The sequence below is a fragment of the Eurypyga helias genome, unplaced genomic scaffold (assembly GCF_000690775.1).
Source record: "Eurypyga helias isolate BGI_N326 unplaced genomic scaffold, ASM69077v1 scaffold33676, whole genome shotgun sequence".
NCBI classification, from domain to species: Eukaryota; Metazoa; Chordata; class Aves; order Eurypygiformes; family Eurypygidae; genus Eurypyga; species Eurypyga helias.
Genome location: NW_010255262.1, coordinates 1 through 52,360, shown reverse-complemented (window position 1 = coordinate 52,360; position 52,360 = coordinate 1). Strand labels below are relative to the sequence as shown.

The following is a 52,360-nucleotide window of genomic DNA, read 5'->3' as shown; positions in this document are numbered from 1 at the left end:
CCAGCCTGTGATTCTATGACCTCCAGTTGAGTCTGAGATGCTGTTACTACCGACGGAGAGAAGCGGGAATGCCTCCCAGTTACAAACATCTACCTGAGGGTAAGATCATGTCAGCATCTCTCTCCCCTGGATGCTAATGGAAAAAGATCCACTCAGACAAGTTTGGACAACAACTTCCATCCACAAACATCAGGCACACAGCCCTGAGGTGTAGCCAAGTTTCATTCTTCATTCTGACAAGTGTGACTCCTACTCCAGACATTTACCCAACATCTTCATACTTATTTCTTTTGCTGGACTCTGATAGAAATTGATAAATGGAGGCTGAGACTATGAATAGAAAGAAACCAATCATTACTCCTTCTGCAGATGCTAGCATTAAGAGACATAGAATACTGGCAGGATACTTAATTCCCAGAGAAGTGAATGGGAGTTTTAGCTCCAGTTTCTCCAGCAGCAGAATTAAGTCAGTATTAACTACTTACAAATAGTTTTGTTCCTGGAGGTCAGTAAACTCTTTACTAAAACACAGAGCAGAAGTTTCCAAACAGACTAACAACTACAACACACACTCTGGCTGCAAAATCTCAGGAGCACCTGTGGTTTTTGACATAAAGTGGCTACATAAAATCAGCTTTATAGATGCTGTTTGAGAGTTCACAGTGTCTAGTTTATCCCCCCACCAAGTTTCTGCTTTGTCTGCACTAGTGTTCACATGACAACGGCTGCCCCACTGTACACACGTCAGTGCTTTTTATTCTTTAAAGCAGCACATAAAAGGCCTTTTCTGAGTACAAGAAAAGAAGAAGTCGTATGTGAAACAGGCACCACAAAGTGCCGTTTTCGGTGTTTAGGATCCCGATCTGCTCGTGTCGCACTGTCAACAGACGATGGCGCCAAACTGCAACCGGTAAGCAAACGCTACCGGGTCACCGACAGATTGCTTGGACAAACGCATGACAACGAAAGTACTGAAATTCAGCCAGTTCTAACTGCCTAAAGTAGACAAACTAAGTAAAGCTGGAATGCGTCCTTTAAAATAACCATCAGCTCCCCCTGTTCCCTCTTCCCCCACTTCTCAGACTTCAATCCTGAACCAGTACACAAAGATTTTGCCTTTCAAAACGTGCACAAGACGAGACGCAGTCAGCGTTACTCCTGAGGGACACGGTGAATGATGTTACTGGAGTCACCACACTTCCAGCCTCAGCTGATCTTGTGCTACGTAGAGCAGCAAGAGTTCTCTTCAAAGCACAGGCTACCTCCAGGGTCAGAAGGACAATCGAGAACAGGAAGCTCAAGAACTACCAGCAGCAGGCAAGCTGTACTTCCAAATCCGTAAATAATTTGGCTGTTAGAAGTCACAAGCATACTACCCACCACAGATATTTTCATGAGCTTCCTATTTCAATGTTTGCCAACTACTCCGGTTTAAACACCACAATTTTGGCGAGCACTTGAAAAACCATCTGCCATGTAAATACGAATCAATAATTTATGAGAAATACAGTCTCCTTTCACTGCTTCTCAGGTAAACACTGTGGACAGAGTAAAAATAGCAGGAGCAGTATATGATCTCAGATTTCTTAAGCTGATTTGTAAGAGTATTTCTAATGCATAGGAATGAACACGAAGTTAAATAATGGAACAGAAAGTACCACCAATGAACACTTAGATGGTTAACAATTCACTGATCTTTAGTCCTTGCAGAGGTTTAATGGAAGCTATGCTGCTTAATCTGTGAACAGTTTTCTATTTGCCCTGTGTTAGCAGAACCATCAGTAAAACTGCCATCTATTATTGGAACGAGCCTCAGCAATATTATGGCCCAACATCGTGTCCCAGAACCAACGACCAGGTCAGCATTTTGTTCACGGTATTATGCCCTGATGTGCCTCAACCAAGAAAAGCTATCCTTTAACTCTGAAAGGCCAAAACCCCAACAACTGTACTTGTTAGAAGTGTAATTAGTAGGTTGAATTCTACAGCCCAGAATAATGCTAGTGGCTAAACAATTTCTACAGAGTACAACACATTAATATTTCACAAAAGGTATTGAAAACTAAGAAATACTCCAAAGCCTAACTACAGAATATAACGAGTGAAACATTTTTGACACCCAGCACCTTCCTATGTTGCTACTCTCAAAATACGTTGAAATTCGAAGGCTTCAAACTGCATCTTGTGTGTTCAGAGATCACCATGAAAGCAATTTCTATAAGCTGTCCATTTTTTCCTTCTAGCTCACTCATTTAGTCATAGGACTGTCATTTTTTGACAGACAGTAATGAAGATATTAGCAGCTGTTTTACCCTGCTTTGTTTATTTTATATACCTTTCTCATTAAGGAACACTGTGATACATGATTCTTTATGCTTGATGCACAGGTAACATCTTTATACTAGCATGTGCCTGTTAACAAAGAGCAGAGATTTTTATTGTTAGAAGCCATACACTCTGCTGTTAAGGTATGACAGGAAAGGGCTTTATGAGATGTCAGAATCTTCCTAGCCAAACATGCAGATATGATTGAGTTTTACATGATGGAAAATAAAAATAAGATTCCAAACATACCTTCACTCTTCATACAAAGTATGCTGTAGGAATTCTTTTTGGTAACGCTGGAGTTATCTGTACTGTTCCAAAATAAATCCTCTGTTCTGTCTGATTTTTCTCCCTGTGTACTACACCTTGGTCACTCGCTCAGGAAAGGCCTTGTAAAGGAAGACACTGGAATGGAAATCAAGGAAATACTTGTTTCTAGCTCTACTCAAAGTACTACAAACACTCAACCTGATTTTCACTGAGGGCTAATTTTAGAAAGTTACTCATATTTGACTTCGATTCATTAACATCCCGCCTTTCTACAACTCCCCACTGCAAACTTTTTACATGACCTTTTGGTTTACTCGGTAACCAACACACACACAAACACCCATATTCATACCATACCTAACAGAAGTATACATCTGGAAATCTGGGTTGGCCTTCTGCATGCTGCTGCAGTAGAAATTAAAAACAACAAAAAGGTTCAATTAAACGGTTGAAGTTGCACAGTGAAAACAGCAGCATGTTATTTCTAGTTCCCCGAGTAGCTAACATTGAAAGTCAGGGCAGACTAGAACTGATTTTGTTCAAATGAAGTATTTTACACCATTCCTTTGCATTACTGTGTTTCCTCAAAAAAACACTAGACCAATTACTAAATTACCGAAGTCTAACTCCCATCCTGTCCTTGTCAACAGCTACAAGGACCACAGCTCCATCTACGTGCCTAAGTATCATGTTATCCCAAAAAGCCACCCTTGGCTGATGAGCCAACAGCCTCCCAGCCTCGTGTAAAAGCCAGTGTGATACCCAGAGTCATCGGGCCAACACGCCTTTCTTCCAGCCAAGAGGGCAGGGGAGAGTTCTTGCAGAGAGGTACGTAACACTGACCCCTGGAGATTAAGCTATTCTTTTACCCCCTGCTCACTAAGGAAGGGATTTAAATAAGGTACATAGAAGCCTGATTTCCTACTAGAATTTAATTTGACCAGCATCGCGGTGTGCATCCCCTGCAGATTCGATGCTCAGTGACTGCATCTCAGCTAATCTCCTGCTTTAATTCGCGTGCTAGATCTATTCCGTGGCGATCCCTGAGGGGACCACAGTGCAGTGGAGACTCACCAAGACTTCAAATAGGCTGAAGGAGGCGTCACCAGGAACACAGTTGTGGCAGCAGCAAACTGTATGGCTCAACAGCTCTGTCCCAGGCCCTTCAGCCACCCTCTCTCAGCTTCACCAACCACTGTACCCAACCTGGTTTTGGGTTAATTCAAGGGCAAATACAAGGCTAGCATCCACATCTGCTCCCACTGTAGATGAAGGAGGGCAGACAAAAGTGATTCAATAGGAATCTCAATCAGCCAGCAGGTTAAAACACCCCCTAACACATCCCATTAACCCATCATTTGCAGAACAAAGGGCCCGGAAATGAGTAATCCCTGAAGCACTACAATTCCCACCCCATATCTGGCAAACCCCTCCCAGGAAAAAAGAAAAAAAAAAATCAGCAAAGCCACTATTGCATCTGATGTCAATCAGAAAAGATGGGCTGGAGGGGCAGGGAGAGAGCCTGTGGCTGGCAGTAAATATAAATGGAATCATTTCCCCCACTCTCTGAACATCACTCAGTGATGAGGGGATAGGGAAGTTGAAAATCTGGAGGAACTTCAGAAGGCCACACCTTACTTCGAAAATTTTCTTTGTTTTAAAGAAAGGCATGAGGATTACAGTACTGTATTTATCTTTGCCCAGCTTTATATTCAAAACCAAAATCCCAGGCTCTGATCTTCTGGGATAAATATATGTGTGCGTGTACCTCTGCATTTAAGTAATTTATATAGAAGTTAATCCAGTGGTGTGATGAGAAATGCACGTTACATTTAAATGAGCAGAGGGAATAACAAAGAAAACAGATGAATCCTATTACAGGTGTCTGTGAGGATGAGAATAGGGATGCAAAGCTCCAGTCTGAGAATTTTAACAGCTGTCAACATTAAAATACTCCAGAGGGAATTAGAAGAGGAAAGCCTTTAACAAATCTTGCAGGTTACTGATGTTTGGCCTGTGCATCCACAGAGGGCTGAAATTAATGAACCAAGGTTTAAACTCAGCCAATGTGTTGAGTATAATTTTGTCTTCTGGTGAAGATCATCTTCATCATGCAGAATTTTTCTGTCTTTTACTAAGAGAAATCTAGTAAATGTAGTATTTTTAACCTTCTGAATGTTCACAGCAATATATGCAATCAGAGGACTAAAAGTACTGTCTGACTCTTCAATGTAGGACAAACAAGATCTAAACTGCGAGCTATGTGAAGACACAAACCGGCAGCTTGCTGTTTGTTACAGCACTAGAGGGGTGAGCTAGGTTCAGTAACATAGCATACAACAAGGCTCAATAAACGTAACTTCTGTTCATTACCAAAAATTGGAAACTCCCCTTAAGAAACACCTATTTGCCTTGTTTACAGAAATCCTCCCCACTACTATGGAAGCAGCAGTCTTTTCGCTACGATTATTAGAACCATGACATCTGCCGTGGGACAGGCTCAAAGCCAGTGCTAGGGGAGGTGTGTGAGGGAGCTTGCCAGGCACACTCTGCTCCCACTACAAAGTGCTCAAGCACAAGAAAGCCCAAAATAGCAGCTAATTATCTCTTACCTCAGTAACCTGTCTTCTAGAACCAGTCTTCCACCTTTCAAAGAGACACACAACTTGGGTTCAATCAAGTTACAAAATTAGGCAAAACATTTTGCTCTGAAAACTTAGAAAACACCATTTATATACTACACCCTACGTTACCTGTCATATCCTGTTCCTGTATTACATGGACACTATGAGAACTGTAGTGGAGTGTACAGTTGCCTTTTGACTGGCTTAAGAGCTTAGTTCCATATCTGTGTTCACACTACCACCCAAGTTCACTCAAAGCTTGGGTGAGCAGGGACTTTCTTTCCTCCCATCAAGGGCAAGGTGTACTTAAAGAATCAAAGCATCTACCCAGGCATCACTCCCTACACAAAAATATCAAAACTAATAGAAACCCCATAGGCAGGCTGCCTGCCACAGCCCTATCATCTATATTCATTTTTTGCCCCTCAACAGATCATAATCCCAGGACAACAGAAATGAGCAGTTCGACTGCCACCCACAGTATCCCGTGTCCTCCCAGTACCACCCTTCCTGCTGCTATTACACAAAGAGAAGGTCAAATACAAAATAACAACAAACAGGAGAACGTTAAAAACAGAAGGAGCAAGAGACTTCTGTTAGAGGGATGTAGCTTATTCAGCACACCCTCTACAAACAGCAGCAGCGCACAAAGCCCGTGACGGGCAGAGATGCTTACCCCACAGCTACGTGGAGTGCCTGCGTCAAGCTAGAAGGCTTTGAGGTTTACGGATCAGCCCATAATCAACAAAAAACCCCTCCTATTTTTAACCTACTTTTACAAAACAAATAGAACAGGAGAATGCACTACAGTTCTAAAAATTACTATGAGATATTTACAGTAAACCAGAGCTTCTCTTCATGGGGAAGATTAGGGATATTTGAAAATCAGGAATCCATAAAGCATGCAAAGCAACACTCCAGCCTGCTTTATGGCAAGACCCTTTACGTCCAAACATGCTGCGTAGCATTTCTTCCAGAAGCTCTTCAGAAAAGTCAAACTTCTAACATCTTGCCACAAAACACAAAGTAGTTGCTGACAGGGGTACAATGGTTCTTTCAAAGGACTGCAGGATCCGTGGAGTCACTGTAACTCTTTTGGTTGAATCAGACACTAGCCCCTGATCTGCACAGAAGAATTTTGAGAGGGAAACATGTTGTCTTAACTTCACACAAAAGCTCTTTAAAGTCCCAGAATTTTGGGAAAAAACCTGTGTGGCTTTCTGCAATACGCAGTGCTATGCTCAACATGGAAAAACATTACAGGATCCAAACTACAGTGGGATTGGGCTGTCAAGATTCAAAGATGTGTGGATTTTAATGCTTAACTTATTCAGTATTTGAATCTTTATTTAGCCATGATTCCCAAAGGTTCTACAAATAATGGACAGTTCAGACTGGGAGTTTCCATCTGCTCTGCTAACAAAGAATTAGTCAAACAATTTTTCTTTCTAGTCACCTGGTACAAAAGGATTTTGATACTCTCTTGTTCTTTCATACATTGGTCTATCCAAGTAATTTTAAGTCACTAATGCAAATAATTACAGGTTCCTAGAAAACATAAAGCTTATTTATTTACAGTTTTGCAAGCCATTAGAATACTAGCTTCAAAACAAAATGAGCTTCCTCTGAGCTTATTTGTCCTTAAGAGAAAAATTACAGAAATGAAAATCAGAATTAAAGAATTATTTTAAACCAGAAGGTGTTACTGCATTTGTGAAAGAGGGAAGGAGCAGCTTTAGCTTTCCATGCCAAAGGTGGGAAACTACTCCACTCCTAAACTCAAGCCTGTTCATTGTTATTTTGAAGATTATTCATACCAACTGCAAATGGAGGGCCATTTTCAATCCTCTGCAGTACACGGCATGCCCCAAACACACATCCAGAAACAGGTCAAGAAACTGAGTATTTACGTAATTCAGGTGAGGTGTTATTTGCACACACACAAAAAAACTTGTATTTAAATCCAGAAATAGTGGTATTGTAAAACCATGTTTAAAATTAAGCATGCTTAAAACATAACAGAACTTCAGTTAAATAATATGTCCTTCCAATTGTCAGTCTTCTAAGCGTGCAAGAAAGACAGGGTCCGGGAGGCACTCTTTTCCGAGAGACTGCCTCTGTTTGCAATGAAATCCAATCTATGGCTAACAACAGCTTTTTAGCTAACTGCAATCCAACACAACAGCACTGGGCTGAGCCTGCAGACAATCCAGAACCATACCTCCTGGGATCAGTAACCCTTTGCTAGTACATTTAACCTTTATATTCATTTATTGCAGACTGAGGAAAGCAGAGGAAGCAGCTGGATTGAAGATCTAAAGGTGAAGAAAGCACTGCTCTGGTTTCCTAACGAGTCAAACCTGCATAGCAGCTGGAGCACAGGGAGCATGCTACTTATCTCAAAGCTGCCTGAAGGTTATGTGAAAACTGGCTACATCTTGCAGCACTAACTCATCAACTGCCACGGGGAAATCTGCTTAAGTACAGACTGCAGGGCATGGTTTGCAGTATGTGCTGCTTAGAATGCTGCTAGAGAAACGAGGCAGTTACGAGCATACTTGAAAGAGAAAGGACCTGACTGTAATTAGGGAATAAGTGCGCATTAGAGGCTTTTAAAATTTAATTTGGATACCAAATTACATCTCAGTTTTTTCTTTAACAAACAAAACAAAAGCTTCTGACCTAAAATAAGCTGCTTTAAAAATGAGTACTGCAGCTATTGCTCAGCCTTTATATCGTACTGTCACCCTGAAAACACCACACAGTGAGGTCTTGTTCTTGTCCTACAAATATATGACACAATCCTTGCCCCAAAGAGTTTGCAGTGTATATGTCAAAGTCTAATTACAGTGTGAGCATAAGCCAGAAACCCTCTTACAAGTGGCAAAATTCTGAAAAATCAAGATAATTACAACCCTAGCTCATCCTGATTTGTGAGGTTATTTTTAGAACAGGATAGGGTGATGTGCTCTGAGCGTTTTTATATTTGCATTAAGTCCTCTGTGATTCCTCCTCTGAAATGTGTGCATATGCTGAGTCCATGTGAGATGCTACCACTGGCGCTTGTCATAAGAATTAAATCCCTCTCAAGCTTGTTTACAGCTCAGCACTTGTCATACTGCTCCCCTGAGCTTCATGGCTGGTTGGTTTTTTTCCTTTCTCTTTGGCTCTGTGAAAGATTTAATTTCTTTTTTGTTTATGTGTGTACTTACACTTGCAGGTGCAGAAAAGAAAAAAAATTGCTGTACCCAGATGTTTTGAAGCTGCAGTAGCATACATACAGCTGAAATTAAGGAGAAAAACTGTAGCAGATAAAACCAACTCTCTCATACAGTATGCTACAGCTTATTTAATAAGCTTATCATGTTTCATTGAGATGGCAATGACTACCAGATTCTATTTCAGAAAGAAAAGAAAATTTAATCTATAGTTGCTGTCTTTGCCCTTGTGCAAAGAGTTTTTTAAAGTCTGAAGGTGGTCCAATCACTCCTATTTTCAGTTTCACTAATATCTTCTTGTAGTGGTTACAGGCTCAATCATCAATACAGCTACTCTACACCAAGCTGCCTCAGATCATTACTGTATTAGGTGAACCTCAGAGGGTTTTATCCAGATTTTCACACATACTTTGAAAAATATATTGTATTGTTAAGAAAAAAATTACTCTCTTGCTTCTGTAGTAATAAGAGATCATTGTCTGGATTGCCTGCAGAGACTCTAGTTCTAACGCCTCAAATCACATCTAGTTAGGCTTGCCTCAGTTCCACAACTGCAGCTGGTTAACCTTGCAATGCATTTACCCCACCGCATACTACAGCAGGCATAAAAGGGTGCAGAGATCAATGAGTTATGGTTTCATAGGCAACTACGGTAGCTATCCATCCACAAACAGAGTCACGGCTGGCTGCTTCACCTTAACAGCACGAGCAGACAGAGCCTTGCCAGTCAGTAGCACGGCTGCTAATCTCTTTGTTCAAGCTCAGCACACACACCGAGAACCTTCCCTTAGATCTGCATGTTCCTAGCCAAACCAGTTTACTCGCACAACTAAGTGTGGAACAAAATAGTTTTTGTTAACTTTTTTTGACCAATTTTTACTTCAACTTTTCTAGGCATGCACAATCTCTAACACAAACTGCTAAGGATGGGAACAGCAAAAAAAAAAAAGCATCTGACACAAAACCCGCACAGATGAATTTGCTTTTCTTTTAGCTGTTTTCAGCCTGAGTACCTTCCTTCCTCTAGAGCTTCCACTGGGCACAGGGTGGAAGAGCCTGATCAGCGGCTCTGCGACACGACCTCTGCAGTGTTCTGCCTGCTGGTGCAGTGGAGAAAAGGAGTTGGGTTTTTTTAAGTACTGAGGATTTTTTTTTCTTTGTTTTTCTCTGGTTTTCCATTTATCACCAGGAAAAAAAAAAGTCTTTGTCCAGTGAGGTTATGTTCCTGATCTTAGAACTGACCTGGCACAGTATTCAAAAGTTGAGGATATTCGAGAGACACAATGACACTGGTGAGTATTAGATCTATAAACATAAATAACTATTTCTTCTTTCTAACCACTTGGATTTTGTATCTCAGCATTACTAATTTTACTAAGCACAGCTAAAATATGCACTATCAAACTGATGCAAAGCAGGAAAGTTTTTTTTACACCAACACAGGTAAGATTGGGAAAGAACACAAGGACACTTAAACTGAAAGTGTTTTCACAGCATCCCCAAAACACGAGGTGTTGCACCAGTACAGACAGTACTGACTCAATATAGCTTCCAACAAAGTTGTCCTGTTCTGTGCGTGTTCTTTTCAGCAGATGAAATGAAAGACAAGAGACCCTAGTGGATAGTATGGGTGAGGTGCAGACAGCACTTTTCACCTCTCCTCAACCAGATAAGGCAGTGAAATACACTTAGCTTGACGGACAGGAATTACTACCCGAGTTTGGATGGAGTGAACTTTATCAATTATTGACCTTGATCTAATTGGTGTACTTTATACTCAAGATTATCAGTCTGCAGACAGGCCAATGTCTTTGTGCCACGAAGCAACCAATAACAGAATTTGGTCAGGCACTACACAGTATCTCGTCTTTCTTGAGCAAGACCTCGACTCTCATTAACTATAAGCAGAAGCATTCTGCCTGTACCTGTTCTATATTCCACTCACAGCAAAGTTCCCATTTGCTACTGCTTATTGATCTTTTATTGCAGTCAGGCATCTTGACAACCCAGTGATGCTCCTCATTTGCTGCTTTGTATTTCCCTGGAGATTCTGTCCAGCAGAATTCCCACCAGCTTTAGCATCACCTGTAAGGAAGAGAACATGGCTGTTATTGCAGGGAGTCAGCAGTTCAGGATAGATGTTTTATGTAAGGTCACAAACAAAATAAGAGAGATGGGATCAAGAAACACTTGTAAAAGTGCAAGTGGATTTTAAGCTCTCAAACAATCCATTTTATTTTGATGGAAAGAGCCAATGTATTTGTAAGGACTGTGTAAACACAAAGAATACATTAATATAAAGCATATATGATGCAAGAAGACAACAGATACTTTTATTAATGCCAAATACAAATAGCAGTAAGAGGTAGTGGCATATTAAAAGCTTCCAAGACCTTACTGCTAAACAGCAGTTCCTTAGTGCAGTTAAATCAGTGTGAAAGCTCATTCATGAAAAGAGGTCCACTCTCATGCAGAAATCTTAGGTGTCGTTTCATTTCAACAATGACTCAACTTTCCCATACCTAACATTGTCTACGGATGAACTGTACTAGGACAGGGCCGCTCTAGCCTGGTGGAAGCACACTGGCCTAGTCACAGTGAAAGGCACAGCTGTCCTGGACAGGAACAATGCTTCCCAAGGCCCCCAGGAGCCCTACTTCCTTAGCACAAATGGACTGAACGCACAGCTCACCCACTTGTACAGAGAGAGGAGATGAAATTCCATTTCCTCTCACTGAGTAGCTCAACCAGTCAGAATCGTGCTTGGATTAGCAAGATAGTCTAATTCAAGTGCAATGGCAATTTTACGACAATCTGTTTAGACCGGTTTGAGCTCAAGAGAGCATAAGGATTGTTGCTGAACTCTACCCTCCTCTTAACATGATAAAAAAATAATACCTCAAGTTCTTTATTACTCTGTTCACCTGCATCAGGGAAAATAAAACCAAGTTAGGTTTCCATTATAGTTGCACATAAACAAACGTGTGTCTGTACAAGCAAAAATAATGGGAATGCAGTAGCAGTGCAATGTAGTCAAGACTTCACCTGGCTTCGTACACTGCCACCATTTACCCTCTATCAAGTTTAGTTCTTTTAAATGCTTCCCTTCAGGCTGAATTCTTCCTGATTACTCACAGAACTGGGATTCATTTTGAGTCCCTCCATTCTGTCCCAGGTTTAGCTTAGTAATAACATTTCATCTATAAATAATGAAATAAATAAAGCGTGGGTGCTGAATGTCTGCCTGGGTAACAGCCTCGTTTTCTACATTCTGAAATCCAACACAAAATTTGATTTTTCACATTTTCTATTGAAAATGACTCTTCTATAACTGCAACAGGGGCATCCTACTGCCATGTACTGGCTTGGATGAACCAAGTATGTTCAATCTGCATAGGTCTAACAACATACATCATGTGCACGCGAACTCTAAGCGCCGTATTACAACCTGTAAGCCTTTACCCTGAAGGATGTATAGGTCATACTCAGAATAGATTTCTACCTTCAGTGGCAGCAGTTAACTGAGATAGACACAGCTAATCACATCTCTGGAGATCCAACCACAATAAGCAGACAGTTTCTAAAGAAACTGATCCAATAGCTTCATTACTTGCAGCTGTTTGGTGTACTGAAAGCTCACTGTGTTTATTCCTCTTATGGAAATGCTTTCCCCTCAAAACAGGAATTTGTTTACAATTCCCTACAGACTACTCCAAAAGCTGTATTTCTTGGGCTGTGTTTTCCCATTCAGCAGCAACAGAATGGCCTAAACTGGCCGTGCTGTTCTCTGCTGCTGCCAGTGGTGGTTTTTCAGCCTCATCAGCTCCATGATTTAGCCCAGCATGTACCCACAAGAATTGGTAGAAATGAGACTTAGCAGCTACAGGGGAAAAGGGCTGCTTCAATCACTGAAAATGTTCTTAGAGAATTGGAAACTTACAAGCCTCAGTGCAAATTTATGAGATTAAACTTGGACTCCTATTGTAACCTTCACCAAAAATAATTGTAACAGCTAAGTGAAAGTAAGTATTTATAAAGCAAAATTGACTTAACTGTATTTGTGGTCGTGCAGTATGATAATCTAAAGTGTGTCTTGATGATGCAGGTTTACAAGGGCAGAGGATCATCTTTTACCCCCTCAAGTGTACCTATGGTCGTAATAGAAACTTTCAGGTACATCGCCCTTCTTGGGGTAGTGAAACTGAACCAAAAAACTGCAGTAAAGTACAAGCTGGGAATAATTATTATGAATTCTGTTTTGTTCCGTAATTTGACAATTTGAGAGAAGAAGCTGATTAAACAAGTGAAGAGCACAAGACCATCTACTGGAGAAACTGGGAGGGTTTTTAAAACTCCGCAGGATGGACACAGAAATCACTGAAAGACAGGGGTCAACCGGAATGATGCCAAAAAACTAACTGCAGCATATTTCTGTTGTATGCTGTACTCAGTTCAGTGTTAATAGCCATTAAAGGGTTGAATTTCAACTCCCAGGCTCATCTTACAAACATCTTGCATGATGACGTTGCTTCTGATATGTAAAGACCATGCAAACCTAACACCTGGTTTGATACTGCACTACATGTCACTCGTATTTTACATAAGCTATGGGAAACAACTGCGCAGGGAAGGGAGGAAGCTTGGTCTTTCACTCCACTGAATACAATTAAGATTAACTGTTGTGGACAGAGCACGTTGTTGTATATTCCCATCCAAAAGTAACTTGCATTACTTTTGCTAGGAAGACCTTTGCTCTGTTTACTGTACTTGAAAAACAGGTTGTGCTTTTGTTTCCTCTTACTTCATTAAGGGAGCTCTGAGGAACCCAGAGAGCAAGGGGTTTCCTTTTATCAAACAGAAATAAGTTTTAGCCTATTAAAAAGTATGTTCTGCTTTAGTAGGTTTGTCTGACTAAATTTAACTGAATCAATACCAAGTCCCAACAGGTTTATAAACAAGAGAAGTTCTGTGCACTGAGGTATATCTTGTAACAAACTTGAGGCAAGTTACCAGTTATCCTCAAGACAGGCTGTCGTTACCAGCCCTCAAACAGGATGACACAGCCTGCCTCGATACTTTTCTGCGGTGGTACTTACTAGCCTGATCTCAAAGGTCACTGAGAAGCGCCAAGTTAGAGTTTGAAGACATTGATTTTAAACATTATTGTGAAGAGACTCCTCAGAAGAGCTGACAGAACTTAATTATTGGCAAATATTAATAAACTGACACTACTCAACACTAAGTCACACCTTACTGCATTGATATAAACCAGCATACATGCCACAGGTCAGGAGCCTATTTTTAGTTCCATCAAGGAAGATCATACAAGCACCTGTCTCCTGTAAGATAACTGGCCTCTCTATGGTCTCAAAAGGGCATCCAACGTATGTTATCTGGGAAAGAAAACAGAGAGCAAAGTCACACACAAGGAAAAAAAAACTTCACTAATACAAACGTGTTGCCTTGGGCTCCTTTTGGGAATTCTGATTGGATACCACTATCTAAAGCTCTTTGCTATCTTTCAGAGCCACTAACATTGGAGCCATTAACCACCTGCTCTGGCTCCTCAAGCTGCAATATTAGGAATCAGTAAAAGGTTGCACTTGATCAGACAAAGCAGGTTAATCAACCCATCCTGCACGTTGCACACTACTATTCATGATTAGAATTCTGAACTTACTTTTGCTTCTCCTCTGCAGAAGTGTCCTTCTCTTTCCATCACCAGCCAACAACCTAGAAGTTGATTACACGCTGACCATTAAGAGGAGGAGACATGCCAAGATACAAAGGATTGCAACAGGGAAAAAGAGGCCATTTAAATAATACCTAACAAAAATACTGCATTTCACTGAGTATCCTGGGGAAATTATACCACCTGCCGTCAACTTGATAGCTCAAAGAGGAAGTGAAGTCCTCCCAAGAAGATTAAGTGGAAAGAAATCTCAGCTGAATTCAGCTGCAAACCTGAGAAACTGGTACACAAAGCTCAGTGCTCATTTCAGGCAGAAAACACCCAAGTAATTCAATATATACAATTTTAAAACCATTAACTATTCATGTTCCACTTCTACAGCCTCAAAAGACAGAAAAGCAAGGACTTCAATTTGTTGCTAGAGTATCATGATAGGATCAGAATTAAAAAGTCACAAGAGGCTGTAAGAAAAAGACCCACAGGTTACATGCCTTTAGTCAAAAAGGTTAATTATATTTCTTAGGAGAAAAACATTCATTCACAAGTCACATTTTCAAGGCCATGACAGTACCAGTATGAAACCATGATCTTATAACGACACCATGATACGCTACCTCATTCACCAACATTTTTGGAGAAAACAGGGTTTTTAGAATGAAATGCCTATAATTGAGAATTTAGTGAACTAAAATATGAGATGAAGCTTATTTACATTAAATTCCTAACATGAGGGATTTGGTTAGCATTGCTACTTAGAAAGTGCCTACAGCATGGAGAACTGGTTGATGACAAGCTAACAGGTTTTGATCATGGAATTAATCTTAAATTGTCTGATACAGCCCATACATGTGATTTGACCATTTCCTTAATAAGAAGCTAAATTTGCCCAAATTTAAATGCAGATATATGTAACACGACAGCTATCCTAGTGATTGTCACAAAACCCTCAGCCTCTCTCAAATAACTGTTTTAACAGTAAAAAACCCTCAACCCCATCAATAAATGCATTAGCTTTATAGCACTCTGCAGACATGACAACTACATTAATCTCCCTGAAAATCAAGTGTTGCACAATATTTTGCACTCTTTTTTTCTTTTAAAATGTGGTGCAATACAGGAAATAACAGCTTCAGATGGTTACTTTGGGTCAATGGAATAACTGAATACAAAATATTAATTATCTTAAGAGCCAGAGCAGTGATTCAAAACTCAAAGGAACGTAACAAAGAACTTTGTGCAAAGTGTCTCTAAAATGAAATACTGGTCAAAATGCTTTCCTCTTTTAGCACTGAAATAATAGGGAAAAAGAGTCAAAATTATTCCTTAAAATGTAATACTCAGTTGTGATAACATGCCCGGTTTCATCTAAGATATGTCCTTTTGAGCTACATTAAATCATAGTAAAAGTTTAATTAAAAGCAAAAATCATTCAAGTAATCATAAAACATACTTACCAACTTTTTTTTATTGGAGGCATATTAAGCATACATCAAAAAAATACAGGATGCAACTACACAAAATAAGCTCACAAGCCTCAAAAATCAAACACTAATGAAAACAAAGAGAACAATCGGGTATAAAAGTTTGCCCTACACAAGGTTTTCTAAACAGTCTATAACGAAATTCTACTGTGACAGCCTAGGGCCACAGTCTTTGGTGAAAAATTAGTATATCCTATAGCATAAAAAAATAACTGCTTTCCACATGCCAGCATATAAATAACAATGCTTAATGCCTGCAGAAAAGCATCAACAGCTTTCATGTAAGGTTTTGCAGAATGGCAAGTGTTACTCAAGATTCCTTACCCCAACCTTCAGTTTCTAATGTCTTTGGGCAGTAAAGCACCACCAAACACAATTTAACACCTGTTGTCCAGGGTTCTTCTCTCCCCATTTCCCAGAAAACCGGACAGGGGTTGGTTATAAACATGCTGTTAAAATATATCACCCAATACTTAAAATTCAGTGTGTGCTATGAATTGATTTTTTTTCCCTGGGGTCAGTCATCCATTCTGTTAAAGAAAAAACTAACCAAAAATAAACCAAAGTTTCTTCCCCTATCTGCACAAGGCAAACACACCTTGGTTGCACTTGAAGCTCCAAGTGACCGAACATGCACTGACCATAAGCTAATAATGACAACAACTTTCCATTAAAGGCAAAAAATGATAGCATATACATGCAATTCCCTTAAAAATAAGTTACATAATCTGAAATTGTTATTCAAACAAATACGGCAAATCTCTTGAGATGACAAATGGTCACTCTAGTATGGATACCAAGAATTAAGTTACTGTTTTTCAGTAGGGCAAATGTGAAATGTCTTCCTCAGTACAGAGAGAGAGATGGCACAGAATAAGAACTGCTGATGTCTGGACAGGGAAAAAAAGCACCTCAAACTTTTGACTCTGAAACCAACAACTGAATTATGTGCAGTTACGATCAAATAACTCAGAGTGTATTCAATGCAACTTCATCTTCCAGAGTGACTTCAGCCAAAAGCAGCAATTTAACATCTCTAGGAAACTTCCCAAACAACATCAGAGACATTAATCTTCATAATTAGGCAGTTTCCTACAGTGTTTAGTCAGTAAATGAAGTATTTGACATAGGAAAAATGGTAAAGAGATTTAGTTTCTCTCCTTCACAAAGACACCATGCCACTGTTTTGACAATACACCTTACTGTCATCTTTAAAGCTATCTGGGGGGTCTTGCTGTAACACTCTAGTTCTGTTACTCCTTTGGAAGGGCTATGAGGTATTTGGGTGGTTTACACCTAACATTGCCTCTTGTATAAGCCTTTTTTACATAGTCTGAAACAAACAATGCTTTACATACGAAGAATTTGAAAACATGTATATGACTGCCAAACAGGCAGGTGTTTCAATCTGCATTTTATTTGCCAGCTTTTCTCAACAATACGTGGCCAAACTCCTCAAAGTTCTTACTAAAATGGTCTATGTTGAATTGCGTAATAAAAGACAAAGGAGATAAATTCACAAACCTCATACAACTGGATCCAGTTGAACTTTGTCTTTGCCAACATCACATATCAGATTGTTATTCAACATATATCATTTGCATGGAAGATCAATCAGATTAAGAATACTACAGCCATCTCTCTGGGTTTAAGCACAGTTTCATCCAGGAACTCCTTCACTGACATAACATCCATGGACCTTGATGTGTAAGTCCTTTAAACTGCCCTCATTGGGATGCTGTATGTTATAATCTTCCATGTGTACATGCTTGAAGACATGGGCCTGGTTAATCGTATTTCAAGTTAACCATTTCACCAAAATCTTTAAAGAACAAAGGAATACTACAACTTAGAGCTCTCAGCTTTTCCACGTCTTGTTATTTGATGTTCTTAAAGTGACAGATCTTTAAGAGCTGTGACTATGTAAACTGTTCCACTTTTCTTTTTAAGAGTCTTCTAAACCTGCATGGATGAAAATTAAGATGCAGTTCAAAATTTAAGTCATATCACTCTTTATGAGTCAGAAGCCTTTTTTGAGATGAGATTCAAGTGTCTAATTTAGAGGCTTCCACACTAAGATGGACAGTCTCTAAATTTTAATACTGTTACTGATTGCATTCATTTAGCAGCTGAGCCCAGTTAACCTAGAAGGGCAGAGGAGACTTCAGTAGCATGCTGATAGACCAGAAAAAAGTTCTCTATATAATCTGGAGAAGTTAGCACGTATTACCACAGTAGACAGCTACAAAACCATGTTTATGCATAGGCACTTGCTCAGTTAATTGAAAAAAGCCCCCAAAATCCCCAACAAACCCACCAAACAAAACCCCCACTCATTTAGGTCTCAAACTCACAACTTAAAAATGAAAGTTTCTGGGAACTGTCACTAAATGTTTGGGGGGAAAAAAGTGGGACGACTGGACTATGCCTGAAGTTTGCAGCTGAGCATAAAGTTATGCACAGAGACAAAATTTTGTTGCAAATATTTACTCCAAAAGTAATAATTTACAGCAGTGCTTTAACAGCTGTTCAAAACATTTAACATTCATTAGAAACAAAGCTAAGTCAAAAGCACATTCTGAATGTTTCAAATGGAGCAATGAAGTCATAAGAGCAAGCTACCGTTAATCATAGGCATTCCTACATCTAGCTGCTAACTAGAAGACAAAAAAAACCCCGCAAACAACAAAAAAACCCCAACCAAAACCAGCAGCCATCTTCCTGTACACAATAGACTATAAAAAGTCCTGAAATTGAACTGTACAATTCTACTTTTTATGCCCTTATGTCCTTTTTGTAACAGTTAGCCAGTAGCAGCTGCAAAATGACAGAACGCATGGCAACTGATGTTTCCAGTTTGGGATTTTCCTTCTTTTTGCTTAAAGAGTTTTTACATTAAACCATACTTTGGTGTGACTTACAGACCACTCCTACAGGCCTACAGCTAAGAGTAATTAAAACAATAGCAAAAGCCTAAGAGCTACAGTACTTTCAGCAGTATGTTCTACTTGACGTTCGGTATTTTTGCACAGCCTGCACACTTAAAACCCCACAAATATATATTTTTATTGTAATAATTCCACTTTCACTGAAAGTTTATTAAGGTAAGCTTACAGCCTGGCAGGATTACACCTGTACAGAGGTGCATAGATTCATATAATTCTGTTTACATGCTTTTACAGACAGGAATGTGACACCGAGTCCAAAGGGTTATGTTTACCCACATTATCAGCAGACCAATAACCATCATTGCAAGTGTGCTCCAGAAATGAATTAATACTAAATTCCACTGCTTAATGATATTCACACTGAAGGATTTAAAAAAATATTTTCTTTGCAAACAAATCTCCTTATCCCAGGCTGGTTAACTATAAAAATTAGAATTTATTCCTCCTTTCGATTGATCCTCCTTTCAGAGACAGGAAGATATATATGAACACGTTACCTTTGTAAACTTAGTTAATTCAGTTGTACATATACATACATGCTATCTTCATATGCAAAACTCCCCTTTAGTGTCTCTCCCCTCTCCCCCCACCCCCCTTTTGTATTTTCAGTAATTAGCATCAATGAGCACACTCATCAGGAATGGTCCATGGTGTTCTTACCCATTGTTTATAACAAACAATAAAATTAACATAATTTCAGCTTGCTTCATTTTCCTCTGTCTTGTTTACAGTTGTTTCCATTCTGTTGGGACTGCTTTCTTTAGAATTCTCCTCTGTTTGTTCAGAGAGTTGTCCGGCTTTCTTTGATGAAGGTGCAACATTACCTTTTTGAAGAATTTCAGTAGCTTCATGCTCTAGTACCTCTGATGGAGTCAAAGGCTCCAAATGAATACTGCCTTGTTCACTAATGTCTGAACTAACGGATTCAGGATCATCTCTTTTCCTTAAGAACTGCTCAAAACTAACATCTTGGCCCAATGTAAGTTTTAAGTCCCTGGCGTTCATTGCTGAAAGTGTAGTTTCATCCAAGCTATGTACTTCAGTCTGCTCATTCAAGGTAACATTATCTGAACTTTGGCAAGTTTTCAACTCACTTCCCTCATTAATACATTTTTGTTTCTCATCTACTAATTGTTTGTTATTATCTGAATCACAACATGCTCCTTTCTCATGCAAGGAATTCTTAGAGCTGTTGTCAGCAAGTTCCAAACTAGGAACATTTCCTGTATTTGACAGTGACGAGTTTTCTTCTTTCTTTTCAACTGATGCAACTTTTTGAGTGTGATTCCTATTGCATTCTTTTGTTTCATGTGAAGGGTCATGCTCTTGTTTCCTAAAAAAAACCAACACATCACAAACAAAGTTATTTTTACATAAAATTAAATGAAGCAACACATGGTTGTACTCTGCAAAGTGACGCTCAAAGTCACATTGTAGACTTTGTATTTGGCATTTCCCCCAGATTTTCACAGCAAGATGGGCTGACGGCTGCATCACCGGAAAGGAAGGTTAAGTCGTCCCTTTGGGGTCACACAGGCCACTTTTCAAAATACAATGTTAGCTTCCTCTCCCTGCACAGCCGCTTTGACACAAATACAGATACAACTACTTGGAAACTTTCGTTGATGACGTAAAAAAAAAGAAGCCAGTTCATAACTCTATACCATCAAATTGGCTCTGGGATACTGATGAGTAAAGTGAGAAAACACAGCGAGTAGTTGGAAGTCTAAATTAACTTAAATCGATATTTGAGAAACTACGAATTTGGATTCACTGAAAAAGTGAATCTGTGAAGTAGCTTGTCACCTCATTTTCAGTCACTTTTCAGAGTAAAACTGTAAGCTTATGAAAAGGAAATATAGATCACTACTGAATCAAGCCACCAAAAAAACAGAACCTTACTGTGTAATTATATTAAAACATAAACACAGCGTGTGAGCTTTGTGGACAGAGTGACTGTTTAAACCTTGTGTTACTTCAATAAAACCACATGCATGCAGTGCTTTACAGTGATGAGAAAAACATTAATCAGAATGCTCCAGAGCAAGACTGAACTGTACACTTCATATGCCATCTGTACCCACAAAATACCAAATAATCTTGTCATATTGCTATATGCTATTTGCCCATATGTTGATATACCAACAGTCCAAATCCTAAACGCTACTTTCTAATACTTCATTTGTTAGAGGAACATCAGCTTCTCCCATCCTTTCAACGATGGAGCTCAAGTTTTTGCTGTGAAGATGTAAATTTGGTAAAAGTTTAATATAATGTCTAACCCATTCAAAGTTTTTCAGAATGAGAAGTAGCTCAAATTACCTAAAACGCTCAGGGTGACAGACAAAATGTACAGAATAAGGATGTAAGAACAACAGCTGGTCTGATTTCAGATATAAATTCTACATAGAAAGTGTAATTGGGAGCAACTAAGTCTCCCAAATAAACTTTTAAAATTTACACCTTAATTGAAAACAGTCTCTGAACAGTGGCATGCAGTCAAAAGGTATGTCAGATATAATAGCACCAAATATCTCCTTAATCAAAACACATTTGTATTCCATTTCTTCAAACAGTTTTAAAAGTGGATTGAAACATTTTTTTGCCTAAAAACACTTTTAACGTGACCTAAGCTACACACAGTTCCAGGACTCTTAAAAGGAATAACCAGTTTCCTGCTACTGTCTTTTTTATGATGTTTGAGCTGAAATTCTAGACATCTTCTCCTACCGATTCAGGAATTAAAAACAATTCATGTGATTCATCTATAGGCTAAATAATACCGAGTTCTACGGAAAATGTTTATTCTCGAAGAGGTGCTACATAGTACAGACTTTCAGGAATTTGTTTTCAAGGTTTAATTTCACTTAAACTAACCCAAGATTACTCCATTTTTCATTTCAAATTAATGTCAGAGGAATATTTTGAGTGCAGATAAGAGACTGCTGGGATATTCTTGAGTGGTGAAATCTTACCGGTCACTAAGGTGGTCATAAGAATCTTCTCATCCTGCTATACCAGTTTTTCATTTGTAAGAAGGAATTAACTCAAGAGACAGGCCAATCTCTTAACCAAATTAAAACCTATATATGCTATTTGTATCAAACAAAAGGTTTCTTTCCTTTATTGGACTATCTAAACCAGTAACTGACATGTTCTATGTTCCTCTCACTTCTAGGAAAGTTATAGAAAAAGCTTATAGGGAAAAAGGGTAATATTTGAGAGAAAACTTAAGACGAAGTTCCAGCACAAAAGCCAACACAGAAACACCTACCAGCTGTGGTTGACGTAACTGGTCTTGCCATAACTGTTCCTAATAACCTCATCTATTCCAGAGCAATACTTAAGCTATGCAGAGCCATATGAAAGCTGGTACATATCTGGAATAGTGGTCACACGAAAATCTAGTCAACTCTTTCTGAAAGTGTTTATGTATGACCTGTAGCTACTACTGTTCAACAAGCAGTGAGGGTGAGGTGTAGTTACAGAGTTAACTGCAGTTAAGGACACATTTATATTTTATTGTAGGAAGTTTTGAACAGATGTAACAAAAAGGGTTTAAATAAAGGGATGACTAATGGTTTAGTAGCACACACAGAGCAGTGTTTCCACACTGCAAATCCCAGATGGATTACATGTATGCACATGTGATTCACACTGAGAAACAAATCTTCAAAGAACAAATCTGCCCTTAACATATAAAAGGAATTCATCACAATCTCCCTCAACTTCTAATAACCAAAATCCCACCTTCATCCAAACCCAACTTCTCATTCCCACTCAATTTTGGCATAACACAGGAAGGGAGGAAGAGGAAGTTGGGGGAAAAGAAAAGAAAAATCTCTAGATATTCTTTTCTCATGCAGAAATATGCTGTCTCTCATCCTGTGAGTCATTTAGAGTCTAAAAAGAAAATTGAACAAATGTCTGCAGAACAATCACCATCACAAAAACAATTATCCACGAAGAACAGTCATCTTCTAGATCACTAAGCACAACACTAAGTTTATTTAGACAAACCAGTTCTGCCATGAAATAATTTACCTTTGCTGAGAGCTGCAGAAGAATAAACAAACCCCAGCAACTGTAATGCACTAAAACCATGGAAGAAAACTCATATAGGATTGCAAGAAGTGTCATAAAGGATTGCAAGAAATCATTCTATTAGTAAGTCAGTAGGTGGAAAACAACAGCCTTTCATCCAATCTTAAGAAAGCAATATTCTCTTAGTACTCTGTGTGCAAACTATACTGGTAAGGAAATGAAAAACTCAAAACATCAAAAAGACTCCAAGATTCAAGAATGAGAAGAGCTCCATTATATAGAAAGCAACAATAAACAGTTAGAATGTAAAAATCTACCTTTAATGAAAACAACAAACATTCTCTAAAGCACTATGCAAACCAACGCCAGCCAATGAAACATGGGCTACACAAATGCACTGCCTGCCATATCACCAACATGAAGTCAGGTTTTAGAATAGGACTACTCCAAGGGAGAAGCATAAGACATAATTTTGATCCAAGAGAGGAGTCTACCAGGTGCAAGCACATACCCATCCAAAGCTATAGAAGCCTAGAAATTCAAGGGATTGTTTTTCTCGTTCTCATTGTGTAGAAAATGCAGGATTTGGATGTCAAGTGAGGCTGAGGGAAGCTAGTAGGCTCTGAATATTTTAAATCCTACTACCTCTCTTTTTTTTTTTTTGGCTGCTCTTGGCTATACATATTCACTCACAGTATTTTATATTAAGATTTTAAAATTCATTCAGGGAGAAATTCTACAGCAAGAAAACCACATACAACTTCAGAACTACAAACAAGGGACATGTACACATCTGCACACAGAGTAGTTGCAAAGTATGTGCAAACACACCTCCAGTCTGTGGAGAAGTATTTCCAGGTAACAAAACCTATATTACAGCTGCATTTACAGTAACAGTTTGACATGCAACACCACCATGGTATTAAGGCACACTGCTTGATTGTTCCCATATACCAGCTTGTGTTACAGAAAAGTCCTGGGGCATGCAAACTAGATTTCTTTTTGAGGAACAAGAACTGGAAGCTCTGATCCACAAGCGCTCCAACTCCTAACAGAGCCGAGTCCTCAAGAGTCCAAACCAACATCACATGTTCCACACAGCTCTGACTACGTGCACAGTATGGGCATTCTGTCCAGGCAACCAAGGCTGGTCTAAAGGAACACACTGGAACCACAGTGCCACGAAGATGCACGATTGTCAGATTCAACCGCTTTCATCTCATGATCTGCGCCTGCAGCACTAATTACTTGTCAATATCAGCATCGCTACCTTGGCTTAGTAACAAAGCCAAGTGTTTGATGACAGAATCTCTGGTACTAGAGCTGCAATACTACACTTGTCTATCTTAAAGCACAAAGTAGTATCAAACAAAGTCTTAACAGAATACACAGAGCATATTTATGTATTACAATTACACCTACTTAAAGACAAGGACAGGCGAAAGCAGTACGTAATATTAAATTAGAATTACAGTGACTACTAGTCTGTAGCTTCAAAGAAGGTTAGTTCCATATGCAGTATTATTTTTTAAAAGCATCTTTTAACAATAAGTACCATTTATTTAATGTCTAATGAATCTTGACTAATTTGCAGTTTAAGCATTACAAAGAAAGTATTCTGAAACTTGAACCGAAATTGTACATGTACTTACTGTACACAATATTACAACCGCCATTCAAAAATTTCTATCACTGAAAATACAAACAGGTAAAACACTAAATACTTTTTCCCCCAATTACCTGGCAAATATCAAAGCATGTTATTTTATGTACCTGATTTCAAGATACAGCTGGTCTCGGTGCATCATTTATTTATGCACCAAGCACTGTATTTTAAAAACTAAACTAAAAATTATATGGTTAAGCTTATTGTATCTTCTACAATACCCTTTGCTACACTTCTATTGTGCTTTGTTGTATTTCTGTCATATATACATATAACCATGCTAAGAAACACTTCCTAACTTAAAATCACTACACTCCCCACTGCAGAACTTTCCTCCCTATCCACCATCCTCCTCTGCTCTGGCTGACCATATTCACCCCTAGGAACAACGAAGTTGGGAAGATATACTGACTTACCTGTGTTTTAGATGTTTAAAAACATAACAACCTGATCAAGCAAATAATATTTTTAGTTCTTCAGTCCCCTAGGGATCTGTCCTTTGATCTCCTGCTGTGTACTTCAAGCAACAACCAAAATGCCAAGCATCTGGCTGCAACAAAAGAACAAGCATTTCATGGCACCTTGGAAAAATCAGAGGTTCCACATGGCATAGACCACACTGAATGGCAGCTCATGGTTTGGAAAGGTCTTGGATCAGATGTCCTGTAAGCTCATACACCTAACATCCAAGTAGCCCATTCTGTCTGTAAACTCCACCTTTTACACTCTAAGGGCTAGGGTGTGTGCAACGGTGACTTGGTTTTGTTTGAGTTTGGAAGGGATGCTGCATTTTTTGTTTTATTATTTGTGACAGCCAATATTACGGAACACAATCCTGTGGAGCAAAAAAGCAAATTCCACATATCCTATAATGCTGAAACACAATATGGGATTAAAAAAAAAAGAAATCATGAAAACACACCTGAAGTGGTGATAGAGTCTATGGAAAAAAAAAATGTGTTAGTGTGTATGTTTGAGAATCCTGCTTCACACTGCTCAATAAAGATGAACTGTCTTCACACACATCTATAAAACCACTGCTTCTGTTCAAAAACCCCACCAACCCCTTGGTGTTTTAGAAAGTAGGCAAGCAGTGCTACAAGTCCATCTTCACTAGGTCTGAGGACTTCTCCCACTCTCCTCCTGGCTAGGACTTGTGGGACAGACTATCCTTTCTGAACAGCAACAGGAAGACAACTTCCTACACAAGACAACTCTGTAGAATCATAAGCCAGAGATGGTACTTTTGAAAAAACTTAAAATACACTGAGAGATCATTTATCTTCCTGACAGGTGGAAAGCAGTGGAAAATATGTACACATGCTTAGGAAAAAAAATAATTTAGGTCTGAAGAGGCATTTCCAAGGAGTTTCCTCTTTAAAGAAAGAGAGACAAATAAAAAAACCCTTCAAAGAGTTACAGTTCAGAGCCAGTATTCATCCACATCTCAGACTGTATTTCAGGTACATTACCAGGTTCCCTGAAAAGGAAGCTACATAAGGGAACTAAACCATACCTTCACTGGAGCCTGGCATACAAGTCAGCCTGACTGCACACTGCAAACCTTCAGGTGTAGCAGACATACCTAAGGGGTCCCTCCAACACTGCCATATCTTTTTGTAGTAAAACACAGAAAGCTAGATTTTTTATCGTCTGAACATTCTATGATTCCATGATCATGAGCCAACAGTGTATTTATAGTTAAAAAAACAATTTTCTTGGTCTTCAAACCAGTTATAACATTCTGAGATGCTGTTAGACTGTGTGGAGAAAAGACATTACTTGCAGCTTAGGTTCTCACTCTCTAACGGAGATGTTGCTCTTAAACCTAGTGCATAATGAATTGAAATTCAACTCTAAAATCCTGTATGGTTAAAATACAGGTAAGGATGAAGATATCACAGTAAGAAAGCAACCTGGTAATCCAAAATAAATTTTAATGTTGATACTTATTCAGAGTTTAAACATACTTCAGAGTTCTAGAACAGCATTTCAGAGCTTCTAAGTGTTTTATGGGGTATACAGAAATTTTAAGGTAACTCAAAGAGGTTATATGAAACAAATTTATCTCACATCATGAAAACCACAAAGCAACACTCAAGGTAGTTAGCAATACTTTTATTCTAGCACTTACTACAATTCTACATGAGGAATAAATCTCACCATAAAGGCCTTTGAAACCACGACTGAAGTACGTCAAAAACAAGATGATAAATTTGCTGAAACGCACTTTTTACAAATGCATACAATTAGGTTCTGACCCTACAAAACCATTCTGCAAAACAAGCTCAGGGTTTTTTTAATTGTCTACCATAAGCCAAATACATGTTGCAGCTGACCTCCAACTATAATTTGGAGGAGATAGTTGCCTCCAATAGCTTCACAGGCATAGTCCATACATTAGATGAGCTATAAATTATTTAAATTTATTGACCTCTAAACCCACATTAATTAAACAGCTTATCACAACATCACTAAAATTGATTTTTTGGGTTTATGTAAGAAAATGCTCTCGTAGAGATAGCAAGAAGTATGTCTCCTACAAAACTTTGTTAAGTCATCAGTTCTAATATAAAATCTAACCTTTCAAAGGTTCCCTATAAAAACCAGAAACTTAACAGCCCTCAGAATTGCTTATCTCTGTATATTCTTTGTTGATGCTGCATTAAAGGCAAATTTAATCTGCTGAAGTATGGTGCTGCCTCTGTTATATTTAAGGTTATTAATCATAAATTACATGATTCACAACCTCAGCAAGTCTTAATGGCTACCTACAAGGTACAAAATACTTGACAGAAGAAACAGCTTTACCAACTTAAACATTATGAAAAATGTATACTAGTATTAGATTGATATCTACCACATGTATTTTTCTAATTTAATCCAAGAAAGAAGTGCTAAACCCAGACCTTCTAAAGAATTTTACCATACACATTCAGGACACACAAACACCTTCCAACACTAATACTCTAGCAGATAACCAACAACTTCAATGGTAGTATATAAAACCATCTATAATTATTTTAATTATGTCTTAATTTGCAATAAAATATAGCAGAAAACTACAAAAAAAGGATTGTTTTAAATAACACCGCTATGGCAGCACTGTGACAATGTTCATCTAATTAGCAGTTAGAAAAACGATCAGGGTAAATCGAACACCACATTTTTTGGGGCCTGAAACTTGAAATACTCTGCAGTACTTAATCATGAGTAGCAACACCAATAAAAGATGATGCAACACAAAATATTTAGCTTAGCCTCAGTGCTTTAATGATTCCTATGCAAGGACTTAAACAAACATATTGGAAATAGGAATTTGTGTAAAACCAGTTACTCTTGAAAGAGCAGAACTATTTAGGCACAAATCAATCAGATATTGTCTATCTACGAACAAAATGTACTGTTCTTCTCTGAAGAGACATCAATTTTGCCACCAAAATAAATGGGTATGAATTGGATCCAATATCTGTAAACTGGTTTAAACACATTATAAACATTTTACAAGCTCTGATAGATTTCTGTGGTCATGTTCTATGGATTATAAAACAGATCCAAACTGGCTAGTTTATGCTGTTTTGGAAGTGAACAGGGTTTATAATCTTTTCTGGTAACACATCTTTGTTAATATGGTTTTACCTTGCATTCCTCACATCTATTCTCAGCCTTAATTCTGTTTAGGAATAGGTTTTAGAAAGTAGTTCCTTCTATTCTGTAATTAGCAGGAGTTTCAGAAATAGAAACTACACAGTGGCGACCATCACATTATGATGTTAACAACTTATGTCATAAGAAATCTTACACCCTTTAGTTCTCAAACAGCAACAAAGGCAATGTACTTGCCTATATCTGTGGAGCTACAGTGCATCTGGAAAGAATGTTATGACATTAAGACAAAGATCGTGACCATGTCTGGCAAGTACAGCCTGCTAGTCCACAACTTCGAGCAATTCTGAAACCCCTCTAGAACTCTCAGAAGATTCTTCATTCCACATAAAAATAAACTTCTAGTTAAGTAAAATGAAAATAATGTCCCTTAATTGTCAACCCCTTCAAAAAGGGAGCTGAGCAAAACATTTAAGCTTGATGAAGATAGTCAATAGACTGCATGGGCCATAAAGCCAGAAACTTGAAATAAAAGCCAGGTAAGCAAGCACATTATTTTGGACACCTTTAAGTCTAAATTCAGGTTGATCTGAAACTTCGATACATGAGGAGTAGCCCAGGACTAATGGAAGAGATAGGGAGTCAGGGTAACAAGTACTCTAAATTGCACAGTCCAAGCATGGATGGGAATAGTCTCATTCCTTCCCCTGCTCTCACATAAAATGATATATACATGCACACACACTGAGAACTCAAATCATGAGTTTATTTACATCCAGGGTTATTCCCACAGCTTTTTTGGATAAGCAGTACTCAAACTCAGCTGGAACTATTTGCCAAACATCCCTTTTCTGTCCACTCCTACTGAAAAATATCCTTTTGTAGGATGACTGTAACTTCATAAATATCTAGAAAACAAGTAACAAAGTGGCTCAAAGTACCTTCCAGCCACTCAACTGAACCATACCCAGCATTATAAATACAAATCTATTATAGAACCAAAAGAATGGAAAGGTCTTAGGTTTTGTGGTGGGTGGTTGTTTTGTTGTTGTTTTGGTTTTTTTTTAAATAAAAGTATTTAATAATATAAATTATAAAAAATTCCCCTTTTTAAAAAAATGTAACTTCAGAGACAATCACTCATTAAGCACAATTCCCACTCAAATATCTGATTGCTTGAGCATTTACTGGAAAGGTACATGTGAACGCATAAAGAGCAAAAAGGCTGCTTCTAGGCTGTTTTTTCCCCAGTTAAGAACTGATTGGGAAAGATGGTGACACGCACATTACTTGACACTGTCTCCAGTTTTGCACCTGTAAAATGAGATTAGCCATGAGACAGCTCCATAATAACTGTTTTTATCACAAGTAGTCAAGTGTCATTACACACAAAGCTGCAGTTACAAACATTGAACAGAATACCAAGCATTTACTTTCTTGCCAGAAAGACTTTCTAAACAAAGTTAATACTGAACTTGCTAATCAAGCAAGTTTGCCCTGCAACTACATATCTTTTGAGAGCCCATAACACAATGATACTTAAACTAAAAATAGAAGAGAGACAGGTTAAAGTACATGCCATAAGCTAAACAGATTATACCATCACATCCGTGTTCTGTCCTTGCAGATGTGGTCCAATATGTAGCATCATTCTAGTGACTTGGTAGTTGTTAGGACCATCAGGGATATTTAATATCTAATCACGTAGTTTTACTTGCATGGTTTGGTACTATTTTGAGTTTTCCACACAAGTAACTGCTCCAAAATCCTCACCCAAATGGAAACAGGATGCCACAATGCCAATTATTTCTACATGAACTATTTACACAAAGCTGGCAAATCTGCAAGTAGCTTACATGTGTGTTAACTGCAAGACTGAAACTTAAAAAAAAAATCTGTAAGAAAGCTGCAAGAGAACCAAATGATATTCCAAATGAGCATTCAAAAGAGATAATTCACAGAACTTCCAATCAAAGTGTCAGACTAGTGTAGTTTCTGGGAAATTCTTAGAGAACATCTCTGGAAGCCACAAAAAACTGCAATCATAGTCCAGTTTTCTTGTTGCTGGAAACCTGAATGGAAGTGAAATATCACAGGTTCAACTTCCTCTGAAATGCAACAGCATGTTCACAATGAAAACACAAACCCACTATGCTTTTTTGAATGCTGCTGTGTCAAAACAGAAGTAAGTCCTGCAAGAAAAACCTGTAGTAGGTAACTGATGCTTCAAGTTGAACAGCAGCATTCAAGATGGAACACAGCTTCTGTCAGAAGAAAAAAAAAGTAGCAAAAAGAAGACGACTTTACTGAGTAAGCGTGCAGATGCTCAATCACAAAATATGCAGAAGATACAATGGGTGACAGGATCCTTGCTATTATTAGCAATGCCACAGTGGTTGCAGAAGCTCACTATCACCACAACTGCTACTGTTTGAATACTGGAAGTGAAGAGGACAAAAATACCAGTAAAAATAGATTAATCTCAGAATTTGATTACGTAGAGAAAGAAAGTGCTGCAAATCAAGAACAGCTTGCATTCATCAGAAATAATGTCTTATAAACGAGGAGGTTATAACAGTGACTGATCTCAGAGTAAGATTAGCTCCCTCTACCAGGTTGCTCAGATCTTAGAGATTCAACCAAGACACATATCCACTGTAAGCAGGAGGTTGAGTTTGGAGGAACACGGGATGTTCACCATGACAAAAGGAAAGCTCATCATATATTCAGACAACCTGTTGATGGATAGACTTGCCACAGATAATCTAGAACTAAAGATGAAGTCAGAAGCAGTGAAATCAAAAGCAACAGATGTCTCAGCAGCTTGAGTAGAGCATCCTTGAAGATGAGAGATGATACCAAAAGAACAAGGTGTGAATGAACAGTGGCTCCTCCGCCCTCAGAATCAAGGGTCAAATAATGTATCTGCTTCCATCACATACCTTCCTCCCACAGTATTTAGGAGCAAAAAGAAGCTTAGCTAACAAAGCAAAGCAGCTAATAAATTCCGCTGGCCAAGATTCAGTTTATGCAGTTACGTGCGACAGAAGTCATCCAAAGCATATTTTTGCCACTACATACTGTAAAGACCCTGGCAGACAAAAATGCAACTTAGTTGAATATTAAATAGATCAGGACTTACATGTTGTAGTGAACACCCAAAGAGAATGACAAAGCCCTTTAGTTTCAGAAGCTAGGATCAAAGCCAGTTCAGAACAAAATGGGCTTTGATGTCAACACGTCACCACTCTAGCATGGGATGATATCAATAGATTTAAGCAGCAAAGAAACACTGCAAACGAGCAGCAAGGAAACACTGCATCGCATCAGTGAAACTCCTGGTAAGCCTCTCTTCAATGGAGTACACCCAGAAAAAGCTGCAAGTAATGCTGCAAAGCAGAGCGCATCATCACAGAAGGGCCTCTGCCAGACTACAGTGTTGGGAGAAAAGACCAGACCTGCTGTCTAAAAGATGCAAGAAGAGAACACCACAGCTTCAATGTATGAAGAAAAAGGAAAAGGTCTGGTCAGATCCTTGTTTGCTTACATACCAAAATAATCCCAAGCTGGACTGGGTTCAATTTTCTGGTCCACAATGATGTATCAGTGAGCCAAGGCAGTATAGGATACCTGCTCACTTTCAACTCCCCTGCAACAAAAATGTCTGCTGTCAGTTCATTTAAAAATATGTTAATTGTTGCGCAAAGCAGAGAGTTGAGCATTAGAAGAGTACTGGCATAGTTATTAAGCCTTATTCCCTCAGCACAAGGTGGATTACTAAACAAACAAGGCAACTTTATGCAGAATAATATATTTAAAAAGCAATTCCCACTGGAACACCTCCAGCTAGGTTATCTGTATCTCTAATGGCAGGATTCTGGTCCAAAGACAGTCTCATCAACACTACAGAGATCTCCTAGAACATGTCTGGTCATTAGCAATAAAGATGAATTTTACACCACACACAGACAGTCTGATATATAATTAAAGATACCAAAAGATACCATCTGAGAGATGCAAGAGAAGATCCAAAAGCATTCAAGATTGTAACCGTGAGTCACTGTTTCCAACGATGACGTGATTCTCAAGAGCCCCATAAACAAGTCATACCTCACTGAATCACAGGTCAAAGAAGGGAAGAAACATTCATAGATTACTGAGAAACTACACAGCAAAGTTACAAATAACTGCCTGCAAGTTCCTCTTCTTCCAAGGCAAACAGAGTACCATGAAGAACAATCCCACAAAAAGATGAACACTTTTGTTTGTACCCTGTGCTACAAATAACAAATTAAAAACTCTGCCACACAGGTATATTCATACTCTTAGATTCAGCAGCGATATACTCTTGTCCAAAGTATCAGGGAATTAGTATACAGACCAGGACAAGACTTACTGAAATTAAGCCTGTTAACATGACACCTGAAGAAAGCGCCATCACAGCTGTATTACCTCATGTAGGACCAGTAACTATTTCAGGCCAATGTCAGAGCTCTCAAAAAGAATGGCTATCTGCCTCCGTCCTTACCTACAGCTTGCAGAAACAAACCTGCATATATTCTTGATTCTACTTCAGATCTTCGCAGTGCTCACCCACCTGTTCGACTAACACGTACTTCGTATACCAAACATTCTTCAATATTTTGTATATCTCCACAATATATTCAAGACAGCAAGATCCTTGTGCAGAACTGACAACAGCTTGGCATAATAGCCACTGTTCAAAACACCTGTAACCTCTCCTTACATACAGTCCAGCAAGTATTAATTCCCAACACCTAATGCCAGCTCGAATAGAAAATCTAAGGTTGTGCAGCTCAAAACTTGATTTTTCTACTGTCTGAATTTCCCTGAAATCTAAACTGCTAAAGAACACAAGCTATGACTGATTAACAAAAGGAACTCTCTAGCTCACCCTGCTAGATGCCTTTCCAGTGTTTTGTCCCATGTAAATATTCTGTGGTCCAAAATCAGAAATTTTATTTTTCAAACATTCTTTAACGCTTTCTCAAATAAACTTACTTTCCTTGTTCATTCCTGACAGAATGTCTTCAATCCTTTTTAATAATATCTGTTAGTCATCCCATCAGACCACCAGTTTCATTCAACTGCATCACATGCTGAAGTTACTAATAGAGGTTTGCAGTTTATGGCATGTATTTTCCTCTGCTGTTACTCATAGCCAAAGGTAAGTCTATTCATGTTCATATCAGGTAAGATCCTTCCAGCATCCTCTCTTACTGGCCACTTAATGGAAAATAAGAAAAAATACTTAATAGATGTGAAATAACCTGTTGGGGATACTTCCAACACTCCGTGAAGACTGACTCATGCTTAGAGGCCTAAGAACTTGTTGCTCTGCTGGAAGAGTTCTCATCACACATGAGAAGATGTAATCGCTTTTGAGTCCATCTAGTCTACAGCAGGATTCTAATGACACTGTGTTGTTAAATCAGGGTTTAACTATTTTCTTCCATCTTAAAACATCTTTCTCTGCAGTCTAATTGACATTTTTGTTCCTGGGTCCTGGAAATGGTTTAGAGAACTCAAATGGTTGATTCAGCTGACACATCTCTGAACCTTCAACTATGGAACAAGCAGGCTCACAAGCTACATTGAAAAGCCACAATTACTGTTCTAGGATAATCAGGGATGGCTTTGCAAGTAATTCTTCTATGGTTAAAAATACCCCTAGCAAACCCTGCAACACCATCTCCACAATATTGCCAGTTTTTATTCAAATCCTTAAAAAGATTGAAAGCCAAAATACTCAAATTATTCTTTGACAGTCAACATTATGAAGCTAATACAAAACAGTATACCTCTGCATACAAATAACATAGTTATGAAAATAATTTGTAAATATTTATAAAGTTTTAAGACTGAATTTGTCCTACTTCAGTAAAGCTAACTAGTTTAACATAAATTACTTAGTTAATAAAGCCAATATTAAAAGCAAGTTGAAGTAACAGCCTCACTATGTCTAGACTTAAAAGGATCGATAAGTTCTAATACTGGAAGAATTATTTGTCCTTCTTTGCCTAAGCTGGACAAAAACCTGGTTTTCATTTTGGCTGCAGAAAATAATTATTTTATCTCCCCCTCTTGTAATAGTGGACATGGTAGGAGCAAAAAGCACTTGTAAAGTAAGGGTCTGTGTTCATCCAAACATTTCAAATACCATGAAATCCAAAAGAAACTCAAGTTCAAAGTGCAAATTTTGGCCATCATCTGTCACTGAACTAATAGAAATAAACATTAAGCAGTAAAACAAAACTTACTCAGATACTTGTTCAGCAGTTGGGATATCTACAGAAACTGAAAATAAAAATAAAAGATTTCATTAAAACTGTTTTAAAAGGTGGACATACACAAGTACTCACTTTTAAGTCCTACTACACAGAAATACTGATAATGCAATTTAAAGAAAGGACTGCCATAACAGCGACATCCAAATGTAAGTATTTATCCATGTATACTAGATAAAAAGACACAGTACATTACATACTCACCTTTCTCTATAACAACTTGACAAGTATGAGAGTGGCTTTCACTGAGATGGGTGGCCATGCTATCTAAGCCAGAAACACCGGTCACGAAATCACAGTTAAGACACACTACAGTCACACCTCTAGAGAAAAGAAAGTAAGAAGGAAGTATAAACACAATATGGCTGAGGATCTTGTATGCAACTGCATACTGCAATATAAAAAATAAATAAATAAAACTTCCTGCAATTTTACATGAGATGACTCACAAAAACCTATTCTTACTCTTTATACTGCAACCAGCACCTGGAAACCCCCGTCAATAACCAGGGTATCTCTGTGCTGGATGTAGTATGAAGAATACCGTTTTAGACAGAAATGCCTCTGTACAGCATGAGTTTCTCAGGGGTATTTTTGTTTCCCTCCCCACTCCCCACTTTGCACATTAGGAGTAACTGGAAAATGTAGAAGTATTTTTAACTGCTCAGGGTTAGGAAAGAAATAAGTGTGGATAAATCACAAATATTTGCCACTGAACAGAACACTGCTAGTAGAAGAGCTAATGTTTTTATTTCCCTGCTCTATCTAAAATGTGGAAGCCTAGAAATTCAAGAGGGTCTAACCACATTTAACTAATCAATTCATTATGAGAAAGTAAAACAATGATCTGTAACTGAAAAAAACCCAGAATGCTTCTTATAGATCCAAAACCTTTTACTTGGACGAGCACTGTGAAAACTAAATATTAGAAAACATTACCACTTAGTCTGGTTTTCTTGAGTACATTATTCCACCTGTCCCATACACTGTACATGGCATTGCAATTTGCTTATGACAAAGCATGAAAATAGACAGCTCAGTTACTGACCTGCGTTACTCTAAAACATGAAATTGCTGAAAGCTTACTGGCTTGTTTGTCTCAGTTCTAATTGAAAACACTAGCTCTCTTGGAAACAATGAGTCAGGAGGGTACGGTTTAACTTTGTCAGCACTACCCTGCAAGACCATAGTTACTGCTTCCATCATCAGGCAAGCTCTTGAAGCATCACGGTTGTAGCCATAGAGTGCTCCACAGGAGAAGTGAAGCTTTGCTCAACTCATGCTTCCTGAAGAGATGGCTTTAAAATGAGATGCATAATTTTCAGACAACCTGTAAGTTTCCTCATATGCAGTGCTAACACTATACTCCCACATGAAACAATCACCCAGCAGCTGAATGGAAGGGCTGCTACTGCAGAAAGGCCCTCCCTAACAGCCTTCCTTCTTGCAGTCACCAAAAAAAGGTGATGATAGGTGCTGAAAGGGGTCAACGTAGGGAGAGCATTCAGGCATTGAGAAGACAAAGAACCAAAGATTGGCTATTACACTGCATTACTGAATTTGACAACACCCAGAACAGGGGCAACAGTAGGAACAATTTATCTTAGACTCACCTCTCAATTTCTGGGCTAAATCTTCTCTTGTACAACCAGAATTAAGCACACCAATATTTATTATTTCAAGCATGCAACCAGCATAAAAGCATTGTAAACTATTTCAGCCTAGGACTTACCTGAGCATTGAAATTAATATCAATACATCAACATATAAAATATATACAAGAACTTTTAAAGACTTGGGTCATAAGTTCAAGAATTTTAGCATTCAACAATGCCAAGGCATTTTATATACACATGTATTTAAAAAGACAACTGCATTCAGTATTTTTCTGCAATACATTTGGCTTGTTCAGCACACAGGATTAACATGTAGGTTTTGCAGATTTGGTTTTACCATCAATGCTGTGTGATCTGTGACCAAATATTGCGTAGTACAATTCTAATGCTCTCGAAACTGACGCATTTATTTTCTCAACAGCCTTTTTTACAGCTGTCATCACTAACACCCTACACTTCTGACAATCAGTGGCAAGCCTCCTGCAAAGTAAGATGTTTTTACAGCTGACCAGCAGTAGTGCAAGAACAAGTATCCACTGGAGTATGCTGTAAGACATGCTTTACATGGTGTTCCGCACACGGATTTCATCAGCCATAGATGTGCCTGTATGCATTCAACACATGCAAAAATCAGATGAGGGATTAAATCTGAAACCCTGAGAGCACACAACAATTAGTCATTATTTACTATGTCTGACTGAAGTGATTATGGAAGAGCCCACAGAAACTGCCGCAAAGAGAGAACACTGCCTGAACCACTGAATTTTTAAGGCAAAACAAGACCATGGGGTGGTTTAGACCCTCATGACAAAATAAAAATCCAACCTTACACATTTCCCTGCCAGTCCTATGACAAAATTCAAAATTCAGCTAGAAGAAACACTAAATGCACCTTATATAAATTCAGGAAATAGCTGATAACTCCATAAAATATTTGAAGAGTTCTTACCTCATCATGTGATTCACATAGGCTTTGCTACAGCTAGTGTTGTATCTGCATAAGCTGCAGTGGACATAGGCAGGAAAGTGGCTTGCAAAATCTTTTATTTCTGAGTAACACTCAATGCATTTGTGAACTCCCACACGACACCTAGCAGTAATAGGAAAAAGTTTATAGTTAATATCAACACTTCAAGAGGAGATTTCTAACTTTTCTGCTTTAAGTCAGTAGCAAACTTGCCCATATTAGGGGAAAAAAAGGAACCTAAAAATGCGTCAGTTAAACACTTATTACAGGTTAAGTTGGTACACATGAAAGAAACTTCATTTTTTCTTGCATTATACTGTCATTTTGACCTTAATAAAAAAGTGAAAGTTCATGTACGCATCTGTTATTGGTCACTCCTAAAAACGAGATAGAGTACAGCAGATCAGCACCTCCAACTTCAGCTGCTGGCTCTATGTACTTGAGAAGGATTCCCAAGAAATGCTTCATCTACCACGATGCACAGAGAAAGCCTTTGGTCTTACTGTCATCCCTGATACTCCCCACAAGCTCTGAAATACACACACATCCTGCTCTACTCCAGTTTTGCTGGCCATTTTTAGACAGCTCAGCTACACACTGTGAGTGTTATCACCTTACTGGGAGACATCTACAGTATTTGTCAAAGAAAACTGCTAACTGATCTTAGCCAATTAAATCATATTCTGAGTCCATAAAACACCCATTAAATGATTAATATAAGGATAATAAAATCCAGCTAATTGTAAATAAAAGGACAGCATTCTCCCAACAGCTTGCTTTCACTTTCCCCATTTTTTTTTTGGTAGCTCCCCAAATTAAGGTATCTCCTAGGACTGACAAGATTAAACTTTGAAATAACAGTTCAAATAACATGCTAAAAAAAAAAAAAGATAGAGGAACAAAATTTTTCCTGCATAAAAAAAACCTTGCAAAGAACACCCAAAGCAATGTATTCCCCTCCACAGGTCACTTCTAAACATAAATCTGCTGCCTAAGGAGTCAGTATTCCAAGAACCTGTGACTCTGTGCACGGAAAGATTTTAAATTCAGAAGTTACCAGAACATCTGTTCTTCCATCCTTAAGTAGTCTACCACCAGCAAAATTGGTGAATGAAGATTCAGAATGAGAATCCCAATACCAGTATGTGCAAAGTTTATGTGCCTGCTTTTTCTGCAAAACTGACGCGTCACGTCTTCTGTACTGCAGTATTAGAGGTTATCAAAAGATAATACAATTACTATTTACATAGTAGGTATAAAGAGATTGTTAGTTCTAATATTTTACCTGAGATTATGCAATGCTGTATTTGTAACTTCTTTTTTTTTTCTGCTGTTGGTCCATGCATTTTGCTTCTTCGTTGTAGCTGGTTTTGATTTTGCTTTTGACTTGTTAGATCTGTTATTTTTAGTGGTTGTGTTTTTTGCTTTAGGTGATAACTGAAATGTGGAAGTGCTCGTACTAATGGAAGATGTAGGTGATGACCCTGATTGAAGAGATCCAATAGATGCTCGAATAGTCACCTACAAATATGAAATAAATATTTTTCCTATTTAGATTTAAGCTTCAAGTTCCCATTTCTATTTGTCTCAGATTAAGCCACTCAGGACAAAAATCATAGTATAAGAAACATTCCACTGTGAAGACTGCTCTGAAAAATATGAAATACCTTGAGTAAATCTAACCTCAACAGTCTACTGGATGCCTGAAAAGCTCTATTTTTGGTGGAAACAGTTAAACATGACAAAACACACTGCTCTCTTTTCAAACCTGCAAGTGTCTACATCCTGTGCTCTTAAAACAAAACAAACAAAAAAAAGTAGCTGTGGAAAAGAAACAAAGGTCAAGCCAATTCACCCTACTAAGAAAATCAAACAATCCCATCAGTGCCTGGTTTTTACAGAAGCCCTGTGTCCAGTTGCCTCATGATGAGCCAAACCACTTCCTTCAGGTATTTCTCCCCTCATGCCAGGCTTTCAAGTACTAATTCTAGCTTCTGACCTCTCACATGCAACATTATCACACTCGCTTGTGTTGCCCTTAAATTTGGTTCTCCAGTTTTCACTTGCAGCACAAGCCCTAAACTATACTTCTTGCCCATATGCATACTTTAGAAGCACATCTTCTACACCTAATTGCAAGCTCTTCAGTCTCAACATCTACAACCTGTCAAGGTCTACTTACACCAAATTTTTAAGATAATCTAAGCTTTTATTAGATCAGTAAGACCCTGAAGTCTTTGAGGTATTGTCACAGAATTAACAATCAGGGCTTTATGTTCTGCCAAGCCACACAATCAACATCAACTCTAGTAATTTTCTTTTCTGGTTTCTACAGCTAGTTAACTGTGAAGAGGTGATAGATAACAATGTTAACAATGCTGTTCTTCCTTTTTAACTGAAAGGACATGTCTCTTCATACTTCAATAAAAGATCTGTAGGTCCCAAAATCTACAAGAAAACCCTAGTCTAAAGCAGTTTCTTCCCACGAAATGGAAGGATGATTTAAAAATAGCCTAAGTGTTCCAAGGGGACTTAAGTTTACATCACAAAACAATTAACAGAAAACTCTAAGGGTTTCCCACCCCCTCCCCCCCCCTTCAAATGCTGGAGCTAAAAAAGACCTGGTCAACTCAGTTTTGAGCACATACTGTCTATGGAGAAGTAGGTCTTGCACTCTATATGATTTTTTTCCCCCACCACCTTCCAAAGGTTGAAAAACCTTTCAGAACAAACTATGCAGACCCCTCAGGTCATTTTCTTTTCTCCTAGCACAAGAACATATAAAAAGGAGGGGGCGAATCAACTAACAGCCCAAGAAAGCAGCAGCACTGACTGGACTAATGGCATATACATGTATGGAATAATGAGACAGACAAGACCACCACAGATCACCAGGAAGAAATTATAAAATGTACCTGGCAATTCTTGCAACAGCAGTAATCTTGAGTTATAGTTTTAGAGGTGGCTAAAAAAAAAATCTTTGCCTTGGAAAAGAAAGGAGAAAGGCAGTACTTTCTATTCTACCCCTTGCCCTACTTATGTTTTTCTTTGTTCCCTCTCATTTTCCTGTATGAACACTTACCTTTGTTCCAGGAGGCAATCCTTCTAACTGTTTGGGTTTCCTAAATGTTCGGTGATGCTGAGTCTTGTGATCCATCTTCTCCTTGCATGTCAAAAATTGCAGTCTGCACTTAGTGCAACGGTATATTCCTTTTTTCTGTTAAAGATGGAAGATGATCTATAGTAAGTATGTTATGTCATGATAAGCAAAACTCCAACCCTAGCTTGTCTCAACAATGGCTATCCAGTTTATAAAATATCAAACTCCCAATAGTACACAAAGCTAGGATACTAAGAGTTACAGACAGAATATTTAAGTATCTAAAAATGCAAGGCAGTATTGTTTCTGAGAGGAGGAATCAGGTCACCAATTGCAAGGCGACACAGTACTTGATAATCTTTTCCCCTACTTGACCTAGTGACAGGTTTGCTAGTAACCTCACAGTCAGAACACATAACTACAACTTAAAGAAGAACCCAAATAGCAAAGACAGAATTGGTAGGTTTGTATGATACTAACAAGTCCCGTAAAGGCTTTTCCACACAGGCAGTCATAATTCAACTGTATTTTATTGACTATTCTTATCCAGTAACAACCACAGAAATAAGATTTTTAAAAGGAGAGATTCATTACACAATAGTATTTTTCTAGTATTAAGGATGAAAAAAATCCACTTACTTGATGCCTCATGTAATGATGCATATACGGTGCTCCAATCTTAATTACTTTGAGGCAAAACGGGCACAGCAAGTGTTTTGTATTTTCATGAACTGTTCTAAAATGTGTTTCTACATCTGAAAAAGCTGAGGATCTGTAGTTGCATACCTAAAATGAAAAGTGTAACTTTCTTATTAAAAAAGTATTGACAGTAAAGACAGAAGGGTCGTGTAATCTAAATACAAAACAGTCACTCAGATACCTGGCAAACATACGGCATTTCACCTGGCTTATGATTGTCCTTCATATGTTGCAAAAGAACTTGCTCTGTTTCGAAGGATAACTCACAGATTTTACAAATTGCTAGAAAAAGTGAAAAAACAAGAAACACTCATTTGGGGTCATAGGCAGATAAATTATAATACTTATGTGTATGTTAACTGTATGGATCTATCAAGGTAAAGCGATCCAACTATTATTCTACTCTTCAGAAGAATCTCCCTTGTACAATTTCAAGAAGCCAGGAGTGCAAGGCCCTTAACATGAAATCCTGCAGTCAAGTTTTCAACTAAAAAAATAAACAAACCAAAACCCTTTTAACTATTTTTTTTCTACACATATTGTTCTAACATAAATGAGTGCCCAGCTCTTGTATTAAATCTCAAGATTATTGCTCTTAAAGTACAAGAGCTTTATTCTGAAGTTGCAAGCCAAGAAAAAGTTAGAAATCACCTAAAAATTTAAGTCACAACGCAACTCCATGTGATACAACCCAACTTACTGGATGACTCATAAGGCGTGTGTGTACTTTCAATATGGCACTGCAGCTGGAATGGGGTGGGAAACTGACGGTAACAGTGCTGGCAGGTGGTGTGGCTTTCCCAGCTTTCACTGCTCTGCTTCTCAAGCTCCAAGTGATGTTTCATGTGGTTCATAAACCTTTAAATGAGAGTGAACAGGTGCAAAAATGCATTTTAACATTCACTACACAAGAAATATCACACACAAGATGCACAGGATTCTTTAGAAGCTTTTCTCTGGAAGGACTTTTCAAGTAAAAAAAAATCTAAGGAATAAAAATTCATTAAAAAGATTATAATAAAAAGGCAACAAAGTTAAGCAAGCTGACATCAGAAATCATCTTCCAAAGCTTAAGTCCTGATTAATATAAAGAACACATAACACGTTTCAGATATGTTCCAAGACTAAACAATCTTTCACATTTTTCATGTTTGCTTAGACAAAATTCTTGCCCTGAAATAAAGGGAAGTGAACAAAGGCAACAACAGCAAAACATGTCAGCTGTTCACAGTTCACAACCACCAGAGTCTCAAAGCCACATTATGAAGCAAATATGGCTTCAGCCCTGCTGAAAACTATCAAGTAGCAAGAAAATATCTGCATTACGACATTAGTTTTTTCTCACACCAACCCCACTTGTAACTGGCAGGATTGCAGGTTTCTTTGCATAAAGCATTTAGGACGGAAGGTGAATTATGAAGGACAGTTACCAAGGAAAGCCAGTGTGCAGCCAACAGTCAAGAGTATGAGAAACTTGGTGGTAAGTTATTACTTTGTTACCAACTCGTACGCTTTACTACATCCACCAATCTGTAGTAGGAACCTATTCTAGCTGAGAATTCAGGGAACCCATGTCAACATTGGCAGGTCACGGTTACTGGTGCAGCAGCAAAAGAACAAGTTAGTTGCAAACCCCAGTACTGTTAAACTTGAAAAATGTTCTATTTTGAATGTGCTTCATTTCAGTACAGCCAGAGGAACTACTGAATGTAGGTCACACTCACAAAAATAATGTATTACACCAAGTAGTGACCTGGGAACTAGAAAAAATAAACCAGCAAGGACAACAGTCACTAGTAGTGCGTATTACCTTAACACGTTATTTCCATGGTGTACTCAACTATAGACCTTAGACAGGAAGCAGGGCTTACCCTGATGCATCACTTCCTGCTTTAAGGACCAGAAAACTTCCACTACAAGTACAGGGGTACTATCTATTTCTTTTGTCCACTATAAATGGTTAAAGGCGTAAAATATACCTTGGAATAAAAATTCTGAAGTTACAGAACTATGGAATACTGCTACAAAGATACACCAAAAATTAATATGGCTGAAAGTTGACTCGAGAGAAAGTCAAAGAAAAAATTCAGTGCTCATTTTTAATGACCTACTGCAGAAAACACAGGTAACATAGCACCAACAGCTTACAACGTAATGCAGAGTGGAAAACAGCACCCAAAATAGAGTTTTTTGAAGTAAACCCAGTATCTTATATTCTTTCTGTGGACTACTTCTCTAGATGCTGCAAGAAAAGCTTACTGGAAATGCCATAGATAACTATAAAATCTAAGAGTAAACTATAAAATCATGAGCATCAACACCTTTGAAGTCTAACAACATGCAATTCAAGGTACTTAAGACTAACTACTGGCACTTTTACTTAGAATTTACACATATCTAATGATTAATAGCAAATGTAATATTTGTAACTATATGAAACTTTTGTTCAATGACACAGGTCTAACGGTAGCATAAGCCTGTTCATTTTAACTTGCAGACGATGTCCTTTGAAGGAATATTCCATTTTTCAGTTATACATTCTGCTACTTCAGCTTCCCTTGAAGAACGCATGTAAAAAAGTACCATGACCTTGACTTCCAAAGGAACAATGACACCAACTCGTCTACCTATTAAAACAGCTTACTGAAGTTTTTTGCAGCATTTGGAAGTAAAATTATTCCATCAAAATAACAGATGTTACTTAAGTAAAGCACCAACCATTAGTCATTGTGCATCCCTAAAGGGAATTAACACTCGCATCTACTGATATCACCATCAATCCAGATGGCAAATTGTAAAATGCTTTCTGTTGCCCTTCCTAACCCCAAAGTCCTACAACTGCTCTCATTAAAAATACACTATTAAAATTTGCACCCTACTCTGCAAAATGTTTAACTTATGGCCATACATGCATAGTAAAAATTAATTCAATTCTTGTCCAGTCACCCGATATTATCGGTTTTCATTTTTAAATAAATTCTAATCCATAGAGACAAAATTTTAATGCATGAGAGTAAGCGTTATGGGCTGTAAGTGATTAACAAACAATTAAGGAAGTGAATTCAAATACCTGATGTTATTTTTAAGAACTTTCAGACAACTGAAGCACTTAAATGATGTATGAGTCTTCTGCTCCTGTTGTACCTGCTGGGTGTCACCTTCATGTTTCCCATAATAAAAGTCGTTAACTAACATAATCAATTTTCCTTTCTCAGATTCAGCAGTCTTGCTTGTTGTGCTCAAACAATCTGTTTTGGCCATTTCCTGGAAGAAGTTATTTACCATGTCTGGACAACAATACTGGATGGAAAAGCAAAGGAAACACAGGAAGTATCAGTCTCTCTTACCAAACCACATCAATAACAACAGCAATAAAAACTGAAGCCACTCACTAACAAGAGCTGGATGCGAAGCTCAATTCTGTAACACACCGACTTTATTCACATTCACATACAGATTTTGAACAGTAACTGATCTTTAGGTAGTGTTTAGGTAACAAAACACTACACATTATAAACGCTGAAAAGGCATTATACTCAAGCAAAATAAATTTAAGCTAGAAATGAGAATACCAGTGTTGCCTTAATCACTAAAAAAAACCCATCTACCTCTTTTAAACCTAATAACAAGAAAAGCAGCTTTTATGCAGGTAGTCCGATGAAAAGCATACGTTTACTGAGCACTTAATGGAAAGTTTTGTCTTTCATTTCTTTGGGGAAGACATATGTTGAAACCTGCAACAGTTCTTACCAGCATTACTGAAAATTTCAGAAATTCTAAGTCACACAGCATGAACTGTCCAAGCTTATTTGTGTCAAAGTGTAGATGAAGAATGCTGAACCCAATAGACAGAATATGAAAACACTTTAAAAGTATTAAGTATTTCATACAGAAGATGCTACAAAGTTTCCAAGAGTGAATAAAATCAGCATGTTTCAGAGAACATATCTTCTTCTTACTGAAGAAGGGTTCTTATTGTGGAGGACTACTTTCTATAAGTTTACTAGTAAGGAGTTCATTTTGTCCTGTGGAAGTGTAACTCAGTATATTTAACCCATATAAACTGAAGTAAAGTTTTCATTACATCATAGTAAGTAAGCCCACTTCTTTAATGGTTCTTTCATTTGGTTGATGCCCACAGTGCAAAAGCTATTCTCTACGATTAATGATTTAAGATAGAACATAAAAATTTAAGACTGCAAGACATTGAGCATTTGGGCTCTGGTTGCTCCTAGCCAGAAGCCAGACTATCTTCATATTAAAACATGGCACTCTTTCACAATCAAACCTAAGCCCACAAATGTTTCTTCTAATGTTTACCAGCTGCAAAATAACTTACCTTCATATGATTTTTTAGAGGATCCATAAGATTGAAATGAATATTGCACTTGGGACAAGCTCGAGGAAAAGGTCCGCCGTTTTTAATGGTGCTTGACACAGCATTTGTACCTGTAAAATTTAAAACACGTTAAGATTCAGAACTCACATGCAGAATACTCAAGTTATTATTTGTTATTTTAGTAAAATATGCAATTTCAAATGGAAACTATTACAACTGATGTAGCCATAGTAACCAGAGGCAAGGTTTTACAACCACCTTGTAACTAGACTTCCTTTTTTCAAAACTGATTTTGAATTTGTTCTGTTTGATACAGACCTACAGACAACTCTTACAAGATCTTAGCAACAAATACAGGAAAAAATGGAAGGAGGTATAAGTAGCATGGTAGAGACAAAGCATTAATTCTGTGCACCATCACCCCAGCCCCAGATAAGACTGATTTCTCGATATTTTTAAGAACTTGAAAACCTGAACAGACATGCAAAACTAGTTTTATACCACAGCCTGATCATCACCACAATAGGGTTCAGATAACTGGTTCTCAAAGGGAATATCACCATCTGGTTCTCAACGATGAGAGTATCTCTCCCTGGACAGTTGTTGGAACCTAGGCCTACTCAAATGCATCATTTCTGTTGAGCAAAGGTGTCTTTGGAGAACCTGGAGAATAAAACCTCCATGTAATTTCCCCCACTAATGAAATGAAACAATATTTCTCTTATCAACAGAAAATGATTAATACCTTTTGAGCACAAAACAAGAAAGCTTTGTATGAGCTTAAATTTTAACTAACAAACCCAGGCTTCCATTATTCAAACTGTCAAAAAACATCTCTGCAAGAGCTACTTTTCCAGCTGAAGTTCTCTTGCATTCTCATGTCATCCACAGTTCTGCAGGACTCCATGCTGACTAAGGGGTTTAGAAGAGGTTAAACCCAAGAAGAGTTTTAAGAAACATCTCAACTGTGGAGTGAACTCTAGCCTGCCAAACCTATGAAATAATATAACAAACACAAATACATCCAACTTATAAGAAGGCAATGAGTATGTGCTTGAGTTGAGATGACCATGCAACAACATTATATGTTCTCCCCCCCACCCCAAAAATGGTCTTGCATAGTCCATAAAGTAGACAATGGACCAAACAGTATTTTCCGTGAAGATGACTATTGCTAAGAACCATAATTAAGCAGAAAGTCCTTCACATGAGTGGATGGCCATGGAAGAGATGTACCACAAGACAGTACTGCAATTCTTCACTGTCACAGTTTGCAAAGCAATTTGACATATCACAGCAAAGTGCAAGCTGAGGTGGCAAAAAAACAGGTTGTGCAGCAAGATCTACTGTTTTGCAGTACGTCAGTGCTGGATCCTGTGGCAGATTAGGCATTGCTATGCTAGCATGGGGCAGCTTAGAGACAAACTTATAAAAATAAGGTGCTTTGTGAGTATGATCTACTCCTTTGTTACTGCACTTCCTAAGATCCTCCTGTTATCTTTTGCCTATTATAGGCAGCAGCACAACATGTTTTACCCAACACAGGGTAGGGGAAATTTTTTTGTTGCAATATTTCATGCTATAGCCACTTCCTTCTGGCTGCTGGGGAAGAGTCTCATGGCAAACCAACTGCAAATAACACATACAAACCCCCCAAACAGCAGCACCACACTATAGGTAGCTCCTCATTTTAACATTATAGAAGAGGATATGTGGTTGGAAATACCTGCAAGTCAGTAATAAATCCTTATCGGTTACAATGAACTGGAAAGCACATCTTCACTCAAGAGGAAAATGTTACTATATTATTAATATGCTAAAAACAGCCAGTCTACCTCTCTTCTAGCACAGAGTCTTTCTGAGAACATCCTCTCTTGGAAACTTATATCCACCTCCTCCTTTACCAGTACTACTTTAAACTGTATCAAAAACAGTGCTGTGAAAGAAAGGAGGGGACTGCAAAACACACTTTGCAATAGTCAAAGTACAGAATCACAGATGAATTTAGGTTCGACCTGTGGAGGTGTTTTTGTCCCACCTCCCACTCAAAGCAAGAACAACCTTATCAGAATGCTCAGAGCTGTGTCCAGTCAACTGCTGAATACCTCCAAGGATGGAGATTGCACAACCTGAGACCTTACTGCCTTACCTGACATTCCTAAAATTATTTGGTTTCCCTTCTTCCTTTCATCTAATTAGAATTAGTTGATAAATCCCACAGTCACAGAATTCTTTCACTCTTGATTTTTTTTTTTTTTAAAGAGTCTTAACTCTCTAACTCAGTTCCTTGGCATAAAAACCTGAACCAGGATTATTAGGTCAGGGGCATTTATTTTGATTATCTCTCTTTATAGCCACTTAAAAGCTTCACTCATCATTGCTTTATAGAATTAAAGCATACCTACTGTACTACAAATTCCTATAATTTGACTAGGCAAATTTGACTAGAGTGTATTAATTTGTAAAGGTATATAAATCTTTGAATAGAAAGGTTGTTTTTTTTATTTTAAGGCATAAGAACAGAGCTTATTTACATTGCCTTAATAGCATTAATAATACTGATGAACTCAATTTCAAGAGCACTAGCTTTTTGCATGGAACAGCACGGATTGACAGCTAGACCGTTTGCTCTACCCTCCGTTTTGAAGATACATTTTGTGACAGTGTTACTGTTGGAGAGTTAACTGTAGGTGAAACAGGTGAACTGCTTCAAGCAACCTCACTAGGCTCGGCCTTTTTTGGAGTTACACTGTTGCTTCCGAAGTAGCCAGACATTCAGTTACAAAACCACAAAAACACTCTCATTCATACTTACAGTGGTTTAAAGAACCTCAGGTTTTTCCACAGTATATCACCCAACATATTACTGATGCCTACACTTCAACAGATGGACAAGTTTACATAAAGCACGGAAGACTTCCCTAAAAGAATATGCCATACAGAAGTTAAGGAAACAATATCCAACTCAGACTGAATGTTCTAAGGCCCATGGAGAAGAAAAGAGTAAATGCAAAGAATAAAAATAAGGTACAACCCACTAAATCATATAATGGCCACCTGAATTTATCTGGCCTATTTTTCCACAGCTTGACCCACACTTATCTGAGACAAGGTGAGTTCACAGTCATAAAGTTAAGCTACACAGCTGGTTTCTGCAATGTCCACTATTTGGAGCAACTTTTGCCCTTCTGATTAAAGATGTCTTTTTTTCTGGACCTATGTCAATGCTGGTGTAGTTTGTTATTTAACTCTGTACAAACAGTTGAGACATCAGTTTGTGTGCAAAGTGAAAACTGTATTGTAACTTCCAATGACCAATCACAGCCCACCTATTTGCTCTCTTCCGAAAAAACACTTAATTCGGTTATTGTTTGCAGTATTTCTTCTAGAAAAAGAAAATAACCACAAAATAACTTGGATATTCAGAGGTTTGGTGCCTGATTAACACACCTATCAGTACTTGGCTCCATCTTGTCCTAAAACCCATGTCTCTGTCACTGTAAGATGACTCTTAACAATGTTATCTCAATATTGAGATCAGTCCTCAAGCACATCAGAAAGAGCACTGCTCCATACCAAGTCTGAAGTGCCAGCACCAGCCTTGTAAATCTCTCACAATCAGAGACTGCAAATAGCCTCAAGACTACAATAAACTGTGACAAGGACCAGACTTAAGTTCCAGACACAATGATCTGAACTAAGGACTTTTTTGTATATTCCCCTCCCACCCGTCTAGGTGCTGCAATGATTTCTTTGGGTGTAATAAAAAGCTGAGTTAGTGTCTTAAAGTTTTCTGAACAAGCAGAGACAACTTGTGTCACAAAATTATTCAAACTTCTTCTGAGAAACATTAAACGAACCCCTCCCACCCCCAAAATGTGTTTACTCAGGAGTAACTATCTACACCTAGCACACAGACTGGATAGTCTCCCCATTCAACTCACAGAGACCAGGAATCCTGACAGTAAAAGCTGGATTTGAGCATCTTGGAGAATTTACCATACTATCCCACATATACAGGTGTCGTGGTTTAACTCCAGCCAGCAAAATACCATGGAGCTGCTCTCACACTTCTCCCTCACCTCCTCCAACCAAGGGAGCAAATGACATGAAAAAGATAAAGAGCTCATAAAATTGAGATAAGAACTACTTACTAACTGAACATAAATTAGTAATAAGTATATGAGAATATATCAAAATTTACTAATAATAACTAATAAAATAGCATGAACTAAAACATGATACAAGTACTCACCATCCACTGACTGATGCAGTCAGGTCCTGGTAAGTGACAGTCAGAGCCTGACAGCAATTGCAGCAGACTCCGAGAGCGCCCCATGAGTGATAGCGTGACCGGGAAAACCAACCTACCCACCAACTCACTAACGAACCAGCAAGCTAAGGAGTTGGCAGGCAGCTAACAAAGGAGTGAGAGGAGTTCAGAAGGTAACAGAAGCGTTAATGGTCCCCAAGCCCACTCCCTGCTTATGTACTGAGCATGACATGCTATGGAATTAAATACACACTCTGTCAGTCTGGGCCAGCTGTCTGAACTGTTTCCCCCCACAATGCTTGTACTGAGAAAGCTGGGAATGCAGATGCAGTATCAGAAGCTGAAAGACCTTGAATTTGGTGCAAGCACTCCCCAGAACCAACTGAAGAGACATCTTATCAGTACTTGTCTTGGGGTAAATCCAGAAACAGCTTCATACCAGCCCCTATGAAGAAAGGTAACTTTTCTTGACTAAAACCAGAACAACAGGAAAAAATATTCACTCGTTATACAAGTATTTAATCATCCTATTGCTCTCCTTTAGGGCATACCTTTCCTTCTTTCTGACATAAATTAACATTAAGCTCAAATGCCTCACATTTAAGACAATTTATATATTATTTGCCTAGGGTAATTAACACATTCACAAAATAAACAGGTTATTCATTAGATACTCCTACTTCCTAGGGTTTTTAATTTACTTATACTTGCATTGTTAGGTATATGAGCTGGTTACACTGCCATGCATCTCTATCAGCAAAGGCTTCCATACAGCTGGTATGACCTTTGCATTTCTCTGTATCCCTGAGGCTACTAGAGCGCCAAGACATCAACCTACAGTAGGAACTGCTGCCATGTATTTAATTATGGCTAGTTGTATAATGAAAGCCAGGGAAAAGATAGAAAGTCTGACTGACTTCACGAGAGTTTTCAGTATCTTATTTTACTGTAGAGAATCTGATTTGGAAAAAACAACTATTTTTACATGTTAACAAAATTGGTAATAATTTCAATTAAAAAAAGCTTGACAGATCTGTGACATTTCAAGACTATTTTACATATTCGTGAAGGTGAACATTCTTAACACCGTTTATACAACTCTGATTTAATAAATTCCCTCTTTCAGAAGATTGATAATATTACAAGAATATACATAGGTTTGCATTTGAATTCTGTTCCTCGTCCATTTAAAAATATTATAAAGCGTTTAGAAAAATAATCAAACTAATTCCAGCTATTACTTAATATCTAGCTAGTATAACTAAAATTATTTTCTCCTTTTTTCAGTGTCTCATCTGGTGCGTGGACACAAGAATTACTTGGATCACGCATGTTCCAGACTACGTTGTGCAAACCTCTACCCAGCAGATCACAGAGATCCAATCGTCAGGGACTCCAGGCACTCCAGAGAACAGAGAAGAGCAGCAGCCAAACAATTCTTGTTTGGTTTTCCATCTGCTCAGGAGTCTATTATCTTCACTTCTTGCTATTAGTGAGTACTTCTGTGAGTATTTCGTAGCTATTACAAAACAAGTTGGCTATACTTAGACATGCATTATTATTGTGGACAGTATTTAAATTAAGTGCAAGAACGAGCCAAGTATACTAGATGCAGTATCACCTTGCCAACAGCTTTCTAAACACACATTGCAACACTACTGTAAAACCCTTAGCACTCTTAGGTGCATCTGTGCTTGCTGGGCCTGATCTTGTGAAAGATGGCAAACGACACTAGAAATGGTAACCCAGAACAAAATCATCAAGTATACCTTGGGAAGAGTCAAATTAACAGAATAGGGGCATGAAAGCCAAACTGTGCCAGGCCTCCACTGCATTGTTCCTCCCCAACATCTCCCACCAATTTACTGCTATGAATGCCCACAGTGTCTAGTCAACTCCTCAATACCACAGAGCAGTTCTTCCATTGGTTACAGCATTTTATGGTTCCTCCAAGTGGGTAAAGTTTGTGGGAGAATAGTCCCAAATATGCTCAGAGAGCAAACTACAGTTTTACATGTGTCTCCAGTGCCCATCCAACCTGCAGGCGAGTTATTAATACTGTTTAACTTACCACCATGACCTATTTAGCAACCTAGGTTGGCTAGTGTCCATTAGCAGCTTGTCATTCCCCTGTCTAGGCATCAGAAATAAAAATTTATGCTATATTAAGCTATAAAGTGTCTTCCATGATCCACATGGAGAAGCTAAATTATCTTGCACAGTATCACATGCCAGTTCTCAAAAGAATTCTGCTTTTAAATACCACATTGCAGAATGTCTTGTGCCCACAGTGCTACACATGAATTCGAGGAAACACAGCTCTAAGACAGGCGAGCAGGTAGGCATTGGCATGTACAAACATGTATGTAAACACATTGTGCGACCTCACCATGCAAGCCAAACCACAAACGTGCAGGCACCTCCTCCTTGTGACGTGAAATTTATCTTTAATTTACTGTGTCGAAGATACTTGTGTTATAAGCCACAGTTAACAAACCTTGTAATTTCTAAATCCTATTGCCTTACAGAAATAAACCTAGACTTAGTATATTTAACACACTTTTAATTACAAACCTTGATGCTTTTAAGTATTTCATTTTTCTGGATAAAAGACTAATACAAGTAATGTTTAAACATGCAAGCAGATTGCCCAAATAGAAAAACACACACTCCAAACAAACCCACAAACAATTACACTTTAATACCTGTTCTTCGGAGAACAAGAGCTGCAATACAGAACCATTTTCAAGAAATAAAGTCTTTGCTTACTTTATAAAAAGCTATTTAACCCAGTAAGACAAGAATGAGATCACAGAACAGGTGGGACAGAAGCAAAATCATCACATCAAGCAGAATACAACTGCAATCACTGTTCTACACAACTTGTTAGCATGACCAGTTAGGCCATTCATACCACATAACCTATTACCTCATGGAAGAGCCAGAAGTGACTGTCATCTGTAACTTAGAGCCTGGATGACAGGATTCTGGTCAGTTCATCAATAAGTGCAATCATTCACAAAAGAGAAGGGAAGTCCCAAGTTACAGCCTGTTTAAAATGTAACACACTGCATGCTTCTAATCTACTTCATCGGCTGTGATACAGAAAAGGCACTTTGTTTCTTTTTTTATATAGGTTAAACAGTTACTGCTGAAACACTATTTAGCTAGTTTAAAAAAAAAA

At 38.2% G+C, this 52,360-nt stretch overlaps 1 protein-coding gene across 1 annotated transcript; it reads right to left on the bottom strand.

Moving 5' to 3' along the window:
• Window positions 1-19,254: 19,254 nt before the first annotated feature.
• On the bottom strand, window positions 19,255-45,020 carry LOC104504119 (zinc finger protein 280D-like; the record flags this gene model as incomplete). Its single annotated transcript, XM_010153280.1, has 12 exons — window positions 19,255-19,891; window positions 34,156-34,192; window positions 34,387-34,505; window positions 35,047-35,100; window positions 36,748-36,888; window positions 38,051-38,286; window positions 39,848-39,982; window positions 40,505-40,651; window positions 40,746-40,846; window positions 41,265-41,422; window positions 43,635-43,864; window positions 44,904-45,020. Coding segments are annotated over 12 exons (2,112 nt in total), but the record flags the coding sequence as incomplete, so codon positions are not given.
• Window positions 45,021-52,360: the final 7,340 nt, after the last annotated feature.